Source organism: Sciurus vulgaris, assembly GCF_902686455.1.
Source record: "Sciurus vulgaris genome assembly, chromosome: 7".
Classification (NCBI taxonomy): Eukaryota; Metazoa; Chordata; class Mammalia; order Rodentia; family Sciuridae; genus Sciurus; species Sciurus vulgaris.
Window position 1 is genome coordinate 56,555,928 of NC_136467.1, and position 63,445 is coordinate 56,619,372.

Consider the following 63,445-nt stretch of genomic DNA (forward strand, 5'->3'; position numbering starts at 1 on the left):
CTCAACCTCCCCTTCAACGGCCTAATCTAAGGGGTGGATCTATGTGTTTTGTTGCTTGTCAGAAACAATCGCTGCGCGGCCCATTACATTTACAGCACGTCGCCCTTTAATTGGTGTAACACGCTGAGGCCTGAAAGGAGGAGAGGCCCACAAAGGCGCCGTGAATGAGCCTTGACTCACACAAAAACACTCTGCAGAAGTTCAGAGCTGGCCACTAACAAGGAGGTAGGGAGTTAGTTTGAAAAGGGGGTGAAGTTCAGAAATGTGTCACCTTGAGGAGCGTCCCATCAAAGCAATGGTCGCATTGACAAGCTGCAAAGAAAAAAAGTTAGACCTTCAGCACTATGGACCTGTCTGCTGGATTTATTCTTAAACTTGAGGGGGGGGGGGGCAAGGAGAAGGGAGTCTTTTTCTCTCCTCACCCGCCCTAGGTTCTCTGCTCCCCTTTATTTCAGAAAGCCTTAAAAAAAAAAAAAAAAAAAAAAAAAAGTCGAAATGAAAAAACATACCTTCCACTCCCCACCCCTGCTAAGACACACTGGTAAAAAAATAAATGTATCAAAAGTCAAACTGAATGAGGCTGTCTTAGGCTGTGAAGGCTGAGTTCGGCCTCGGTGCGAAGGGCGGTTTTTCAGTGCCCTCTTGGTCTCTCCTGCCCTCTTGGTCTCTCCCGCCCTCTGCATCTTTCAGCATGAGTGCTGAGGTCCTGGGCCGCTGGAGCTGAGGCCTAGGCCAGGGCGCAGTGCGTGCCTGGAGAACGCGCTGAGAAGGTGCACACCAGCGTTGAGGATGACGATAGCAGAGTGGACTGGCGCGGGTCACTGGGAAGCAATTGGGTAAGTTGAGTTCTGAATGCGGATGTCTTGTGTACTTGCCCAAGGAGGACCCAGTTTACCCTCCTTTCGCCTGTAATCCACACCAGCTAAGCGGGTTTCCAAACTTAGGTCCCGGGCAGAAAATTAAATATCCCTAAAAGAAGTGTGCAAGGCCAGGGGTGAAGAGCACCAGATGGCACCTTTAATTACCCCTCCCTCCACCAGGATGGGCTTAGCTCCTCCTGCGCATCTTCCTTGCTCCAGATGCCCAGAATTCAACCAGTGGTGGTGGCGCTGGACTCAGCCTCCCTTGGTACCCTCTGGTGCACCCTGCTCCTGGCCTTCCTGTCTTGGGGGGGGGGGGGCGTCACCGCACCACGCCTGCGCCAGAGTGGACACCTCTGTGTCCACTTCCCCTGCGCGCGCCGGAGCGCCCCAGTCACCCTCTCGGCTCGCCCCCTCCCGGCCTTTGTCTTGCGACTGGACCCCCGCCCCTCGCGCTGCTCCTGTGAACCGGCTGCCCCGTGCGAAGGCGGGGGCACTTTTCAATGCAGCGCCGCAGCTCCCTCCAGATTTGTAATCCGCCAAAAAGCCGCTGATTGCTGCAATCGTTACTTTTCATTAAAAAAACTTAGAAGCAATTTGGGAGAACCCTTCTCAATGAATACATTTACCCCCGAACGGTCTTTATTCTCCGCCTCCACTTGATGAGTTTCTCTGGCACGAATCCGTTCTTACAGGCACAGAATGGGCAATCCCTTGATCCCCGTCAATTGTCATCCCGAGTCGGGGCCACTTTGACCGCCAATAGTGGGGAAGTCAGAGCTAATCCTCAGAAGGAATCACGGGAAAAGAAAAGCAACAATAACCAAGTCAAGCGTAAAAAATGAAAGAGAAATCTCTATTATCACTCACTACATTTCCCAGCTATGTACTGAAAAAATCAGCTCGCTTGTCATTCGAGTCAGACACCCGCACAAGAATATGGGGTCGTGGTGGGTTGGTAGACTCACACGACGTAAGGAGCGATATTTGAGAGCGAAAGGCCTCTCTTCTGCCTCTGCCAAATCCCCCTCACATCCGCCATAACCATTAAATACAGACTGACTTTATTCTGTATGGGGAGGCCCAGGGGTGGGTGGTGAGGGAGACCCCAGCTGTGCAAGGATACAAAAAAAAAAAAAAAAAAAAAAAAAAAAATCCCTGGAGAGCGGGCTGGGGGCGGGGTATAGACGCTGAGGAAATGCGCCCCTCTCCCGGCACCTCCCATTCGGGGCCCGCAGGCGGCTCGGCCTGGCCTTTCGCTGTCCAACCACCGCGCAGGCATCCGCTAGGCGCTCTGCCCACGACCCCCGCACTCCGCGCGCGCGCGGCCTCGGCGGCTGTCTCCGCGCAGGCTCAGGTGCGCCGTGCACGAGGCGCGTGGTGGGCTCAGCCCCGGGTCTGACAGGGAACCGTGGCCCTGGCACTGTGGCTAGAGTGCGGACTGAGAAGTCCGCGGAGAGGCGGGAGCAGACACACAGTCTTGCAAGTGTGCAAACACTGCCACTTTCCACGCTGACACCTACAATTATCTGACACGGGCCTTGAGTCCTTTCTGTCGCAGCAGAGTAAGGGGCAAAGTTAGTTCTCAAGAGGCGGATGTCAAGCAGGCCGCCGCGTCTCCAGGAGGAGTCGCCCCAGGAGGAGTCGCCCCAGGAGGAGTCGCCCCAGCAGCGCGCTCCTTTTCCCTCTCTCTGAAGAATCTTCGAGGTCAGGGACGGCTCCAGTACCAGTAGACTAGGGGTCCACGGCCATAGTCTCACCTCCGCGGACTTGGGAGGGCCCCGGAGAATCCGAAGCCCAAAGTGCCTCAGGCGTAGAAAGCACCCGAGTCGCCTTGGGCTTCCTGCTCGTGCCGCGGCCTTTCCGCATTCACTTCTCTCGTTATGTTAAAAAACTGGTCGTCGGGCGCCCTTGTGGCTACTTTCATTTTCCCTGGGTGGGTAGCGGGAACTTCCCGCGACCGAAAGGTGAGGCTGCTTTTCCTGGTTGCTCACAGACGGTAGGAAAAGGCCGCGTGGTGCACCAAGGTGTTTCCTTTCTCCCCTTGCCCACCCCAGGGGTGCAGCTGCAGCCGGAGGCTCTGACTCCCGCTTCCCGCTGGGTCTCTTAAGGCGCCGCAGGGCGTCAGGAGGCAGTGCAGGGGTCCTGTCTTACTCCTGAGTGTCCACACCGGTGAAACTCGCTGTGCTTCTCTCCTTGAAGAATTCCTCCGGTTTGTCACCTCCTTCCTTCGCGCCACACTCACATCGCACATCACATACACGATATCACACACATATATATACGTATATATATATATATATACGTATATATATTACATACACTACGTTCCATTTACACACTTGTGTACACGCATGCAGAAAAACACGTTCACGCAATAACAAACTTACAGAACACATCACACTTTTAAAAGAGCTGAACTTACCCCTCAACATACCTGCACACACAAGCACGAACTGCACGTGCACACTCCCGCGCTCTAGTAGTGTACAAGCACGCCCCTTGGGCGCCCACGAACCGACTTTGTCCGGAATGGCAGGCCAGGCAGAGAAGACAGAAGGAGCCACCCAGGTGGGGAGATCATGGGCTTGGCCTTGGGCCTGGTTTGGGGATCCTCCTCGGGGACCAGGGCCTGGAGCGTCTTGTGGGGCCGGTGCTACTCACTGCCACTGGCGCTGCAGAGTTGGGCCTGTCCAGGGGCCTCACCGACTAGACTAGAGTCCTCAGCAAGGACCCGCTCATCGAGGGACCGGACACTCACCCATGTGCCTGCGAAGGAGTTGAGAAGGACTCCCTACCAGGGCTGCGAGTGTGGGTAGGATGGGCAGGGAAGGAGGAGATCCAGTGAACCCCATCCCTGCTCAGGTTGGGCAGCCTGGGCATGGGAGTAGAGGGCGGGGGTGATAATCACGATTTACAAAGCCATTGAGAGTTTTCAGTCCTGCCCCAGATTTACATAAACGGAATCTACGCCTGGTCCGCGGTCTGGAAAGGGTGCTTGCAGAGAGGGCGACACTCTGCAATCCTAATTAGTGATTTTTGTCCCCTTGTTACTGGGCTCAGCATCTCATGCAAATGAACTCTTCATTTCAGCCACATTACCCCAGCTCCAGAATTAACTGACTCTTATCTTTAATGATATGCTGCTGAAGTTCTCCGAGCCCGGCTAGCTTTTTATCTTGATTACTCTAATCAATAAGAAATGATAGAGTAGAATTATAAACTCTATTGGCTTTTAAATGTTGCCGACAAGCCCTCTAGATGCCATTCCTGTTCATTGTTATTTATTAAAATGATCCTCAGCCTAACAGCGGATGCAAATAGAGAGACGAACAAGAATTAGCCTTGGGACTCTTCCCAGTCAGTCCCTGACACCACCGCCCCCGCTCCACGCCCCGTCCCCGCGAAGATTCCTCGCAGTTTGGGCTTGAGAAGGTGAACCCCCCTTCCCACACACACATACATTTTAAAAGCTTTTGAAAGAAAATTGCTCTTTTGAAGTCATCAGAGAAAAAGAAAAACAAATGAAGACCCCCACCCCATCCAGATAGACTGCCTTAACGGTAGAAGATCTGAAAAAAAGACCCTTGGAGACATCAAGCCTCATGCTCTGGGAATAAAAATCTGTAGAACACAGGCGTGCGCACGCGCGCGGGAAAACACACGCACATACTCCCTCCATCTAATCGACTCCCCACCCCCGCATGGACTTTCTGCATAGCACTATTTCTAGACTTTTGGGTATGTGTAATTTCAGGGACACCTCGAGAATGCAATTTTCCTACTCACTTCTGCGAGAAAAATGGGGCTTGAGTTCCTTCACTTCTGCAGAGAGCACCTTCTACTGTAGTTGATCAGAGGGTGGTGGTCGGCCAAGGCGTCAAAACACTTCGAACGCGAAGTTTTTGGGATTCCTAGCTGTCCAGCACCAGATGCTCGGAGACCCGAGCCCATCCTTCCTGCCTCAGGCAGTTCATCACCCACACCCGCCTAAGATCCTGAACCCCATGACCCTCCCCGTCTTTTTAGTCTCACAGGCCAAAATTGAGCGGCACTGTTTCCCAAGAAGTCAAAAAATAAAGAGAGTGAGGAGTACTTTTTATTTCCTTTGGCTTACTGAGAGTGAAAAGCGTGTTGTGAAATAAGTCCCCAGAGGATAGGAAATAGTCCTCCCCATCCCTCCGCCAGCTGATTAACCTCTCCTCCCTCAGCTATGAGTTTGGTTTCAGGTAGGGTGGCAGCTTTCAGGACGTTCCATGAGATCCAGGGTCTGCGAAGAACACCCGGCCGTCAACACACATCAGAATCATGAACGAACCCGGCCGTCAACACACATCAGAATCATGAACGAATTGCACTGGTTTTCGTTAGAGCCCATAAACATCCATTAAGAGTCTACTGTGCACGAGGCACAGTGTCAGGAGCTCAGGCCAGGCTCGGGAACCACTTCCTTTGCTCCTTGACCTTCGGCCCCTTGGGCGCTTTGGGTGGGTTCTGGAGATCCCTGGCAAGTCCCGAAAGCACGCGAGCGGGAGGCGCGCACGCACCACTACACCCGCGCCCCAACTCGGCCTGCCCTTGGGCTGCAACCCAGCAGGGCGCACCATGACTGTCTAGACGCGTTTATGCCCAGCCCTACTAGCCCGCCGCTTGGTTCCCCAGCGCCAAGCAGCGCTCCAGCCTCTTAGCCATGAATTCCCTTATCTTTCCTGCTCACCTCCACCTCCTCCCCCGCCCCCGGCACAGCCCAGAGAGCGCGTTGGCTCTCTGGCCTCGCCCGGCGGAGAAGCTGCGCGCTGGGTTTCCCAAAGGCCGGCGGTCGCTGAGCCCGGACTCAGCAACCAGCAATCTGCCGAGGCACCAGCTAGGGGCTGAGAACTGGGAGCGGAAGGGACCGAAACCCAAACTCAAGTCCTCGCCAAGGCCGCGGTTGAACCGCGGAAGGAAGAGTTGGAAATCGCCGGCAAGCTAAGCCTTTTTTTTTTTTTTTTTTTTTTAATGACACATGGGGGAAGGGCTGAATGTATGAAAATCATGTAAAATTTCTGTTCTTAGCAACATCCTTGTTATTAGGAATGATGACTAAACCGCCAGGATTATTCTGGACTGTAAGTTATCAAGAGCCCACTAATTTCACATTAAAGCCCATTGACTGCAACGGCGTGATTGAAGGGTTTTTAACAATTAACATAATCAGAAAATGAGCTGAGATAATTTTTATTCAACTCATTACTTTTTAATCATGTATTTCTTTTAATTAATATCTTCTCCGTGAACATAACACAAAGCGGAGCCCCAGTGCTGGCCCAAGCCAGCCTGCGGGACTGAATTTGACACAGCCAAACATTTCACCAGCCGCATTCATTGCATCTCTATTGTGGTGTGGGTGAAATAGAAAAATCTTGTCCAGAAGTCACCATGTTGTTTTGAAACACAATTAAAAAAAAGGGTGGTGGGGGGGCGGGAGACGTTGGGAGCTCACAAGCCATACGCTTTTAATTCGACTTGACTTTTATATTTGGGCGCCTCTCTTGATTTACAGCCAGAGGGATACAATTGGGAAGAAACAAACAGGAAGAACAACAAGAAGAAAAGGCTTTTGGCGATGAATGCCTGGTCCTGGGTTCTCTGGGAAGTAGACTGGTTTCTTGCACCCAGGAGGCCGGCTGGTGGGACAGCTGGAGGCACAGACCTTGGCTTCCAAATCAGCCCCAACGGACAGATCTGGTCTAGATTGCCAGGGCTTAGGTGTCCAGGCCCTTCCACCACCACCATCCACTTCCTAGCCTGCGACCTTCCCCAGGCCAAGTCTCTCTGTTCTCCCCAGTCTCAGAAGAGGATGCTACCGGCCCCTTTCTTCAGGGCAGTATCCTGAACCACTGCCCAGGTGTTTTCATTAAGGTCTGGTGGAACCATGACCTCATCTGTCCCACAAGCTTTCCTAGTATCCCCCCAACCCAGAGACTTGATTCAATGCAAATCTCACATGGGGGTGGTGGAGAAGGGGCACTTTTGGTAGCACCAAAAGTTTCATCCTCTTTCTTGTTGACCACCCTCTCTCAGACCCTAGGGCCCATCTGTCTTGTGGCCTGACCACCACGTCTTTGGTACCTGCTAAAAGGTCTGTTTGTGGACTAAGATTTCTTGCAGTATAGGAGCAGCATCAGCTTCGGAAAAAAGAAACAAAGCCGACCCCTGGTGGAAGAACATGAAAGTTTTAAGAATTTAAGGTTTGGGGAACTTCATGCCAAGTGGTGATTGGAGAGAAGAATAGAGTAGAGGGAGGAAAAAAATAAATAGAAGGAAAACTGGAGGAGGCTACACAGCTGGTGAATTCAAGTGGTGAGAGGTGGGAAAAGTGAGACTTCCAGGAACAGCTTTTAGGCCCTTGGGTCAAGCATGCTTCCTCATTCATTGTGGTCTGGCCTGTCTGGTTTAAGCAAGGATATCTGATTTCCCTTCTCAACGTTAGGGGTCTGGAAGCTCTGAGGTTGCAGGCTGACACTTGCACCTGCTGTCTGCCTGCCCCAGGGAGCATCCATGTTCCAGAATCATCCTTCTCTTTCATCTAAACAAACCTCTGCCTCCACCATTTTGACCTGTCTTCAGTAGCTGATATTGCCTTAGGTAAAAATCTAACCTTCCAAGGGGAAAGTGGCTAAGAATACAAGTGGTATTTATTTGTTATTCATTTTTAATAGGGACCCTCTGGAGCACAGGTGTGAGCCCAAATGATGGAGGTATTTCAGACACTAGATCAAAACAGTGAAAGGAGACCCACTGTGAGCTTCTGCTGATGCCCAAGACCAAATAGTTAAAAAAAAAAAAAAAAAGAAGAAAAGGTGACATCAAAAATAAGGTCTCACTGATTAGCATGTCACTGTTTACCTGGAGTGAGCACTTCAAGTTAATCAAGGACGGGCAAAGGGTGGCATTTGTGTCCTTGAGCTTTTTAAAGCCTCTCTTGAATCCACTATCAAGATGTACCTCAGTGTTTCTCCCTCCTCATCTTCCTGCCTTATCTCCCATTCAATGTACTGATTTTGGGGGATTTTTTTTCACACATATCCTATCTTTTCTGCCAACATTTTCTCTTTTTTTATATTAAACTTTTTTATATTTTAATTTTTTATTTGTTCTTTTTAGATATATAGGAAGCATTTTCTTTTCTTGGAGACCCGCCCCCCCCCCATCTATCTGTTTATCAGAAGCTTACCCGTCCTTTAAGGTAAAGGTCTAGTGCCACTGTCCCTTAAAGACAGCCTTGTTATTTACCTACCTTTCAACTCTTCTCATCTAATAACTTTTCCTTCATTTTCCTCTTCTGTCATAGCTACCTCAACAAGATAGTTCATAGTATACACCTTTAAATTTTTTCTACTAGTTTATAAGTCCCTGCAGCCGATATGGCCCACAGAACTGAGTCCAGGACTTGGATCCATTCACAGGAAATGGTTCTTGAATTGTTGGCTGTTCGTCGAGATTCAGGGTTTGGTATTTTAAGCCAGGCCTAGGAGCACGGTGATTTGGGGCTGATATTTCTGGGGTCTGGTGTGAACTACAGCACTCCTTGTCAACCGAGAACAACCCTTGCTGAGGGATGTGATGAGGATGCAGCTGGAGGTTGTGTTTGAGTGTATCATGGGCAGGAAAACCCTCATGCTGTGCTTGTGACTTTCTGGTGTCAGTGCACACATGAAGGCCCAATGGGGCAAGGTATGTGAAGAGTTCATGACTCAGGCTTGAGGTGAGGGTTGCCAACGCAACAGAGGGAACCTGGCAAATCAGTCATGACTTCTGTGACCCCTGCTCAGGGCTAGAGATAGAGCTCTGGCCACCCCACTTTGGCGCAGGCTCTCTCCCCAGCCCACACTGTCTCAAATGTCAGGCTGTCATGGATCCTTATCAGCTGGCCTTCCTTTCGGTTGTCAGAGCATCATGACACACTCAGCTCAGCTTAGTATTTTAACCACTGTCCTGGATAAATGTCCCATTGCTCTAGCTACTTTCAAAGGTGATTTCTTTTTTCTAGTTTGGACTGAATTTAGATAGTACAAAGCAAAGAGAAGAAAGTACAATTATCAAAACACATTTTGAGACCACCAATTGCACAAGTCAGGTCAGAATGTACACCTAATAGATGAAATTACATGAGTTGTAAAACGCCTGCCTTCACCACCGGTTGATTAATTTTTCTTTGCTTTCTGCTCTGTAGACACAAGCTTCATTTATTTATTTATTTATTTATTTATACATACACACTGGGGATCGAACCCAGGGGTGCTGTACCACTGAGCTATATCACCATTCCCTTTTTTTTTTTTTTTTTTTTTTTTAATTCTGAGACAGGCTATTTCTAAGTTGCTTAGGGTCTCATTAAGTTGCAGAGGCTAACCTCTAACTTGGGATTCTCCTGCCGCAGCCTCCTGAGTTTCTGGGGTTATACCTAAAATTATATTTTCTTATAATTATAATGGCAATATCACACCTAACCAAAAAAAAAAAAAAAAATTAGGCTTGAGTATACCTGTGTACTGCTCTAATCCCAGCCACCTGAGAGGCTGAAGCAGGATTGTCAAGTTTGAAGCCAGCCTGGGCATCTTAGTGAGGCTGTGTCTCAAAATACAATAAAAAGGATTCGGGATGTAGCTCAGTGGTCGAGTGCTTGCCTAGTTTGTGCAAGGCTGTGGGTTCAATCCCAATTGCTGAAAAACAATTAGTATCATGTAATATTCAGTTCATGTTAAAATTTCCCTGAATGTCTAAAAAAAAGGTATTTTAAAAAAACTAGTTAGTTTGAAACAGGATCCAAATAAGGTACACTTGTACTTGGTTGTATGACCCTTAAATCTTTTTTTTTTTTAATTGTACAGGGGATTTAACCCAGGGGTGCTTTACTACATCTCCACCCCTTTTAATTTTGAGACAGGGTCCTGCTAAGTTGCTTAGAGCCTTGCCTAAGTTCACTTGCACGTCACTGCAATTAAATCTTAAATCTTTTTTTTTTTAGCCATGGATGGACACAATATCTTTATTTTATTTATTTTTTAATGTAGTGCTGAGAATTGAACCCAGTGCCTCCCACATGCTAGGTGAGTGCTCTACCACTGAGCCCCAACCCCAGCCCATGTTAAATCTTTTAAAAATACTTTGCTATTGTTGCTGTGGTTATGGCCTATAAGTCTTTAAGCACCTACTGTAGTCTCTTCTTTCTTCCACCCTACCCTTTCTTTTCACGACATTGGCTGTTTTTCAGAAACCAGGCTAGTTGTCCTGAGAAATGTTTCCCATTCTGGATTTGGCTACGTGTCTCCTCATGTTGTCATTTGGTAGAGATTCCATGGGTCAAGTAAGCTCCTTTTTTGTTTGTGTTTCCTTGAGAATAGAAAGGAAATCCAAAGACTTGAATAACTTCAGTCTGTCCCACCCCTGCCCACCTTTTTGGACAAGAGTGCATCAGAAATGGATTTCCTCAGCACTGAATCAGAAGCCACAATGTCTTGTTTTGAGTGCAGCTCACCCTCACCTTGATCAGTGGGCTTAGGTGATTTACCCCATCCCTCACTGGGGAGTCCCATCACCCCTGACCATTGATAACATTGAATTGGGTATTTCATTAGGCATTAGCATGGCATCTGTTTTAAAGTGTATTTCCATGTAAGTGATTTCTTTTTTACCTGCCTGAGGTAAGCAGGCTATACATTATTTCACTCATTATACAGAGGAATGACAGAGAAGTCATTGGGGGCTACATAGTGATTTGAGGGCCTACACAAAATAAGAATTCAATCTGCTGATTCCTGATCCCAAACTCTTCTGTGGCAGAAAACATGGCAGGTGATAAGGCTTCCTGGTGCACTGCTGTTTGAAATCCAACAGAGTATTTTTAAATTGAGCTCAGGTAATAGATCTTAACTGGGAATTTAGCACAGAATCACAACCAGTTTGGGTCACTTTGGTTTGGATTGCCAGACACAAGAAATTTGATTTGCTTGATTATGAACATCTGAAACCATCTCCATTGTGTGAATCAACTTTGCATGATTTTGGCCAGATAAACCAAAGACAATACTCTTCTCACTCAGGAGTACTCTGGTTCCCACTACTGAGTCGTTTATAGTAGGGTTGTGTTCAGCTAAAAATACAAAAATGTCAATTCCAGAGGCTTAAACAAATAGGATTTAATTTTTCTCACCCAACAAGAAGACCAGAGGTGAGTAGTTCTTGGCTTTGTTTGCTTTAGAAGCTTCATGATGATGGGGTAGCCTTTCCCTAATGCTCTCAAGATGGCTACTATATCTCTAATCATCATCCCTGCATTCAAGGCAGGAAGAAGGGTGCTCAGGAAAGGGCTGTAGGGATCACACCTGTCCTATTTAATAAGAAAAATATGTTGTATCAGAAGTGTCTCACTAACAGAAAAGGAAATGAACAGACACTTCACAGAAGATTGGTCAACAAATACATGAAAAAATGTTCAACATCGCTAGCAATTAGAGAAATGCAAATTAAAACTACACTGAGATTCCATCTCGCTCCAGTCAGAATGGCAATCAAGAATACAAGCATCAATAAATGCTGTTGAGGATGTGGGGGAAAAGGCACACTCATACATTGCTGGTGGAACTGCAAATTGGTGCAGCCACTATGGAAAGCAGTATGGAGATTCCTCAGAAAACTTGGAATGGAACTACCATTTGACCCAGTTGTCCCACTCCTCAGCACATACCCAAAGGACTTAAAATCAGCATATAGTGGCATGGTCACATCAATGTTTATAGCAGCTCAATTCACAATAGTTAAAGTATGGAACCAACCTAGGTGCCCTTCAAAAGATGAATGGATAAAGAAAATGTGTTACATACATAATGGAATATTACTCAGCCAAAATGAAGAATGAAATTATGGTATTTGCTGATAAATGGATGGAACTGGAAGTTATCAAGCTAAGTGAAATAAGCCAATCCCCAAAAAAACCAAAGGCTGAATGTTCTCTCTGATATGTAGATGCTGACTCACAGTAGGCAGGGTGTCTGTGTGTGTGTGTGTATGAGTGTGTGTGTAGGGAAAAGGGGAGGTTCACTGGATTGGACAGGGCAGAGTGGGGGGAAGGGAGGCAGGATGGGAATGAAAAAGATAATAGAATGAATTGGACAAAACTTGTCTGTGTTCATATATGAATACATGACCAGTGTAACTCCACAATATGTATAATCACAAAAATGAAAAGTTATACTCCATATATGTATGATATTTCAGAATATATTCTGTCATGTGCAGAAAAAATTCTTCCTAACAGAATTCTCTTGGGTCAGAACAGAGTCATATTGAGTTCTTGAGCTGCTAGAGGCTGGGAAAGCAGTACTTAGCTTTCAAACCTCCACAGCTGAGGTAGCAAGGGTGATGGGGATTGGGAATGAATGAAATGTGTAGCTACCCCAATCCTATCCTTGTCTCTCTGACAATCACCATCTCCTACATTTTCCTAAGAACAATTTCCTTAACTGTTCGTTCTGTAAGACTAATGGAAAAGAAAAGGGGTGCCCATAAACCCCTTTGAATGACCAGAAAGAATAATTATCAGACAAGTATTGGTTCCAACCTCCAGAAAAGAATGAATACTTTGGATGCTAAGAGCTATGTATCTATATGTGTCTCCCCAAATTTACATATTAACATTTAATTACCAATGTCATGATGGTAGTGAGAGGGACCCTAGGAGGTGACTAAGTTGTGAGGATGAAGCCTTCACTGGAGGAATTAAAGGAGGTCTTTTTAAAGGGTTTGAAGTGGGTTTGTTTTCTTCCACTCTTCAACCTTGTGAGGACACACATTTTCCCCTTTTGCCTTCTGTTCCTTTGGCCCTGTGGGGATACTTAGATAGTGCCATCTGTAAGGAATGGTCCTTCACTAGACAGGAAATTCTATTAAATCTCTGTGATTTATAAATTACTCAGTCTTGCTGGGTGTCATGGTGCAGGCCAGCTACTGGGGAGGTTGAGGCAGGAGGATCACAAATTTGAGAATAGGCTGGGCCAATTAGTGACAGCTTGTCTCAAAATAAAATAAATTAAAATGAATAAATAAAAAAATAAATGGGGGGTTCAATCCTCAGTACAACAACAACAACAACAACAAAAAATTAGTCTTAGGTGTTTTGTTATACTAACAAATGGACAACTAAAACACTTAGATAACATTGCATTTTGACTCATCTATTGATTTCATGTTGGTTTAAGAATATTAGAGGACATCAGAACAAGTTTGCAGTAAGAGTGAGTTGTAGGGCAGATTTGCAGAATACAAAATAGAAGCCAGGGTGCTGAGTCAGAAAGCAGCCCTGACATCAGAAGATTTTCCCTGTAGTTACCTCTGACCCCAAATGCCCCCCATGTATGATTTTTTTATTTTTATTTTTTAATTTATTAAAATAGTTTTTGTAGTTGTAGGTGAACAGAATGCCTTTGTCTTTTTTTTTTTTTTTTTTAATGTGGTGCTAAGGATTGAACCTAGTGCCTCGCACATGCTTGGCAAGTGCTCTTCCATTGAGCTATAGCCCCAGCCCATGTATGATTTTTTTAAAGGCATGAAACCTCCTCTTACAGTGGACAAAAATCTTTATTGCAGCTAGCACTAATGTCAAAATTAAAATTGTCTGAAAAGGTAAACATAACTTAAATTTTTTCAAAATGTAAAAGGCCAAAAGGAAAAATAATGTCATAATTTAAATAATGTTGAGATTCTTCACCTCCAGGGGCCCAAGAGTAGGAAATGAATTTCTTTCTTTTTCCTGTTGCACATCTGAGATTGGCTTAGAACATTAAACAAAGATATTGCTCAAGGCTAAACAGCAAAAAGCATGATGAGAGAAATAAACAGATAGTGGATAGTACAGTGTCTAAGATATGGTTTGTGCCCCATGATTAAAGACCTATAGCATTATCCAGGGAGACCAGGAGAAGAAATCTTTTGAAGGTTGTCCACCCTCCATGTCTGGGTGCCACTATGACCTCCATTACTGGAGTAGTCTATTAGTGCTAGTGCCATTTAAAACCCTTGGCACCTCAGGAGATGGGAGGGGCGGGGGGGGGGACAAGAGAGGCCAAACCTCTTCTTACCTCCTTAGAGCCTTAGTGAAAGCACCCAGAAAACCACTCCAGATGTGGGAACTCACACAAGAGATTTTAATAAGCAGACGAACAAAGTGTCTGCCCTTAAGGATGAAAGAGAGAGAAAGAGAACAAATGGCAGAGGAACTACCCTTTTTTTAAAAAAAAAATTTCAATAACTTTATTTTGAAGACATTTGAATTAAGATATATCTATACCTTACTTTGGTCACACAAACCAATACAGATAAGTATCTAGACATTAACAACTCACACAGGTGCACACTGCAGAAGAAAATACACATAACTGCAAAATGAACAAATATAAAAAACATTAACATCTTAGAACACAGTATTTGCTTTGTGTCTTGGAATAAGACAAAATTTATCAATTTGGCTATATAAAAACATGAAACCTTTATAAGAAAAGGAAATCCTAAGTAAGGTCAAAGACAATCAGTCAGCTGGGAAAAACCACTGGCAACAGATATAGATCAATATGTACATTTTATAAAAACTTAACCAAATCCATGAGATAAAAAGACAGATCATTCAATTAAAAAAAATGAGCAGAAAAGATAACACAAAAATATGGTCTAAAATATGAAAAGAAAGATGCTCATCCTTACCCGTGAGAAATTTCTGAATTAAAAGTTTTTGCATTCATTAGGTTAATAAAATTATAAGGATTTAAGTGTTCCATGACAAGAGGAAATAGCTGCTCATTCTTAGCTGAGGGGAACTGTAAACATGATAGTCATTTTGGAAACCAACTGGATGGAAGTATCTCTTTAAATTAAAAATGCTTATCCTTTGGCCCAGCAATTCAAATTCTAAGCAATTATTACTACAGAGAAATTCTTATATTCACATAAAGACTCATAAAATGAAGAACTACCCTTAAGTAGTGGAAGCCCGCAGGCTAATCAGACCAATGACTGATGAGGAAGTTAACAATATAGATTGTAAAATGGTGTGTGTGGGTCAGGGGTGGGAGGGTGGGAGGGCACAGAATCAGGGAAGAAATGACTGCAGCCTTGTTCCCTTCATTCCCCCGTTTTTGTTTTTATAAGAAGATATGGGTGAAGGTCCATCTTCAATGACTGCTTCCTGCTGGATATGGGTGTAGAACTGATTCAGAGGAGGGAGATATCATTGCAGTAGGCAGGGATTGGGAACTGGAAAGTTCCCCTGGGGAGTGCACTTGTAACCAGGCTCCGATTCATTCTTTATGAGGTCCTGATAGTCTCGTAATACAAGCTGATTAATAGTGAGAAGGAAATAGAGGTGGTCAGGATGACCTGTCCAAGAAGGGAAATGGGACACACAGAAATTATTAAAAAGGAATGAATGAAGCAGATTTGTCTGATATGGCAATTTTTTGGAGGTGTTTGCAGGGGGTGATATGGTTTCCCTCTACCTCCCTGACAATAGAGGATTTGGCAGGGGAAGTGGATCCTCAAAACTCCCACAGCACTGAAAAGGTGGCTCCAGTATCTATAAGGAAAGGGATCTGCCTGCCTGCCACATAAGGGTGACCCAGGGATCCTGAATGATGTTGGTCGTGGGGGTATAGAAGTCCTAAGCCCCTTCAGTCATCCATTGCCAATCCCAGTAAGTCACTGAGGGAAGGGGGTGAGGGTGATCTGGCACTTCTCTGAGCACCAGGGCAATCCACTGCCCAGTGTCCCAGTTGGTGGCATTTTGGACAAGGACCTGGGGGCTGCCAGGGGTTGGGGCAGGCTCATGTCTAGTGGCCCTCTTTTCCGCACTTGGAGCATGGGTCTGGAGGTCTTCTGGAAGCTAGGGTGCCCCTAGTCATGGCGGGCTGGGCAGGTCTAGCTGGCTGAAAGGCTTTGGCTAGCATTAGGTATATTTGAGTTTTTGGTTTTTTTTCTTCCCTTCTGTTATACACCCTGAATGCCACTGCTAAAACCTCTGGCTGTGGGGTAAGGGGCACCCTGTCCAACTGCCTCAATTTAGCCTTTATGTCCGGGTCGCCTTGGGAAAAATAAGTCATGAGTAGCTGTTGTCCCTCTAGAGTTTCAGTGTCCTGGTTAGTATATTTGAGCATGGGTTTAACTGTGTCTTTTCAGAGACCTGCAAGGACTCAGGTTTGGAACTCATCCTGCCACAGATGTCCAGTCCCCACGTTATAGTCACATTGGGGTTTCCTATCTCGTACTGCTTCAGCCCCAGTGGGATGGGTCAGGGTCAATTGGTGAAACTCATCTGCAAAATTACACGCCTGTTCCCAGATCCTCCTGTGCTCCTCAGGGGTCAAGGTGTTGGTCATGATCATATAAATGTCATGCCAGGTAAGGTCATAAGACTGAGTAAGATACTGAAATTAATGAAGTTTGTGGAATTGGAGGTGAAGGAGTCTAGCTGCTTCTCTATCAGGAAAATCGGAGTGCGAGAAAGGAACATGGACTCTGAACTCCCTCTACACATGCCACCTCCCATAGTGGGGCTGGAACATGTGCACAGGACGACATGATGGGAGGACTGGGAAGGCTGGGCAGGGGAGCAGAAGCAGAAACAGCAGGGCAAAAGAGATGGAGGAGCAGGGGCCGGAGGGGCCTCTGCTGCAGAAGACTGGTATGGGGGTGGTTTGTTAGCTAGGTTGAAGTCAGAGAAGGAGGGATTAGGAGGGGAAGAAGAAGCCAGAGGAGGTATTTGGGCTTGCAGGAGAGCAAAAATCAGGTTTAGTGTGCAGGAAAGAGAAAACTTGAATGTAGAGAAATCTCCTTCCACTTGCCCGCTCGCTCACAGAAGTTGTGTAAGTCTCATAAGACATTGGGATCCAAGGTGCCATTAATTGGTCATTTTGATTGATTATCTAAAGGATATTGTGGCCAAATATCAGTACACAAGCAAATAAGTTTTGGTGACTTTAGGCCAGGGGTCAGGTGAAGGAGTTTAAGATTGTCCAGTAGATACCCTCAAGGAATGGAATCTGCCGGAATGGAGGACCCAGATCCCATGGTGGAGATTGATACAGCCAAGTCAGTGTCCAAGGCGTCCTGAGGTCACAGACTAGTTGGCTGGAGACGAGGAGGCAGTACAATGATGGGAGTTGTTACCCTGTCAGTGTGTGCTTGGACAAGATCCAAGGGGGTTGAGGACCTGGCACCAGGAATTTCAAGAGGAAAAGTGAAGAGGGGCCTCAACCCAGAGAGAGAATCTCCACCATAAAGATGGGGGACCCACCCATCAGATAAGGCCAACTAAGGGGGCCAGCTGTAACTGTAAAAGTCGTGCCTGGGGGACGTGCCCCATTCCTCAACTGCCTCGAGGGCACTGGACTATCTCAGGTCCTGTCTCAGGTCAGCAGAGGAGTGTTTAAGTCGACCTAGGGGAAAACTCACCAATCTGAAGCCAGTGGTGTATGTGGAACCAAGTGTTCAGGCAAATGGAAGGTGAGACCAGTGTCTGAGGGTCTGGGGCATCAGCTGGGATTCCACTTGCCTAAGTGGTGGTAGAAGAGCCCATCCAAGTCACAGCACCAATGAAAGCACCCAGAAAACCACTCCAGACGTAGGAACTCACACAAGAGATTTTAATAAGCAGATGAACAGAGTATTTGTCCTTAAGGGTGAAAGGGAGCAAACGGCAGGGGAACTGCCCTTTTTTTTTTTTTTTTTTTTTTAATATTCATTTTTATTACTATAGATATTTCAACAGATGCAAGATACATTTGTTGCTTGTTTTCTATGTATAATTAATTGCTAAAGTCTTCGGCAAATAGAACCATTTAAATATGCTTTCATACTATTTGTGTAAAACTTGTTACAGAGAAAGAACTTAATATGTTTTACTTCTATAGCTCGATCATCATATTCTTTTGAGTGTATTCACAGAAAATCACTGTTTGATGTACTCTCTTCCTTTTCTGTCCAAATGTCTACAATATTCCTCTTAAAAGTAAAAGTGAAAGGTCTACTTCTCTTAGTACTCCTATAATTGGAACTAGGAACTTACGACCTAATTTCATCCATCAAGTATTTGGCCAAGTAAACAAACATTGTTTATGATTTTTAAAAATTCATATTATGAAGTCTTTAACAGGATGATAAAAGTATCTTCAACATGTTGAACCAACAGTAAGGCTCTTACTTACAAGTTACATTTGGATCACCATTTCTTGAAAGTAGCAGCTCTACACACTTCAAGATCTGTTCTTCAGAGCCACAAGCAGAACATGCAGTCATCAAAACAGTCTGCTTAGCTACAATAACCAAGCAAGAAAAAGTCCTCCTACTTTAGAAAGTATATCTAATTGACTTATTTACCTTTAAAATATTCTATATATTTTTTGCACTCTCCAATTCTACAAAATCTCCTGAAATCTCACTCATAAGATTAATTCACCAAAACATGAGATCAGGGATGGATCCCTTTCCTCCTCTTATTTTATGTACAATGCACTTCTTAACTTACTTCCCCTATTCCCTTTCCTCAAGAGAATGAAGTGGTGAAGCATATGACTCTGCTTCACTGCCTGAATACAAACAGTTTTTGGTAGATTAAAATTTCCCGTGGGGGTTTTTAAGATGGCAGACTAGAGGGTGGCTGCTTTTCATGTTGCTGCAGGACTCAGGATTCAAAAAAGGAGATAATGAGAGACTTGGGACCAACTCAAAGCAGCCTGGTGAGTCTCTCCCATTGGGGAGGCGTCCTGGATGGGGCGGTAGTCCCAAAATGCATGGAACTTTGTGAAGTAGAGCTGCCTGGCGAGACACCCCTCCGCCTGCTAGAGCAGTGAACTCGGAGGAGGCTGCTCAGTACAGTGATTGGACTCAGAGCAACCACTGGGGCTCCCGGCGGCTACCTAGAGGAGGAGATGCTAGGAGAGCTGTTTGGACTCAGAGCGACCACTCCTGAACACTGGGACCTGCCCGGAGGAGAAGGAGGAGGAGGAGCATGGCCGCTTAGACTTGGAGTGACTGCACCAGAGTTACAGGTGGTTGCCAGAGGAGGAGCTGCAGGCCGAGCTGTTTGGACTCAGAGAGACCGCTTCTGAACACCGGGGGTCTGTCCGGAGGAGGAGGAGGAGCGCTGAGGGTTGCTTGGACTCCCAGGGACTGCATCAGAGCTCCAGGCGGCCTTATGAAAGCTTGCATTAGCACCTCTGTCCAAAAGGAGCCGAACCATCTCTACATTGGCAACGCTAGCAGCATACATCAAAGGGGTCCATCCATATCGAAAGCTGGAATGCACACTAATGCCAGAATCTAGGAGCTCCTCCACTAAGGAAGTATCTCCAGTGGTCAATGCCTTCTTAAACGTTTCATTCTTTTCTTCTGTAGGCAATGGCCTTTTTAATTTCTAGGAGGCCGGGTGGAGGTACCCGATCTGCCAGCCTTCATTCTGCTATCTCTACTCTCCTCTCCGTCAGCCACCGCCACTCCCCGGAGCGGGCCCACTACAGTGTCCGCCGCCATGCCCGAGCAGCGGCTCTCCCCGAGCAGCCGCTCTCCCCGAGCCTACTCAGCGTGAGTTCGCGGTGTGTCGGAACTGCCCTTAAGTAGTGGAAGCCCACGGTTTAATCAGACCAATGACTGACAAGGAAGCAAACAATCTAAATTGTAAAATGGCGTGTGTGTTGGGGATGCAGAATCAGGAGAAATGGCTGCAGCTTGTTCCCTTCACTTAGAGCTCTGGTTTCCCATCTGAACTCTCACAAATCATCCGAATGACTGACCCTCCCAAATGACCTCCCTCTTCAGGGTGAGAGGTGAATTCACAAGATTGGGGCTTGACCCTGACGTTTGCAGGATATTTATATTAAAGTAAAGGACACTGACTTCCACACACAACTGGGTAATAGAGAATCATGACTGGAGGACATATTTGGGAACTAATTTCCCTACAGCTTCTCTGAGTGGGAATGGCTTATCTTGAGAAGTGGGGTGGAACTACAGATGTGGTAATGAACCAAAGGATAAGTCTAGAGTCAGAAAAGCATAGCTGTCCAAATGGTAGTGAGAAGCACATCACAACAGCCGCAGTTGCATTTCTTTGTGGGGACTGAGGTTGCTTGTGTCCTTAGAACTAATTGTGTGGCCAACCTGGGGCATTCTCCCTTTTCCTCTGATGCACTCTGGTGATATACAGCATGGTTGTCCCCGAAGTCCCCATGCTGGGCACTAGTGGCCTCTGCATCAGTCTGGCTGAAATCTCCTGAAGCTACCATTAGGGCACATTCCTGGCCCTTCTCCCTACCTGGGGACTCATGTTCTTAACCTCTCACAAACAATATAATTTAAAAAATGAAACATCTTTTAGTTCTTTTTTTTTTTTTTTAAGATAGAAAGATTTTCTTTATTAATGTCCCCAACCGTATTTCTTTAGATACAGGAGTTTTGAACTCAAATACTTAGGAGAAAACAAGTTAAGATTGCATTATCCTGCAACTCATTACCAGTAACATATTGCAAAGCGAAACAGCTGGGGAAAGAGGGTGAGAGGGAAAGGGAGTGAGGGAGGGAAGATAAAAGAAAAGGAATTAAGTTGATCAAGTGGAATTCTTTTTTTTTTCTTTTTTTTTTATAATTCTTGGGAACTATGAAGTCCTTGCAAGAACAGCTCGTTTCTGCAGATTATTTTCCAAACGCGTACAAAATGGAACCCAAAGGAGGGTCCCTGAAGAACCTGGAGAGATGCAACACCATGGGCTACGATTATCCAGCAGCAAGAGGTCCAGCCTTTGGTCACAGCGCTTCCTCCTCTGTCCCCAAGAGTTAGCGGGATGAAAACGTCTTCCCCGTGATTGTTTTCATTTCTTTTTTCTCGGCATCTGGGCGTGCACGGTTCAGCACCTTGAGGAAGTTGGATGTTTTCGCCCGCATACGAGTGTGAATATGGGCCTTAGAGCACTTGATGTGATAGTGCAGGTAGTCCTGGAACGTGTGGATCTGGTTGATGGTGTTGTCTCGAGCGCTAGCGTTGGTGTAGCGAGGGAACAGCACAAAGGTAATGTAGCCAATGTTGTCGCCCACAGCAGCATCTGTATCTTCCAGCTCCAGAGGAGGTTCCCTGTGGCTAAAGAGGACCTGGGGGGCTGTGTGGCTGGCTCGGCGTCCTTCTTTGAACCATCTTTTAGTTCTTGCTGGTTTAACCACAACTCTTTTTCTCAGAAGAGGAAAAAGTTAAAAAGACTGGCCTTGAGAAGTGAGTCCACGCAGAACTTCTTGAAATGCTCAAAATCTCTCTATCCTCTACCTAGTCCTTTGTCTTGAAATCATATGTCTAGACCCTGTCCCTGGGAATCCATATTTCCCAGCAAGACCTGGGTTTCTCAAGCTCCAAGTCTGTACTAGTCTGTCTCACTTCCCCGACTCCAAGATGTTCAGAGCCCAGAGCCCACGTCTGCCAGACGTACTCAGGAACCATTGCTATGTACACTTTGTCTGCCCCACTGTTTTGCTAGTATTTTTTCCTGCTACTATGTAGGTACTCAGAAAAAGCCAACGCTAAGCCTGAAAAATATAGTACCACACATATAAAAAAAGGAAAAAAGAATAAGTGAAATAGTATTGAAAACATTTATTAAAACTGTGCGTAAGCAACAACATTCATTTAAATGTTTTAAAAAATCACTGAATTTTAAAAATTATGGAGTGAATAGAGCATTGTATTTTGAAATTGACTTAAATCACATGATCCTTATTTGGATAAATAAACTAAGGCTCAGAGATTAAATGACTAGCCTAGAGTCACACAGTTGATAAGTAAAAGGGCTAAATTAACTGGAATATGTAGATAGGAATTGCATGAACTATATTTACAACATTATCATATTCTATTTTGAAGAGGTAAAGAAAGCTTTCTTTTAGTCATCTTGAGGTTTTGCTGTTAATAATGAGAAAAAAACTGAATTTGAGTTTGAACATTTCCCTCCCACCCTTAACAAATTGGAACAATGTTCTCAGCTGGGCTAAGAAAAACCGAAAAACCAAAAAACCAAACCAAATTTAAAAGTCACAAAAAAATAGAGTACTTCCAATTTTACCGTAGCAGACAGTGCAATCTCTTTTCACTACCTTGGGCAATTCGTCAAGTTGTTACAGTTCACTGTAGCTTTTCAGGTGTCCTTGGAATAGGAGTACTGGATGTGTGATTCTGGAACAACTAAATAACAATCAGTGAAGCAGAGATCTGCAATTACTTGATTCATTTGAACCCTTGGGTAGCTTATCTGGGTAACTCAGAATCCAAGGCCTGGATTTCCCCCAGTAAATCACTCTGGTTCTTAGCATAGGTACACAACAGATGCTTAATTAATACTTAATGATGAGGGTGATGACTATGCATGCTATGTAAGTAGTATCAATAGCATAGTCTACTCCATCACATCTTTTCACACACCTATCACTTCCCACCGCCCGCGGAGGAAATGATAACACGTATGCCTTTTTTTGGTGCAGTGAAGCTTTTTCTCTTTAATGTGGACAAAAGGCTTCCCAATGCGGAACTACTCCAGGTTATAAGGAATACAGGGACCAATCAGAAAGTTGTCCCTGCAGCGAATGCATGGACATATCAAGTAAACGCCTAAAACATGTACTGTACACAAGCCAAGCACAAGATACATCAGCCAATCAGGAGTACTTCCTGAAACTTGTTAACAGCTTCAAGCTTTTTCTGGCACCGCACCAGGCGCCATCTTGACGATCAGGCCAGGGCATGCCCGCCTCTGCGGGCCCTCAGAGGCGAGCGACCCTGACACACACCAAATGTTTGTATATAAAAGTTTCACTGTATGTTGTGTTCCCAATATGAATGTAAATGCTGGAAGACCACTGAAAGCATTTATGTCTCTATCTCAATTCTCAATTTATTTTTAGTGTCTTATTTGGTGATCTATGAAGGGAAGGATAGGAGGATGCCTTTCTAAGGGATGACTTTTCTTCTTGAAAATACTGGAACAAATATCAAGAATAAATAGAAATATTCACGTGGGGTCAATTTGAGATCCCTTGGTGTGGGATTCCATTTCCAGTCTAGGGTAGAGCATGAGCCCATGCCTGTTTTGACTTAGTGACATGATAGCATCTTCTTTTTTTTTTTTCCAAGTATTTTTGAAGAAAATACATGAAGCATGCATCCCTGAAAAGCAATTCATCTACATAACACTGATGACTTTATCACACTTGATAAAATTAGCAAATATTCCCCATTATGATCTAATATTTACTTTATAAAACTAACATTATAATTTCAGGGGTGAATGAAATTATGAAGATCAAGTGGAAATTCATTACTTAGTTACTGATAATCATCTTTATTGTTTACAAAGTTGGTACGAATAGGTAGTACCTAGGGCTGTGACACCTGGGTTCTGTTTTGGTAAGACCACGGACAAGTTGCTTCATTTCTGCTTGTCTCAAGTTCCTTGTTTGTAAACGAAGAGGATGGAGCAGTGCATTTTCACTGGGGTCTATTGGGAGAACTAATAATCTGTAGGACTAAAGATTTGGCCTAAAGATTATTTTGCTCTATTTTCAGATAGTGATGGGATGATGCAGGAAGAAATTGTCCCAACATAGTCACAGACATTATTTCTACTTAAGCAAGCATTCTTTCCCTGAAAATGTATTCTTGTTTCACTAAACCTCCACGTGATGCTACCTACGTGAGTTAAAATGATGGTGTCATTAGGGCAAAACTCCTTCAAAGAAAGTAAACCAGAGGGTTTTCTAACTTTCCCATGGCAGCACAGGAAAGGTAAATGCACGTCCCTAGTTTTTCAATTCTTGATCTGCGTGGTGATTAGTTTTATGTATCAACGTAGGTAGGCTATAGTACCCCATTGTCAGTAATCCAGTTGCCATGAAAGTATTTTGTGGATGTGGTTAACATCTACAATCAATTGACTTGAAGTAAAGGGGATTACTTTCAACAGTGCAAGTGGGCCTCACCTAATCAGTGAAGGCTTAAAGAGAAAATTCTGAGGTTTCCTGAGAAGAAATTCTGTATCAAGATTGCATCATCTCCTGCTAAGGAAAAGCAGATAAACATTTCTAAAAGATAAAAAAAAAAAAAAAAAAAAAGGATTGCATCATCAGCTGGGTGTGGTGGCACATGTCTGTAACCCCAGCACCTTGGGAGGCTGAAGCAGGAAGATTGCAAGTTCAAAGTCAGCCTTAACAATTTAGTGAGGCTCTGAGCAACTTAGCAAGAACCTGTTTCAAAACTAAAAATAAAATAAAATAAAATAAAATGGGGCTGGGGATGTGGCTCAGTTATTAAGTGCCCTGGGTTCCATCCCTGGTACAAAAAAAAAAAAAAAAAAAGATTGCATCATCAACTCCTGTCCTACAAATTTCAGACTCTCTTTCTCTCTCTTTTTTTTTTTTTTTTTTTTGTGGTGCTGAGGATTGAACCCAGGGCCTTGTGCTTGCGAGGCAAGCACTCTACCAACTGAGCTATATCCCCAGTCCTAAATTTCAGACTGTCCGACTGAGATAGTATAAGTCAGTATCTTTCTTTATTCCATAAATAAATCCCTTAATATATATGGCATAATATACCCCATTCTGTTTCTCCAGTGACCACTGACTGATGCAACCTGCTTACTATACTTAATTTATTTTTTTATTTTTTGGTGCTCGGTATTGAGCCCAGGACTTCAGGCATACTAAGTATGTGCTCTACCATTGACCTACTACACCCCCCAGGCCCTAGACTGCTATATTTTGAGCATGATGTATGTTTCTCTTTCCATATTAATTTGACTTCCTCAGATTTGGAATTTTATTAGTGTGGAATTTTAGTTATTTAGACATGTTACTGTGAAGTCTAACTTTTTAATATCTGTAAACAAAAGCATTAAGAAAAAACCATAGATCATAAATGGCGGTGGTCTATTTAAAAGGAAAATACTGCATAGCATTGAAGAAGCATCTAATATATCCCAAAATCACGTGTGTGTGTTTGTGTGTGTGTGTGTGTGTGTGTGTGTGTGTGTGTGTGTGTGTGATTCTGGTGATCAAACCCAGGGCCTTGCATGTGCTAGGCAAGCATTTTTGCCACTAAGCTACATCTCCAGTCCCTGAAATCATCTCCTAAATAAACTACCAGAGTACAAGTCTTTAGCTTAGGCTTCACTTTTGGAGGCATATGGGCATAGGACAGAAATTTACCATCAAGGATGGCCTCAATGAGCAACTCAACCTGGGATCAGAAGGAAGAATTCTAACTCCATTATATCAGAATCTTTCTTTGGACATTTTCAAGCATTAGCTTATAACTCTTTATTCAAAGAAAGTGTACTCAGAAATCCAATATAAAAACACACAAATATGTTTTGACCAAGTCTGTAGAGCCTTACACGATCATGCAAGTCCTCCTGTACCTGGTTGTTAAAATAGCCCAGCTTTCTAGGAACCAGTAATATAGACCACCTTTCCCTACAGTCACTGCAGAGGTTTGTTATATGCCCAAATAAATCACACCTTCATCAAGTTTGGAATTTGATAAGTAAAATTTTATGAGGAAGAAAAGCCCAATGTAAATATTAATAAATGAGTAAAAGAGGAAACTAGCTTGAGTAATAATTTTTTAAAATAATACGCCTTTTTTCCTTCCCTCTCTCTCTCCCTCCCTCTCTTCCTTCTTTCCTCCTTTCTTTTTTTTTAGGGTGGTACTAGGGATTGAATCAGAATCTTTCTTTGGACATTTTCAAGCATTAGCTTATAACTCTTTATTCAAAGAAAGTGTACTCAGAAATCCAATATAATGAGGACATATAATGGGGGATAGGAGGGGTTAGCGTTAGGGTTAGGGTTATGTTTAGGGTTAGGGATAAGGAGGGTTGTAAGAATGGAGGAAGGAAAGACTGTATAGAGAGAAAAGAGGGGTGGGAGAGGTGGGGGGGAAAGGGAAAAAAACCCAGAATGAATCAAACAACATTGCCCTATGTAAATTTATGATTTTTAATAAAAAAAAAGAAATCCAATATAAAAACACACAAATATGTTTAACCCACTCTACCACCCAGCTACATTCCCCAGCCCTCTTTTTAAAAAATTTTAAATTTTGAGACAGGATCTCCCTAAATAGCTGAGGGTGGCCTTGAATTTACCCTCCTCTTCTCTCAGCCTCCAGATAGTTGGGATTATAGGTGTGTGCCACCATGCTTACTTAAAATTAATTAAAAAAAAACCCAGTAGATTTATATCTATATATAAAACCTAAGAGTACAGTACAGAGAGCTTCCATATACCCCACCCCTGTTTCTACTGTTACTAACATCTTATTATTAATATGGTAACTTTGTTCCAATTACTGACCAGCTTTACTAACTAAAGTCCATAGTTGACTCAGATTTTCTTAGTTCTAATACCTTTTTTTCTCTTCTGGGTTCCCATCCAGGAAACAACATCACATTTAGTTGTCATGTCTCCTTAGGTTTCTCTTAGCTGTGATAGTTTATCAGATTTTCCTTTTTTTTTTTTTTTAACTGAGAATTGAACCTAGAGGTGCTTTCACTGAGTATACCCCCCAAACCCTTTCTATTTTTATTTTGAGACAGGGTCTTGCTAAGTTACTGAGGCTGGCCTCAAACTTGTGATCCTCCTGCCTCAGCCTCCTGAGTTGCTGGGATTAAAGTCATATGCCACTGTACTCAGCTAAATATTTGTTGTTTTTGATGATTTTAGCAGAGTTTTTTAAAATTACTTAGTATCACTTTAATAATGGAAAGAACTTTAGAGTCGTGTAATTGTTTAATGAAGATTCAAAAGGAGAATAACTTGTATATGAATAACACCACCTTTGACAAAATTCTTTCATGTATGTGATCTTATTTCTCTTCATTATAGACTAAAGAAGGGAAGCTGCTTAAGTTAATTAAAGTCATGCCTGGCTGGACATAATGACACACATCTGTAATCCCAGTGACTCAGGAGGTCGAGGCAGAAGGATTTCGAATTCAAAGCCAGCCTCAGCAACTTAGTGAGGCCTTCAGCAACTTAGTGAGACCCAGTCTTAAAACAAAACATAAAAAAGACAGGTGAAGAGGTTCAGTGGTTTAAGTGCCCCTGGGTTCAATCCCTGATACAAAAAAAAAAAAAAAAAAAAAAAAAAAAGTCATGCCTCTACAATAAGATTGCAATTCAACTGGGTATAGAAATGGGATTAATTAAAACCAATACCAACAGTGAATGAATAAGGGAAAATATCCATTAGTACATGCAAATTTAATCTGTTAACTTTAGAGATTAGGGAGGGGGTAAAAGAGTTTGTAATAGGTACTATTCCCAATTACAGAAGTATGAATTATTTGAGTTTATGATATTATATTTCCTATTCCTTCCACAGGACAGGGATGTGGGGAGGGAGAGCAGGGAGGCCCCTAGCACCTGCCTGGTGGGATGTGTCCATATTCCTAAGAGTAAGCCTGATATGCTGAAGAGTGGCTGGCACTTTTTTACAAGCTGTCTTCCTCAGCCTGCAGGTTCAAGTGCTTGGTTGAACAAATGTCCCACAGTTAAAAGCAGATGCTAAGCCAATAAGGGACCACAGCCATAAATGTGAGTTTCTGTCTACCCACATGCAACACCACCAAATAAACAATCAGGTTGGCGAGAGGCCTACTGGGTTACCCTGTGTAACAAACACTCCAAGCCAACCCCAAATCCTGGAGACAGTTTGGTGAACAGCAGCAGCTTATGGTATAGATTGAAGACATTTCTCCACCTGCAGACACTGCAATATACCCATTCTGAAATTCCTCATTTTGGGGAAAGAGCAGGGGGTAAAAAGGTGGGCCCTCCCACACCTAGTGACAAGAAATAGACACTCTTTCCTGGTGCTCCAACTGAGGTCCCTGGGTTCCTTGAAGCTCTGATATGAAAATATTTTTGTTAAGGTTAACCTTAACTAGAAGCTGAGAGATCTGGGGAGATGTAAATAAATGGTAGCAAATAAGGGGATAGAAGTTTACGGAGATGGTAGTTTAAGGACAGGATAGTAAAATGAAGCTGTGGTAGTCTAAAGCGTGTTTAAAGTGTTCCTGTATAACAGGCACTGCTGAGTTGTGTCTCCAAAGTCCACCTTGGCCATACCAAAGAAGGATGAGATGAATAGACCAAAAGCTCAAGCAAAGAACAGCTTTTTCTGGGATTGAGGCAAAAGGGTTTCCTCCCAGGGATCCTTGCAAGGGGTTCAGTGGGACCTGCAGCTGACAGTATTTGCAGAGTTTGAAGGCACGTGCCCACTTTGCACTGTCTCCGAATCTGACTGATGCCATCTAAACCTTCCCCACATAAAACTTCTTTTTAATTGACAGGTATAACCATATATATTTATTATGCACAACATAATGTCTTGAAATATATGTACATTGGATAAATCAAGCCAATCAACATGTTTATTTCCTTGCAAATTTTTTTTTGTGTGTGGTGAGAACACCTAAAACGTGTTTTCTTTGCATTTTTCAAGAATATGATAGGTCATGATGGGAGTCACCATGCTGTACGACAGACCTCTGGAACCTCTTTCTCCTGTGAAACTGAAACTTTGCACCCTTTGACTGACTTCTCCCCAGTCCTCAGCCCTGGCCTCAGTAGCCACCATTCTACTGTATAGGCTCAACAACTTTGAATTCCACCTATAAATGAGATCATGCAGCATTTGTGTTTCTGGGTCTGGTTTATTGCAGTTAACGCACTGTCCTTCAGGTTCATCCATGTAACAAATGACGGTATTCCCTTCTTTGCTACGGCTGCAGAGCATGCAGTTGTGGATGAGTACCACATCATCTTCATCCATTCATCTCCTTATGCACACTTAGGTTGGTCCATATCTTGGCCACTGTGAACAAAGCTGTGATCAGCGCAGAAGTGCGGAAGTTCTGATTCTGCTTCCTTTGGATAGACACATAGTAGTGGGACTGCTAGATCATATGGTAGTTCTATTTTTAATTTTTTAGAGAATCTCCATACTGTTTTCCATAATGACTGTACTAATTTATATTCCCACTCCAAATAAGATTCTTGATGGAAGAATATAAAATAAGAACCACATATTTTCTTTATATTTCTAAGGAGTCAAAGAACCAGAGATGCTAAAACAAAACAAAACAAAACAAACTGTATTGTGTTTTCAAGTTAAAACGAGCAACAGTTCCTTCAGGTGATGCTTCAAGTTCACATTGCATAGCTAGGGAGGACAGTGCCAGGGAGACTGGGGCGAAGGAAGGGGGAGACAGGAAGGCTGGGGCGTGCCCCAGTGACACATAGCTGGTTTTGGTGAACACTTGCTCATGTCTGTGCTCGCTCCCAGGAGCCACCTGCACCCCTATCACATCCTCAGGGGTGAAAACGGTGAGGGGCAGATCTGATTGCTTTTCCCAAACAAGGACTCTGGGGAACTTTTTCCTTATGTGAAACACCCCAGTACCATACTGGAAGGAGGAAAAGATCACCTTCATTAGAATAACAAAGGCAAGATCATCTCCACTTATTTGTACCAGTATGATTTCAGCAAAAAGATTGCAATACAATAGTGTTCAGCTTTGTTTAAATGAGATGATGTACCCAAGGCACCTTTAAATATTGAGTGCTGAAAATCATAAGGAAGAATTCATGGGATACATGGTTTTATGGTAAAACACCAAGATGACATTGAGGGTGACTGCTTTCATGGTCTGGTAATACTGATGCTCTGACAAAGGATGACATTTTTTCCCCTCAAAACAACACCTATATTAGATCCTAACTTCCCTGAGCTCAAAGGACTGTTCATGTTTGGTTCTCTGCTAATTCCTCAAGGCTTATGACCAGCCCACAGCACACATGCAGCAAATGTTCTTTTTTTTAATTTTATTTATTTTTTTGGTGGTGCTGGGGATTGAACCCAGAGCTTTGTGCTTGCAAGGCAAGCACTCTACCAACTGAGCTATATCCCCAGCTCAGCAAATACTTATTAAATAAACTAATTCAGCTTTAAACATAAGATAATTCAAAATGATGGTGTACAATGGCAACTAGACAAGGATTCAACTGTTCTTACTTTTAGACAGGTTTTTTCCTACTAGTTTCTGAAATTCTGGGAAATGAAACACCATCCATCACAGAGTTAGTATGTACTCTTGAAGAGAAGTAAAATACATATTTCTAAAAACACTTGTTTACAGTCTGTCTAGGGATATTTATTTACTAAAATTTCTTTTGTGATGATTTAAATTCATTTCTTATTTTTTTAACCATATTTATTTTCTATTGGTATTTCATCATCTCTTTCTGGCAATATCCTTATTAAAAAGATAGAGTCCATGAAAAAAAAAAAAAAAGAGGTGGACCCTGGCCAGGTGTTCCAGGCTGTTGACACACAGGTAACTTGAGGAGGGTACCTCTGGAAGATATTAACAAGGAAGAACTCAAATGGGTGTTGCACACTGTTTAAGGGTCATAATCTGTAAATGTCTACAAAAACATGATACATGTGACTCTTTTAATTAACATCATCATAAATTTCTCATTCTAGGAATAAAACCCAGGAAATCCATTCTGAAACATTCTTTGTAAGATAGTCTATATGGTTCAATGTTCAAGGAGGCCTCCCACATCATGAAGAATTGATGCTCCAATGAGAAGCAGGTCTGGCCTCATTTTTGTACACTGGACTTTAAATTATTTGGAGTCCTTTAAAGGACAGTAAGGACAGTAGGAAAATGAGTATTATAGTAGAGCTTAACACTTCATTTTTTTTTTCTTTTTGGTGGTGTTGGGGACTGAACCCAGGGACACTCTACTGTTGAGCCACATCCCTATTCCTTTTATTTTTTGTTTTGAATCTGAGTCTTACTAAGTTGCCAAGGCTGTTCTTGAACTTGGGATCCTCCTGCCTCAGCCTCCCAAGTTGTGGGGATTATAGGCATGCATTACCATGCCCAGCCTTATCATTTGTTTTTCATTTTGGAAATCTGAGTAGGCCTTTTGTAATGCTAGAGATTTTGAAACATTTTCTGTGCTGTTTGAGGAAACATATTTTGTGGTAGCAGATCGTAATCATGAGAAGTGGAACGGGCCATTGCAGTGGGAGGTCCTAATCTGGGCAGTCACACTTGGGCTGCTGGGGGCAGAACACAGAAAATGTCTCAAGTATAAAATCCCTAAATTTAACTCACCTTCTTCCTGTTTTTTTACAGCAGACACTGCAATCTCAAAGGACAATCCACCCACAGCATGGTCTTTATGAAGAAGGTCTTTATGTCACAGATCAGAGAGATCAAATGGTGAATTTACTCAAATTCTCTTAATCCACTTTGTCTCATAGTCTCAGAGGTGGAACCCCTATAAAAACTTAAATTGGCCTGTAATCCCAGTGACTCTGGAGGCTAAGGCAGGAGGACTGGAAGTTTGAGACCAGCTTGGGCAATTTAGTCAGAACCTGTCTTAAAAAAAGTCCATAAATAAAAAGGGCGGGGGTGTAACTCAGTGGTGGAGTGGTAGAGTTCCATCCCCAGTACCCCCTGACCCCAACAACAACAAAAAAAACTTAAACTGAACAACAAATATACCACTATGGTAACTATGCACTGTGTCAATTTTTGTTGACATATTTGCAAAACTGAAAACTTGGGACTTAATATGTTAATTTGAGTTTAATGCTCAAATTATTTGACCAATCTCTGAAAGAGATATGCTTCTATCATATTTCATACCAACAAATACCCTCTGTCTCCCTGGCCATGTCTTTGTTTAGATAACCAGTTTCATAAAGTAGGTAAATTACATTTTAAACCTGCAGGTGCAGTGAACTATCTTCCCCTGCTGTGTCATTTCCTCAAACTGCTGCAAATATCCCAGGGTGGATGCCCTCAGAGCTGCCGTGTTTCCATTAATCCCATTATCACCACTTTTTTTTTTTTTTTTTTTTTTTTTCAGTACTGGGGATTGAACTGAGCTACATCTCCAGTCCCCACTTTTTTTTTTTTTTTTGGTACTAGGAATTGAACTCAGGGGTTCAGCGTTTAACCACTGAGCCATATCCCCAGCCCATTTTTAAATTTTATTTAGAGACGACAGGGTCTCACTGAGTTGCTTAGGGCCTTACCAATTTACTGAGTCTGGCTTTGAACTTGTGATCCTCCTGCCTCAGCCTCCTGAGGCGCTGGAATTATTCAGTCCTTTTTTATTTTTTATTTTGAGACAGGGTTTTGCTAAGTTACTGAGGCTGGCCTTCTACCTCAGCTTCCCTGAGTAGCTGAGATTATAAGCAGGCACCACTGTGTCTGGCCAGTAAAGGCTCATTTATTGTGCAGACTACAAATCCATTGTGGCTTTCTTTTCTAACGTTGCTAGCTGCCAGGGCCAATAGAAAGAAGGCTTGAAAGGTCTTGTATTGGCAATCAGACGCTCCATGCAGAATGTCTGCTCGAAACTTATTGGGTCAAAACTAGTCACATGGCTCTATCCAACCTACTTCCCCAGCTTTGCGGAGAAAGGAAAGGAACTCCATTTGGGCTAGATGGTAGTTTTTAGGAAGATGGTGCCAGGAAAGCTCCCTTTCTCTAAAGGACAATCATGTTTTTCCTTTTATGATATGAGAGTTTTGCAATTACCAATAATAAAACTACTTAGGGTGCCAGGAGTTTTATATATATATATTATTATTATTTTGGTACCAGGGGCACTTAATCACTGGGCCATATCACCAACCCATTTTATTTTGTTTTATTTTGAGACAGTTTTCCACTAAGTTGCTGTGCATGGTTTTGAACTTTTGATCTTCCTGCTTTGGTTTCCTGAGCTCCTGGGATTACAGGTATGTACCACCATGATCAGCCGTATATATTATTTTAACTCCTTATAAAAATTATAAAGTTCATAACAACTGAGAAAACTGTAACTTCATGAGGTTAAATAGGTAAATTAGAAGTAAATAGCAAGTGGTAGAATCATAGGTTGACAGACCACATGTTTAGAGCCAAATTTTATATTAGGTCATGCCAGTCATATGCTATGATTGACATACTTTTCTCTATTTATTTCATCCAGTTTTATTTCTTTAAAAATTATTATATTAATCTTTTTAATTTAAAATTTTAATTGACATGATAATTGTACCTATTTATGGGGTATAATGTGATACTTTAATACAAGTATACAATACATAGTGATCAAATCAAGATAATTAGCATTTCCAGCTCCTTAAACATTTATCATTTCTTTGTGTTGGAAGCCTACAAATTCCTCTCTCCGAGTTCTCTAGAAAATGTATAACATGTTATTGTAAACTGTAGTCAGTTTATTGTGCTGTAGAACACAAGAACTACTCTTATTTGATCTAATTGCATTTTGTACACGTTAAGTGACCCCCTTCCTAGCTTCTAGTGAAAACTATTTTATTCTCTAATACTATGAATTCAACTTTTGAAGTTCCCACATTTGAATAACATGGTATTGTCTTTTTTTTTTTTTTTTTTTTTTTTTTTTTTTTTTTTTTTTGCCAATTAAAAAGAATTTAATTTTAGAATAATTAATGACTTTATGAACTGATAGTGAACAAAGTTATATTAACTACCAAAGAGTAACACCAACCTTAACTATTGATTAAAAAATAAACTAAAAACCCCCGGGCCATTGAGTAGCAGTGTGTGATGTTTTCTTTTTTTTTTTTTTAATCTCATGGATTTTATTTTTATTTTATTTTATTTTATTTTTTTTTTTTATTGTAAACAAATGGGATACATGTTGTTTCTCTGTTTGTACATGGCGTAAAGGCATACCATTTGTGTAATCATAAATTTACATAGAGCAATGTTGTTTGATTCATTCTGTTATTTTTTTCCCTTCCCCCCACCCCTCCCACCCCTCTTTACCCTCTATACAGTAGTTCCTTCCTCTATACTTGCCCCCCTCCCTAACCCTAACTCTAACCCTTCCCTCCCCCCCATTATGTGTCAACCTCCACTTATTAGCGATATCATTCGTCCTTTGGCTTTTTGAGATTGGCTTATCTCACTTAGCATGATATTCTCCAATTTCATCCATTTGCCTGCAAATGTCATAATTTTATCATTCTTTATGGCTGAGTAATATTCCATAGTATATATATACCACAGTTTCTTTATCCACTCATCAATTGAAGGGCATCTAGGTTGGTTCCACAGTCTGGCTATTGTGAATTGAGCAGCTATGAACATTGATGTGGCTGTATTTCTGTAGTATGCAGATTTTAAGTCCTTTGGGTATAGGCCAAGGAGTGGGATAGCTGGGTCAAATGGTGGTTCCATTCCAAGTTTTCTAAGGAATCTCCACACTGCTTTCCATAGCGGCTGCACTAATTTGCAGCCCCACCAGCAGTGTATGAGTGTACCTTTCTCCCACATCCTCGCCAACACCTGTTGTTGCTCGTATTCTTGATAATCGCCATTCTAATTGGGGTGAGATGGAACCTTAGGGTGGTTTTGATTTGCATTTCTCTTATTACTAGAGATGTTGAACATTTTTCCATATGTTTGTTGATTGCTTGTAGATCTTCTTCTGTGAAGTGTCTATTCATTTCCTTAGCCCATTTGTTGACTGGACTGTTTGAATTCTTGGAGTAGAGTTTTTTGAGTTCTTTATAGATTCTGGAGATTAGTGCTCTATCTGAAGTATGATTGGCAAAGATATTCTCCCACTCTGTAGGCTCTTTCTTCGCATTGCTGATAGTTTCCTTTGCTGAGAGAAAGCTTTTTAGTTTGAATCTATCCCAGTGGTTGATTCTAGCTTTTATTTCTTGTGCTATGGGAGTCCTGTTAAGGAAGTCTGGTCCTAGACCAACAAGATGAAGATTTGGACCTACTTTTTCTTCTATAATCTGCAGGGTCTCTGGTCTGATTCCGAGGTCCTTAATCCATTTTGAGTTTAGTTTCGTGCATGGTGAGAGATATGGGTTTAGTTTCATTCTGTTGCATATGGATTTCCAATTCTCCCAGCACCATTTGTTGAAGAGGCTATCTTTTCTCCATTGCATATTTTTGGCCCCTTTGTCTAGTATGAGAAAATTGTATTTATTTGGGTTTGTGTCCGTGTCCTCTATTCTGTACCATTGATCTACCTTTCTATTTTGGTACCAATACCATGCCGTTTTTGTTACTATTGCTTTGTAGTAGAGTTGAAGATCTGGTATTGCAATACCCCCTGTTTCACTCTTCCTGCTAAGGATTGCTTTAGCTATTCTGGGTTTCTTATTCTTCCAGATGAATTTCATAATTGCCTGCTCTATTTCTGTAAGGTACGTCATTGGGATTTTAATTGGAATTGCATTGAATTTGTATAGCACTTTAGGTAGTATGGCCATTTTGACAATATTAATTCTTCCTATCCAAGAACATGGAAGATCTTTCCATCTTCTAAGGTGTTCTTTAATTTCTTTCTTTAGTGTTGTATAGTTCTCATTGTAGAGGTCTTTCACCTCTTTTGTGAGATTGATTCCCAAGTATTTTATTTTTTTCGAGGCTATTGTGAATGGGGTAGTTTTCCTAATTTCTCTTTCTGAAGATTCATCACTTATGTATAAAAATGCGTTGGATTTATGGGCATTGATCTTGTAACCTGCTACTTTACTGAAATCACTTATGAGTTCTAAGAGTTTTCTGGTGGAATTTCCAGGTTCCTCTAAATATATAATCATGTCATCAGCGAACAGGGATAGTTTGAGTTCTTCTTTTCCAATTCGTATCCCTTTAATTTCTTTGGTTTGTCTAATTGCTCTGGCCAGAGTCTCAAGAACGATGTTGAATAGAAGTGGTGAAAGAGGGGCATCCCTGCCTTGTTCCAGTTTTTAGGGGGAATGCTTTCAGCTTTTCACCATTTAGAATGATATTAGCCATGGGCTTAGCATAAATGGCCTTTACAATATTAAGGAATGTTCCCACTATCCCTATTTGTTCTAGTGTTTTGAGCATGAAGGGGTGCTGTATTTTATCAAATGCTTTTTCTGCGTCTATTGAAATAATCATGTGATTCTTGACTTTAAGTCTATTAATATGGTGAATTACGTTTATTGATTTCCTGATGTTGAACCAACCTTGCATCCCTGGGATGAAACCCACTTGATCATGGTGCACTATCTTTTTAATATGTTTTTGTATGCGATTTGCTAAAATTTTGTTGAGAATTTTTGCGTCGATGTTCATTAAGGATATTGGTCTGAAATTTTCTTTCCTTGATGAGTCTCTGTCTGGTTTAGGTATCAGTGTGATATTGGCTTCATAGAATGAGTTTGGGAGGGTTCCCTCCTCTTCTATTTTATGGAATACTTTGAGAAGTATTGGAATGAGCTCTTCCTTAAAGGTTTTGTAGAACTCGGCTGAGAACCCATCTGGTCCCGGACTTTTCTTTGTTGGTAGGCTTTTGATGACTTCTTCTATTTCAGTACTTGAAATTGGTCTATTTAAATTGTTTATGTCCTCCTCATTCAGTTTAGGCAATTCATATGTCTCTAGAAACCTGTTGATGTCTTCGAAATTTTCTATTTTGTTGGAGTATAGATTTTCAAAATAGCTTCTAATTATGTTTTGTATTTCCATCCTGTCTGTTGTGATATTTCCTTGTTCATTCCGAATTTTAGTGATTTGGGTTTTCTCTCGTCTTCTCTTTGTTAGTGTGGCTAAAGGTTTATCAATTTTGTTTATTTTTTCGAAGAACCAACTATTTATTTTGTCAATTTTTTGTATTGTTTCTTTTGTTTCAATTTCATTGATTTCAGCTCTGAGTTTAACTATTTCCTGTCTTCTACTACTTTTGGTGCTGTTCTGTTCTTCTTTTTCTAAGGCTTTGAGCTGTAGTGTTAGGTTGTTTATTTGTTGAGTTTTACTTCTTTTATTAAATGCGCTCCATGAAATAAATTTCCCTCTAAGTACTGCTTTCATAGTGTCCCAGAGGTTTTGATATGATGTTTCTTTGTTCTCATTTACCTCTAAGAATTTTTTAATTTCCTTCTTAATATCTTCTGTTATCCATTCATCATATAATAGCATATTGTTTAACCTCCAGATGTTGGAATAGTTTCTGTGTTTTACTCTTTCATTTATTTCTAACTTCAATCCATTATGATCTGATAGAATACATGCTAGTGTCTCTATCTTCTTGTATTTGCTAACATTAGCTTTGTGGCATAATATATGGTCTATTTTAGAGAAGGATCCATGTGCTGCTGAGAAGAAAGTGTATTCACTCTTGGTTGGATGGAATATTCTATAAATGTCCGTTAAGTCTAAATTATTGATTGTGTTGTTGAGATCTATGGTTTCTTTGCTCAATTTTTGTCTGGAAGATCTGTCCAGTGGTGAGAGCGGCGTGTTAAAATCTCCTAGTATTATTGTGTTGTGGTCTATTTGGTTTCTGAAATTGAGAAGGATTTGTTTGACATACATAGATGAGCCACTGTTTGGGGCATAGATGTTTATGATTGTTATATCTTGCTGATTTATGCTTCCCTTAAGCAGTATGAAATAACCTTCTTTATCCCTTCTGACTAACTTTGGCTTGAAGTCCACATTATCGGAAATGAGGATGGATACTCCAGCTTTTTTGCTGAGTCCATGTGCATGGTATGTTTTTCCCCATCCTTTCACCTTTAATCTATGGGTATCTTTTTCTATGAGGTGAGTCTCTTGCAGGCAACATATTGTTGGATCTTTCTTTTTAATCCAGTCTGCCAGTCTATGTCTTTTGATTGATGAATTCAGGCCATTAACGTTCAGGGTTATTATAGAGAAATGATTTGGTTTCCCGGTCATTTGGTTCATTTTTAAAATTTTGTTTATTTATTTGTTTGACACAACTTGTTTCCTCCTTTATTTGACAATTCCTTTAGGATAATTCCTCCCTTTGCTGATTTGCTTCTTTGTTTTTCATCTCTTCCTCATGGAATATTTTGTTGAGAATGTTCTGTAATGCTGGCTTTCTTTTTGTAAATTCTTTTAGCTTTTGTTTATCATGGAAGGATTTTATTTCATCGTCAAATTTGAAGGTAAGTTTTGCTGGGTATAAGATTCTTGGTTGGCATCCATTTTCTTTCAGGGCTTGAAAAATGTTGTTCCAGGACCTTCTAGCTTTAGGGTCTGGATTGAAAAATCTGCTGATATGCGTATTGGTTTCCCCCTGAATGTAATTTGGTTCTTTTCTCTCACAGCCTTTAAAATTCTGTCTTTATTTTGTATGTTAGGTATTTTCATTATAATGTGCCTTGGTGTGGGTCTGTTGTAATTTTGTGTATTTGGAGTCCTGTAAGCCTCTTGAACTTGATTTTCCATTTCATTCTTCAGATTTGGGAAATTTTCTGATATTATTTCATTGAATAGATTGTTCATTCCTTTGGCTTGTTTCTCTAGGCCTTCCTCAATCCCAATAATTCTTAAATTTGGCCTTTTCATGATATCCCATAGTTCTTGTAGATTCTGTTCATGATTCTTACCATCTTCTCTGTTTGTTCAGCTTTGTTTTCAAGGTTAAATATTTTGTCTTCAATGTCTGAGGTTCTGTCTTCCAGGTGTTCTATCCTATTGGATATGCTTTCTATGGAGTTCTTAATTTGGTTTATTGTTTCCTTCATGTCAAGGATTTCTGTTTGGTTTTTTTTCAATATCTCTAACTCTTTATTGAAATGATCTTTTGCTTCCTGTATTTGCTCTTTTAACTGTCGATTGGTGCGATCAATCAATGCTTGCATTTGCTCTTTCATCTCATCATTCAATGCTTGCATTTGCTCTTTCATCTCCTCGTTTGCTTCTCTGATCATTTTAATTATGTACATTCTGAACTCCTTTTCTGTCATTTCTTCTGCCATGCTGTCATTGGGTTTTATTGATGTAACATCTAGATTTGTTTGCAGCATTTTCTTTCCTTGTTTTCTCATGTTGTTCAGATATCAGTGGACCGCTGAGATATTGCAGATTTCCTCTGTTGATTTACAATGACCCTGAAGATTTCTATATATATCCCCTCTTAGCCTTCAGTAGGCTGAAGTTTTGGAGGAGGTTGATAATGCGGTGCTCCACAAGGAAGCTGCCTCTCTAGGAGTGGTGGCCTTCAGGTGGGGTATATTCCCTGCTAGTGGGCAGAGGTGCCTCCACTTGTTGACCAATGGTCATCCAAAGGGGACCTAGGCTGTGGGCTGAGGCTAGGCCTGTTTGGGCCTGAGCCTCTGGTTTTACCGTCCTTGTGGGAAACCTCACCCAGCAGGGAAGACTCACCCGGTGGGGAGGTCTCGCTGGTCAGTTTCCTCCTAGAGGTTCCCCTCAATTTACATCTACTGCCTGGGCTGGGCTGCCTTCCTCTGCAAAGTTTCCAGGGGCCCGGCCCTACCTCCTGGGCCTGGGAGCCTCACCCTTCGCAGATGAATCTCCTTAGGCTGCCCCTCCTCAGAGAATTTGCCCATAGGCCTGGAACCTTCGCTCCGCCCTAAGCCTGTCTCTGTGCGGCTCTTCCACCCAGAAGCCTCCTAGATCCTGGGACCCTGTTCTGCACCTAATCGCCTGGCTGCATGGCCCCTCCTCTGAGCAGCCACCTGTGGCCCCGAACAATCGCTCTGAGTCCCAGAGACCCGCCACAGGCCTCTTCCTCCAGACAGCTGCCCAGTATGCCGGTGCGGTCACTAGGAGTCCAAGAAACTCACTTCGTGCCTCCTCCTCCCACCAACCACCCGTAGCTCGGGGCAATCAATCACTCCGAGTCGAAGTGACCCTGCCCGTTCCTCCTCCTTCTCCAGATAACCCCCCGGGTGTTCAGGAGCAGTCCCTCTGAGTGGCTCTGAATCCACGTGACCCGCTGCACGGGTCCTCTGGGCCACCGCCCGGAGCTCTGGTGTGGTCCCTCAAGACCAAGCGTCCCACCACGCTTCTCCTCCAGGCAGCCCCCCTGTGTTCAGGAGCTGTCACTTTAAGACCAAATAACTCACCACTCGCCTTCTCCTCTGAGCAGCCGCCTGGAGCGCTAATGCAGTCACTGCGAGTCCAAAGGACCCGCCGCGCTCCTTCTCCTCCTTCTCCTACTCCTCCGGGCAGGCCCCGGGGTTCAGAAGTGGTCAGGGTCCAAACAGCTCGCCACGCTGCCCCTTCTCTGGCAACCGCCTGTAGTTCCCGTATAGTCGCCCGAATCCAAGCGGCCGCTCCTCTTCCTCCTCGTCCTCAGGGCAGGCCCCGGGGTTCAGAAGCGTCGTTCTGATTCCAAACAGCTCGCCGCGCGGCTTCTCCTCTGGCAACCGCCTGCAGCTCTGGCGCAGTCTCTCCGAATCCAAGTGGCCACGCTCCTCTCCTCCTCCTCAGGGCAGGCCCTGGTGTCCTGAGTCCACACAGTTCTCCCCGCCTCTCCTCCCCCGGGCAGCCGCCGGAGCCCCAGTGGCTGCTCCAAGTCCCAGCGCTGTGCCGACCGGCCTCCTCTATGGCGCTCCAGCGGGGGGAGGGGCGTCTCGCCGGCAGTTCTACTTCACAAAGTTTCCTGCGTTCCGGGACCCCCGTCCCATCCGGGATGCCCCCCCAGGGGGTGAGAGTCACCCGGCTACTTTGAGTTGGTCCCAAGCGTCTCAATATCTCCTCTCTTGAATCCTGAGTTCTGGAGCAACACGTAATGCAGCCACCCTCTAGGCCGCCATCTTGAAAACCGGTATTGTCTTTTTGTGCCTTATTTCACTTAACATAATGCCCTCTGTGTTAATATTTTTATTGTGTATTTTTAGTGATACCTTGAATATTCCTTTTTTTTTTTTTTTTTTTTTTTTTTTTTTTTTTTTTGGAGGTGCTGGGGATTGAACCCAGGGCTCTGCACATGCTAGGCAAGCACTCTACCAACTGAGCTATATCCCCAGCCTGATATCTTGAATATTCTTAACAAGGAAAATCATTTATAGTAAGTATAACAAAAGTATTCATATCTTTTGAAAATAACTCAAGCTTACCAAGAAAGAAAACATTAAATTGTTGACAAATGGAGGGGGAAAAAAAGAGAGGAAATCTGTATTTTTCTTTTTTTTCATGGAGATTGTACCCAAGGGCACTTTACCACTGACCCACATCCCCAGCACTTTTTTATTTTTAATTTTTAATAGTTCATTCCTTTTTATTGGTAGGTAGTAATCCACAATATAACTGTGTCTCAATGTGTCCATATATTGGCAAAAATTTTAATGTAATTTCTAGTTATTGACTTTTAAATATAAAGCTGCTATGGAGAGTGGTGGTGCAGCTGTTTCCTTTGACTATACATCAAATTTTAAGAAGAAAGAACATCAGGAGCTAAGGATTCTGTTTAAACCTGTAGTTGCTGCTCAGGAAATAAGGATGCAGTCTCCAAATTGGTGGTTTACATATCTTCACACAAGAGCTGTGTACTAGAGGAGAGAAGTCGTGTAGATCAGAGACTGGTGAAAACTGAGATAGTTGAAATAAATTTGCAGATGATACATGACTTCTCAGGTGAAAAGCCTTAAGGGAGGACACATTCTGTGGTACAAGCTACAGATTATTGGGCAAGGGAATGATAGCAAGGCTGTGCAGTTTTAGATGGACAGAAATGTTGAAATATGAGCTGCAAGATGATGGCCAAAACAAAGGAGGGGCTGGAGGTGACGTGGCACAATGTCACTAGGCCAAGACTGCATACATTGAAGACATGGGAGGAAGAGAGTGAATAGCTAGTTGGACAGAAAAATGATCTTTCAGGCCAAATTCATGCATGGTAAGTATACTAAGAATTACCATAAATGTGCACAAAGACTTATTTAGGGGATGTGTGTGACATTATTTATGATATATGAAACCAGTTTTATGAAATTATGTGCATTTCTCTAATGAAATCTTATGCATAGGGACTTAATATTAAAAGATTGAAGAGAGTAATGGAAGAGAGATGCTTTATTAGGGTTTTTTTCTAGGTAGTAGAATTGTGTCTTGCAGCATTGAGAATTAAGAACTTAGTTGAAAGCACTTAGCATGATACCTGACACATAGAAATCACTTGGGGAATGTTAGTTACTTTTGAATGTAGGGTAATAACTCAAGAGCTAGATTTTTCCGCCCCCCCCCCCAGGATATTTAAAGGGACATGCAGAAGAATTGAAGAATGGTGGAAGTCCAGATGACCCCAGTCCTGGGCTAAAATAGAAGAAACAAGTAGCCTTGTCTACTCCAGATAATGGAAGCCCTTTGTATTTTAGGAAGTTGGAGAGGAAAAAGGGGTGGAGGAGGGAGTAGGATAAAGGAAATAGAAGGGAAGAAGAGAAAGGACTGGCTAGGCACTGTGGTGCACGCCTGTAATCCCAATCACTTGGGAGGCTGAGGCAAGTGGATCGCAAGTTCAAGGCCAGCCTCAGCAATTTAGCGAGGCCCTAAGCAACTTAGTGAGATGCTGTCTCAAAATTAAATGTAAAAAGAACAGAACTTAACCCAAAATGAATGATACACCTAAACGTACAAAGTGCTGGCAAGCATGTGAATCAACTGGACAGTTCTTACCCCACTGTGGGGAACATAAACTATTACAATCACTTTGGAAAACAGTTTGGCTGTGTTAAGCATACATATATCATTTAAAGAAACATTTTGCTTCTAAAAATTTACACAAGAGAAATCATTCCACATAAATACTTGTTCATTAATTTCCATAGCTGCTTTTTAAAAAAAACACTTTAGTAATTTATTGTTATTCATGTTATGAAATGCATTACAAGTGTCATGAATATATTCAGTTTATACAATCAGGAGATTTTGTATATTTTTTCCTCAAATGAGAAGTGCATAGACTATGTTAATATTTGGATGTACTAACAACTTTACAGGATTAAATGTGTATGAATTAATGTTCAGTCCTTTTTCTTCTTTCTTTCTTTTCTTTTCTTTTTCTTTTTTTTTTTTTTTTAGTACCAGGGATTGAGCTCAGGGGCACTAGACCACTGAGCCACATTCCCAGCCCTATTTTGTATTTTATTTAGAGACAGGGTATGCACCACCATGCTTGGAAGAAATTTGGTTTTTAAAAAGCAAAATACATTAAAATGTGCAAGTTTATAACAAAAACATTTATATTAAGAAATTTGAAAATTACCCAATTTTGGCAAGATTTTGGTGGAGTAATATAAACTCACATTGTCATTTGGGACATCTATTAAGATTCACAAAGATTGACATCTTCTGAGCCAGCAATTCCATCTATCAATATTAGCCCCAAGCAAAAAACTTTAAGAAGAGAAAAATGTTAAACATATGAAAATGTTTATTATAGTATTAATTTTACAAATAACAAATGGAAAATAATATTGTATGGTTGAAATGAAATGTGTAATTAATAAAATGTGCTCTTATTGCAAATTGTAAGGACATCTGGAAGTGTTAAGTAAAAAAGATCTGCTAGATGTGACTACATGAACAAAAATATATGTATTCCATGACAAAGAAATATATAAATGGTGATAATGGCTGCTCTGTGATGTGGAATTACTACTGGGTGCTTTCATCCCAATTTTCATTATTCATGTAATGCCATTATATAAACTTTACAGTAGTTATAACCTGAAAAAAATACTAAATACATGGCTTCTACAATTGACAAACCCTAAGAAATATTCTCTCCTTCAGTAAATATATATGTGAATGTAAGAAAGACGGTAATCTCAAGGGCACAGGCAGGCCTCTTAGAGATAGGAGCATGGGTTCAGGACTGAAGGTTGATGTACTGGGACACTAGACACAGCAGGTGTCCCCACATGGAGTCCTGCCTGGGTGAGACTTATGCTAAGGAATCATAGAGAAAACTCAAGCTCTTTGTTGGTTATTCATTCTCAAGAGAAAAGAAGAGTTTGGCCAAATGTTCCTAGTCCTTAGGAGAATTTAAAAATTCTTTTAAAACTTACCCATCAAAAATTCTCCCCACCTCTCATATGGTAGTATAAGTAAAAGAGTGGAGAGAGACCAGGAGTATTATATTGAGTTCTTCCTACATTGGAAGTTTTGGGAGTAGAGAACATTAGAAAATAAGAAATTCTGAAAATAACAGCCAAGCATTCCTATCCAGAAACTATAAAAAATCTGCAGAAAGTGGAATAAAAGAAAAAAGTCAGGATAAAATCAGAAATTAAAAGGAAAACAAATATAAGAAATGATAAATATAACCAAATGAAATTTCTTTGAGAAGACCAATAAGACATACAAATCATCAAAAAGGTAAGAGCATTAAGTGAACCAGATTAGAAAATTTAAAAGAAGCCATAACTCCAAAAATAGTGAATATTTTAAAACCGGAACATTTTATTAATTTTTGCCAATGCATTTGAAAATAAAAAGATTTTCAATTTTCTAGGAGAAAACATCATCAAGACTTGTTCATAAAGAAACAAACTGAATAGAACAGTAACAATTAAGAAAATTTTATTAGCCTAAAAATCTCATTCTAGAACAAGGTATCATGCTGTTATAAAATATACCTGGAGTTTATTTTAATTGTGTATGGTAAGACACACAGACATGAAATTGAGTGTCACTGGTTGTAGTGGCACATGCTTGTAATCCCAGAAGCTCAGGAGGCTGAGGTAGGAGGATGGCAAGTTCAAAGCCAGACTCAGCAATTTAGCAAGGCCCTAAGTGTCTTAGTGAGGCCCTGTCTCTAAATAAAATATAAAAAGGGCTGGAGATGTGGTTCAGTGGTTAAGTGCCCCTGGGTTCTAATCCCTGGTACCAAAATAAATGAATAAATAATAGAAATTGAGTTTCATGACAAAGGGTTTTTGTTTGCTTTTTTGTTTTTTGGGGTACTAGGATTGAGTACCCAGGAATACTCTACCAAGAGCTACATTCCAGCCCTTCTTATTTCTTACCTCACAACTTGTGATTTTTCCCTATCTTCCTGCCCCCACCCCCTGTAGTTGGGGTTACAGGGATGTGCTGCTGAAAATTTTAATGCTCCCAGATTCCTAGAACAGGGTGACTCATGGGGAAGCACCAGGGACAATTAGGAGGCAGAAGGAGCAAGGGGAAAGCGTGATCCACAACTGTCACTGTGGTTTTTGAAGGAAGGAATGGAGGAACTATGGTCAGCAAACTGTGCAAGTTCAGGGTTAGACAGCTGGAACAATTTTGGTAGGCTCTGGGTTATAGGGGTTGCCCTTACATATATGGTACTGGCACAGGGTGAGTTAGGGCAGGGATAATGCCCCAGACCTCAGGAGCCTGGTAAAAGGAAGTGTGAATTTGAGATGGGTTGTTTTTCATATCAGATGTATGCTCAAGGGAAATTTTTATCTCTAGGAATTAAAGAGTCCCTCCCTAGATCCACAGGCCCCATGATGTCATAGCATCATAAAATATGGAAAAAACCCATGATTAATATGTCTGCTCAGTGAGTTTTATCAATGCTTCAAGAAAGAGAAAAAAATCTAATTTTACAAACTCTTCTAGAGAATAGGAAAAAGGGAAAGTTACCAAACTCATTTTATGAGGCTAGAAGAATATCGATTTGGGTAAATTAGAGCAGAACATAGTATTTTAGGTAATTTCATTTATTAACATGAATGTAAAGTATTAAATAAAACATGAGAAAATTGAATCTAACACTGTATAAAAAGATCAAATGGGATTTAAAGGAACACAGAACAATAACTTTAGAAAACTATTAATTTAACTCACCACATTAACATATTAAAGAAAAAAAATCAGGTGATTTTCTCAAAAGACATTTAAAAGCATTTGATAAAATTCAATACCCATTCATGATTAAAAACAAACTTATTAGCAAATTTTAATAGAAGAGAATTTCCTTAATCTGGTTTTTGTTTATCTACTGAAAACATATGTAAACAGTATGTTGAATGGTCAAATTTCAGAGGCATTTCTTTTAATATTAGGAATGAGACAATACTAAATACAATCACTCAAATTATTTAACATTGTACCAAAGGTCCTTCACAATCCAATGGAATTGAAAAAAAGAAAAAGGTTTTAAGAGTCAAAATATGTATCTTAGAGGGCTTACTTATGGCTGAGTGATCCTGACTCTGGATGATTATGTGGAAAAAAATTATATTATGGGAACGTTTGGCAGTTCACAGAATCAGTGGGAGAGCTGCAAGACCAGGTTGAGTCTCCAGAGGTGCCCAGAGCAGGCTATCAAGATGGTCTTGACAAGGACGGCTTTGCTGCCACACTGAGCCCTAGAGATGCTTTTAGATCATCATTTCTGCTCCTGCAACTTATCGGAAATGAAAACTCCATTGACTCTGATGCCAGCTTTGCTTCATCATGGCATCATTTTCACCACAGTCACCAATACAGTCTCAGTAACATGCCCATTCCTCAGTTGCAAGGAAGGCTGTGAAAGAAAATTTGGAATATTTTAAGCATTTATAGTGGAGCAGTCTTTGTCCTGCAACCAGATTCTTTTTTTTGGGGGGTGGGGGTGGGCGCGGGTACCGGAGATTGAACTCAGGGGCACTTGACCACTGAGCCACATCCCCAGTTCTATTTTGTATTTTATTTACAGACAGGGTCTCACTGAGTTGCTTAGCACCTCACTTTTGCTGAGGCTGGCTTTGAACTGGAGATCCTCCTGCCTCAACCTCCCGAGCCACTGGAATTATAGGTGTGCACCACTGAGCCTGGCTGCAACCAGATTCTTGAAGTGGAAAATTCCTTAAACATGGAAAGGAGTTCAATGCTGGGTGACCAAAGCAAATGACAAATATTAGTAAAAAAAAACAATTGTTGTCATTTTCAGATGGTACAACAATCTACACAGAAAATCTAAGTTAATATATAGGTAAAAGTTGTACAATTAATGAAGAATAATTTCCTTGACATAATACAAATATAAAAACCAATGGCATTTCTATAAATTAGCAATAAATAAAGACCTAATAGAAAAAAAGAATCCCATTCACTAAGCAAACAACTATAAGGTATCTGGGAATAAATCTAACAAAAGATGCATACATTTTTAAAAAAGCCTTAAGGATTTAAAGAAGACTTTAAAAATGGATATTTATACAAATGAAAGTAAAAGTATATGTATCTATATATCTATGTATGTGCATATATGTGTGTGTGTGTATGGCCTTATTTGGGAATACTCAATTTCACAACAATGTCAATTTCCTCAAATTTGATGTATAAATTTAGTGTAATTTTAATTTTTAAAAAATCCACCTGGAGTTCTTTATACAACTTGAGAAACTGATTAAAATGCAAATGACAAAGTAAATACCTAAAAATATCCCCAAGAATTCTGAAAAAAATGAACTAAGGAATAAGGAGGTGGGGCTTGCTCTTTCAAATAACAAAAAGCCTAGAAATAGATGCATGCATCTAAAGGGTCTTCATCCACGAACGGAAGTGGTATTATAAATTATAAAGTGAAAGGATGGACAAGCTGAGATGTAATGTGAACTATTCACTTTCCATGTAGAAATTAAAATTAAAATTCCTACTTCGGACAAAATACAGAGGCAAATTTCAGATAGAGTAAAGCTCTAGGTAGAAAAGAATAAAACTTTAAAAATCAAGAAAATGTAGGGAATATCTTTAGGATTTGGGACAAAGTTTTCTTAAATTAGACACAAAAAGTACAAATGATAAAGGTAAAGACTACATTATTGGACCACACTAAAATTTTCTATATGACCAAAGACATACAAAGTGTAATAAAAAGCATGAGCAACCTGATCGAAAGATGGCCACAGTTTATGAAGAGACTCAAGGGACTAGGAAACCCAAATGATTGCTTAACATATGAAAAGATGCTCTACCTTAAATATAATTAGGAGGGGAAAAAAACGTAGTAAAAAACAATGAGAGCATGTGCCACCAATTAAGTGTTGGCATGGAAGTTAGGCAAAGGTAAATCTCTTTAACTGCTGGCTTGGGGTATAAACAGGTGTGATCACTTAAGAGAACAATTTGGAAGCATGTTATAAAATTTTAACAAATTCTAGGTTTTATAGAAACTCTTCACATGTATTCAAAGGGACATGTGCAAAGATGCTTATTGTTACATCATTCACAACCCTCTCCTGAAAAAGAGACCGATGTTCACTAAGAGGTATTAGTAGAATTTTAAACAAAATGTGACAGTCCATAGATTGAATATTGAATAGTGCCTAAAAGGAACTAGATCTAAATGGATCAATATAAATAGATGTCAAAAATCTAATATTAACAGAAAAAAATAGGATGGATTTATTTCTGTAAACAGAAAAGTATATGAAGCATATTGTACATTTTAATATTTTATGTCACATAAAACATTCATTTATATTTATACATAAGTATAAAGTAATTAGCTGCAATAATACACACTTTGGTAGCCAGCCTCTGAGATGGTCTGCAGTGATGATCCCTTTCTCCTAGTCTTTGTGCCCTTTTATAATCTCCTCTCCTCTAGTTGCCTTTTTTTTCGCAGTTGGTTGTGGAGTATCAAATCTAGATGACTTACTTTTGGGGTTTGTTTTTGGTATGGGAGATTGAACCCAGGGTGCTTAACCACTAAGCCACATCCCCAGTCATTTTATTTAGAAACAGGGTCTCACTAAGTTGCTTAGTGCCTTACTAAATTGCTGAGACTGGTTTTGAACTCAAAATCCTCCTGCCTCAGCCTCCCAAGCCACTGGGATTACAGATATGTGCCAGCCACCACACCCAGCTAGATGACTTGCTTTTAATGAATAGAATTGATGTGATGTCACTGTAAGGCCCCCCAAAAGGAAACCCCAACTCTGTCCCATGGATCCACGGCAACCCCAATCAACCGCAGGAGGTGTCACTTGATGCAAACCACAAGAGGTGTTTATTCCAGCGCGCTGGGACCCGACTCGTGACTCACGCAGGAGTCGAGGAGTCGAGTCTCGAGCAAAAGATCTTGTAGGTTTATAAAGGCAGAGGCCACACATCGGGAGGGGTCCCACATGAAAGGGAGAAGGGGAACAAAGCTGCCGGGAAATTTCAAAGCGGGTCTGGGTTTGCTGTTAACATACAACATGTTTCACAATGTTTTACAACAGGGCGTAGATTCTGGTGTCTTAACTGCCTGAATACTATCTTGCTCCAATTACTCTTTTACTCTCTGTTTGGGGCTGTTTTCTGGAACAACTTTAAGGGCTTTGTTCCCATCACTGGGAGGGAGACCTTAGGGAGTTGAGATAAAACAGACAGCTTAAAAAAATGTCCATTCTTTCATTTTCCCATTTTCTTTTTTGGTAAGTTCTAATCATGGAACTTCTGTCTCTATATACTTTTCTCCAAAGCTATTTCCTTGGCGGAGGGACTGGTATTGTTGCCTGAGCATTAGTACCTGTACAGCACTTACTCTCTCCCTGATGAAGGTGACTCCGTGAAGGAGATTGCCAGTAGTCTCATACCCCCATGTGGAGCAATAATAATGGTCTATACCTCCGCATGTCCTTGCCATATTCTGTGACCTCCCATCCCGGGGCAGACATAGAAAGGGGTCTGTTTTAGATTGTCACGGGAGCGTGGGTACCTCCTGGGTTGTACCCTTCAACTAGGCAGTATTCTGTTCCCCCGAAAGGCCTGGGTGATGTTGGCCAATGTCTATGGGCCTCCTCAGAAGTCAGGGTAGGGATATCCCAATTATCTAACCCAGCTACTAAGGCGCAGATGTCTGGGGTTAGGGACAGCCACCAAGCCCAGAGGGGTTTCTCCCTGGTGGTGCTCCATATTATATCTCCAGTCTGGGAGAGGCCCTGCCATGTTAGTTGTAGGGGGGCATGAGGGTTGGGACTACTTATCGGCGGGAGGTGCGTCAACAGGAGCAGGAACACGGTGGATGTGGAGTTTGAGGGGGTTGTCCAATTTTTCCACTTTCCATGTTGGGTCTGGTGGTGGTGCAGGCTTGACATGCAAAGCGTGAATCCAGGTGGCGATGCCATTGACTTTTCAGGCAGGCAAGGGCCCAGGGGGCACCAGTTAGCAGCCCCTTGTTTGCAGTCCTTGATAAACAGTCCTTGATAAAGGCAAGTAAATTTGGTAATCAATGGCCTCCGGAGATCCTTGACATTCCATTCTTCCAGGGGCAGTCTCCAACTTGCAGAGGCAGATGACTTTATGGCCTCTACTTCCTCGACTTGACCTGATTCCCTATTTCTACACTAACTACCTGTTCCTAATTCTGGCTTCATTTCCCCCTTTAGCTTTAGGAACCCCTAACTGCTTGTTAAGGAAATGAAAAGGGGCATCGGTCGTTCTGGCTGCTTCGAAGCTGAATGGGGGCAGTGAGGGGCAAGCAGTTTGGAGTTCCTTTTTTTAAAAAAATCGGGTCAATTGAGGGGTCCCAGGAAGAAGTCTGGTTGGGGAAGAGCAGGTTATAAAGTCATCTGGGGGTGGGTGCTTCTATGATAGAAGAACAAAAAGACATGAGTACTGAAATGAGATTAGTACAAAGTAAATGTTGCAGCATCTGAAACATGCCACTGAGTATCATGAAAATGACAGAAGTTAATCTCTCACCAGGAGGTGGAAGAACTGAGAAATTGTTTCCATAACTAGGCCTAGCAAAGGCTGGAGAGGACAAGGCCTTTATTTGGGGACTTTAACATTGTCCAGGCTATCAGGAATGTAAACACAACATTTAACTTTTAATGTCATAGATGTCCCCAGAAAATATAGTTAAGCTACTTAATGTCATCTGATTTTGTAAAATATCCCTTTATTGGTATAACCTGTGTTTAGTAGAGATCTCTATACTTCTGTTACTTAGGAATAGATAATCATACTAGCAAACATAGATTAAGTCTACCTGTGTAGCTTAGGAAGGTCTGCAGGCCTTAAACTGACTAAAAACTTCTGACTCTGGCAGTTTCTCTTGATAGTTATCAGGCACATTTGCTGAAGAATCTTTCTTTCATTTGTAGCTTCTAGTCTTTATTCTAGTGGGCTAATACAAGTGTACATCTTAAGTTACATTTAACTATTATTTCCTTTAAATGCCCAAGAATGGCTATATTTTGGTTTTAACTGTTTTGCTGGGTATCTAAGATCAAGCTGGTCAACCTGGTTCCTGTCTTGTTAAAGAGTCAGCTGAGTTCCCACAGGGTCACTCATAGAGAACTTAAGAGTGGCTTCCTAGTTCCACCAGTGACTTTGGTTAGGCAGGGTCTCTTGATGAGGTGACTTCCTTTGGAAGCATCAAGGGATGTTTCCCTTTTTCCATGACCCTTTTTCCATGATGCACTGAGTGATTTTTCATCCTCTAGTCTCAACAATCTCCTTGATCAGGAGGTTGTGTGACCCAGAGTTGCAACACTCCTTAGAGAAGTCCTCTTATTCCCTGGGTTCAGGCTGACTTTGAGGGCAAGACCCAAATATGGACTTTTCTTGACCTCTGTATTTAACTCCAATCTCTAAGTTTGATCTTAATCATCCAGCAAGCCAGTCTCACCAGTCATAAAGTAAGAGTACTGGGCTTTAACTTCAATGTCTATAACTTTACAGTTATTTACCCTTTTATCTAACTGGAGTCTATATTAGTACTGGAAGTTACCACTATCTGTTCCATAGGTGATGGCTTATTATCACAAGTTACCTAGGTTGTGTGTTCTTGAAGCAGCTACTTCTGCAAAACATTAACAGGTAACAGTTTTACAAAATGAAATTAGCAAGAGTAAAAATATATTCAGCTTGTATAATAGCTATCTTGAATTTTGATTGAGAACCACATTCTATCCCCTATTTGAGATCACAGTACTTTTATAACAAGAACCAATTTTTTGACTATAACTTTAAATAAGCTGAAGTCTGACTTATTTTGGAGTCACTCTAACATGCAGTAAGGTGGGAGGCAAAGCCTTATCTCAGGTAAGGCGTGGCTCTTTACAGATGTTAAGTGTTCTAATTCTGATGCTGATCTTTGCTTCTTCCTTAAATACCATTAAGTAGTTTACATATACTGTTTCCTGAGTCTATATAAACTTTATATTAACACAATTTAACATAGTATCTAAAACATGAATCAAAGAAAGGCTGAGAGAGCTTTTAACTTTCCTTTTGTGTGATAAAGTGGCAAAATGTTTTCATGTTTCTTTCATGTTTCACAACATTAACCTTTAAACAAATCAGACTCTAATGTTTAGAAATACATTTACATTTGAAATTCTTTATCTCAGTGTAAAAGGTGACAAATGTTACACATACCCTATTGATAGCAGGTCCTATAATAGAACATTAAATGATAGAAATAAATCCCCAATTAAAATTTACTCTTTATAAGTTTAAGATTACCATTACAGACAAGTTTAATCTGGAGAATAGCAAAGCTTAATAAATTCCTTGCTTTAAAAACTTGTGTACCTGAAAAATATGAACACATTTAATATAGTGTTAAATATAGTGACTAGTGACCTAGTGACCATTTCACAATTACCTTGACACTTTTATCTTACCAAATTTAGTTTTTAAAGAAAAATGTAGACTCTGTAACATAGTACAAGATTCTATAACAGTTGTTTAACCATAATTGTATACACCCCAATTTTTAAGACTAATTGTTCTAAAGAATAAAACTTAATAGACACAAAGTTAAGAGTAAATTAGTGTTTCAAATCCTTGTCATTTTACCATGTCATTCTACCATATATTTAAACTTTGCTTTATATCAGAACATTAGTATTTCACCTTAGGAAAAACCTTAAATAGTTTTAGCTGTCTCACATACATATAACCAACTTAGCTACACACAAACTTGTTGAAACTGGTCCTTTACTTACACAGACTTTCTTAGCACTTACTTAGACCCTCATGTATTTCATCACACAAGCACTTTCTTACCCAGAAACATTTCCTTTTCCCTTTTTCTAAATATATTTTCATACCCAGAACCTTTTATTTTCTCTTTCCTATTTGTTGACCCCTTTTTGTTCACATTCTGAAACAACTCTTATGAAATTTCTGAATTTAGATAAATTACTCTATTTTAATAAGATTAAATATTCTGTTGTTTATAGTACTCTAATTGAAACACAGTTGAAACTTTTGGGACCCTTTGTACATAGAATTGCACTTGTTAGGACATAACTCTTAGTAACCTTGTTTTTAGTTTAGTGATGACACAAAGCAAGTTTAAACCCTTTTATTTACCAACCTATGAAAACACCAATAATGTTTAAGTATGATACCCCATGGAATTTAAGGAGTTAAAAGTACTTGATGTTACTTAACAATTAGCTTTTTAACTTTGTAAATTAATCAGATGTCTCTACAAACACATTTGAGTAATCCCATACATGTTAACTCTAATTCACTTATTCTGTAAAAACCAAGATATCAGACAAGTGTCCTGAACAGTATTTGCTGTCTCTTTCCTGTTGAAGAAACGTCCTAGAAACAATTGATATTAGACACTTTATTAACATCAATATTTTATTAGCTTGACCACCTAGAGACTTGTGAGTTATTTTCAAAGACATTTTACTTTTATTAGTTTACCCAATTTGAACCTTTTTAAATCACGTGAATTAAAAGTATCTGGATCCATTTTTAAATCTTAATTTTAGGAGCGCTCAGTTTTGATACAGACAAAACATGACATCAGACAGAACAACATACAAATAACACAAAATCAAAGGCCTTGTAACTTTATAGGTGAATCTCCATTGCAATGTAACAGATGTTCAAAAACTAGTTGAATAAAAAATAGAACTGATCAAAAAATCATGAGCTCAAAAAAACATATAATTAAAAAAAAACAAGAGTCCTGGAAAAATGATACGGCCGTTAATTACTTTAGTAAAGTACCATAAAATTTACTTTGCTGGAGTTTTAAAGACTCTTTTTACCTTTTCTTTCCCTGGGTTTGAGACCGGTCTCCTACTGAGCCTTTAGGCTTCTTTTATTTATATTTCAATGTAAGCCTTGACTGAGATCTGGAAGGATCTAACAGGTTTTAACAGAAACTTTGTGTCTAAGGCATTTTAGCCATCTCATCAGGACAGGTTGGATGTTAAAGAAAATTATGAGACCTTATTTTTCATTACTTTTGAGACTGAAGCTACTTTGCTAAGTTACCCTTCAGGGCTGTCTGGAGGGGGAGTCCAGAGAAGGAACCTTTGGGGTCCACCCGAGAGTAGCCCAGGCCAAGAACCCCCCAGTTGTTCCAACCCTTCTTCCACCTCCGCCACAAACACACAACAGAACCAGATACAGATGGGCGCCAATCTCTGATCCACCAATTGAACCCCATCAGCGCCCTTACCGACGGAGACTACCAGGCGTCCCTGGCTCCCCTCCACCCTTAGGGCGTCCCCCAGGGCTGCAACCTGTGGCCCCCCAGGCACGTCTACCGGCCACTGTCCGGCCACTCTCACGAGTCACCAAACGGTTGCCACTGAAACCGAAAGCGCGCTCACAGAACCAGACCAACTAACAAAACACAAGACAAAGACAGACAACTTCGGGGTACCCCTTCTTACCTCCAAGGTCGACTCCGCGGATGAGGGGGGCCGTCTTATCCCGGATGAGCCCCCAAATGTAAGGCCCCCCAAAAGGAAACCCCAACTCTGTCCCATGGATCCACGGCAACCCCAATCAACCGCAGGAGGCATCACTTGATGCAAACCGCAAGAGGTGTTTATTCCAGCGCGCTGGGACCCGACTCATGACTTACACGCAGGAGTCGAGGAGTCGAGTCCCGAGCAAAAAATCTTGTAGATTTGGGGATTGTGAGCGCACCTTGGTGGTGGTGGGGGACTGCCCGCGAAGGTGTCATGGCTGCTGCTACGGAGCTTAGTCATCCGAGCAGCAGTGACAGCAGTCTGGAGGGAAGCTGCAGCCCCAATCTTTCCCGAGAGGTGCTCTGCGAAATCCTTCGTTCCCTGCACACCCTGGCTGGACAGATATACAGCTTAATCGTGTAATTTTTGTGATGTTGCTGGTTTGCTCCTTTGAAGCTTAACCTCAAAGATGATGTGGTGAAAATTACAATCGATTGGAACAAGCTCCAGAGCCTCTCAGCATTCCAGCCTGCATTGCTCTTTAATGCACTTGAGCAACACATTTTATATTTACAGCCTTTTTTAGCAAAACTTCAGCCTCTCATTAAAGAGAATTCAACTGCTATTGAAGAGATAGGAAAAACAGAAATGGGGAACAAGAATGAACTAAATGTCAAATTTCCCACTGGTGACCTACAAGAGGAAGAAAAGCACAAAGATTACGATTTAGGAGATATGAAAAAGACACAAATCCATTTTGATCCAGAAGTAGTTCAAATAAAGGCTGGAAAAGCAGAAATTGACAGACGAATATCTGCATTTATTGAAAGAAAACAAGCTGAAATCAATGAAAACAACGTCAGGGAATTTTGCAATGTTATTGATTGTAATCAAGAAAATAGTTGTGCAAGAACTGATGCCATTTTTACCCCTTATCCTGGATTTAAAAGTCATGTAAAGGTTTCTAGAGTTGTGAATACGTATGGACCACAGACTAGACCTGAAGGAATTCAAGGGTCAGGTCATAAACCCAATAACATGCTCCGAGAATGTGGGAATCAGGCTGTAGAAGAACGACCTCAAAATATTGAGGCTCACTTGCGATTGCAGACAGGTGGTCCAGTGCCAAGAGACATTTATCAGAGAATTAAAAAGCTTGAAGATAAAAATCCTTGAATTGGAAGGCATCTCTCCTGAATATTTTCAATCTGTAAATCTTTCTGGAAAAAGAAGAAAAGTTCAACCACCTCAACAGAACTATTCACTGGCTGAACTTGATGAGAAAATTAGTGCCCTCAAACAAGCACTGCTCAGAAAATCAAGAGAAGCAGAATCCATGGCAACTAACCACCTTCCATGACAAATTCCTCTCATCCCTGTCATTTTACTTTTTTTATATATGTGTGTAACTTACACTTTAATTAATTAATGAATATGTATTTATCAATGTAAACTTTTCTGTGAAGTTGAGGTGTATTTTTACATGATTCTATCTTGCAACAAGTAATCTTCATCTATTCCAGTGAGTTTTGAGATAATGAATGTACTAAATAAATCATTGTTGGAATTTATTCCCTTCTGTTTTAAAGGAGGTATTTTGGAAGTTGAGAAACTTAATTTGGAAGTACGTTGGGGTGGTTTCTTTGTTGTTTTTTGGGTTTTTGGTTTTGTTTTTTTTTGTTTTTATTTTTGTTTTTGTTTTGGTGGACTATAGGAAGATTATTTTGATAGTGAGATTTAAAAGGAACTTTATATTTGTAACATTGGTTAACTAGTTTACTAGTTTAAATTAGTACTTTGTACATACTGGGCATTTAACAAATTTCTTGTCTTAAATGAATATTAAATCCATGTATAAACTTATATTTTTATCTTTTAGATGTCAGTTAATGTAAATAAACAATAGATCCAAATTAAAAAAAAAAAAATCTTGTAGGTTTATAAAGGCAGAGACCACACATCGGGAGGGAAAAGGGGGACAAAGCTGCCGGGAAATTTCAAAGGGGGTCTGGGTTTGCTGATAATATAAAACATGTTTCACAATGCTTTACAACAGGGTGTAGATTCTGGTGTCTTAACTGCCTGAATACTATCTTGCTCCAATTACTCTTTTACTCTCTGTTTGGGGCTGTTTCCTGGAACAACTTTAAGGGCTTTGTTCCCATCACTGGGAGGGAGACCTTAGGGAGTTGAGATAAAACAGACAGCTTAAAAAAATGTCCATTCTTTCATCACTTCGGAGATTAGGTATGACAAACTTGACTTTTCTCATTGACTCTGACTTTCCTGTGATGAAATTAGATGCATCTTGCAATCTGCCCTTTGGAAAGACCCATTGGGATTGATGATTCTATAGACAGGAGGAATTAAAATGAAAGAGAAATTGATTTATTTTTGAAAATCATTATACTAAGTATGAAATAGAAATTATCCAAGCACTTGCTAGGAGGTGTAATAAGACCAGTGTAACAATTATCCTCTAATTCAGACAAAGTCCCTTTTCCCCAAGAAAGAAGCTTTGGGGCTAGTTAAATTTGGGGACTTTTCTTCCTCCCCACATCTCCTCCTCCTCCTTCTCTCCCTCACCCCCTTTCCTTCTCCTTTTCTTTTTAAAAGGTAAACTAACTTAAAATATGTTTGCTTCAAAAGGATATATTTTAAAGTTGGCATATGATAAGTAGCAACTGAAATTATTGAATATATCATTTTTATTACCCATTGTCCCCTACTCAGTGTTTTTATGCATTTGGGCGATTTACTATAACTAATTACACATATTTAAATCATTTAGGCCTATCAAGAAAGATATTCCTTGTGATAATTTTATAATTATGCAAATTCAAATGTTAGGCTTTAATTTTAAGACTCGTTTCCACATAGTTTTATTTTTATTTTCTGTGCATTAGCTATTTTATGAAGGCCATTTTGATTTCATCTAAGGGAAATCCAGTTTAACGGTGTTTCTTTCATTTCATAATGAATGGTACAATTAAGATTTAATTAGAAGCACACTAGTGAGGGAATTGAAAGCTACTCTGAACCTGAAAATGAAATGTTACACTTTTAAATTGCTTACATGTTGCAACCCACCCTCCTTAGAAAGTTACCATATGTAAACTTAATTTGAGATGGAGCTTTTTAAAATAGCATGATTGCTTGTTACATTGAACCTCTTCCCTGTCATGTGCCCACCAAAAAAAGCCCATTTTATCTAAAGAAGAAAGACTCACAGATGCTTCAAGGAAGAAAAGGGAAAGCTTCAGTACATTTGCTTTACAAAGAACATGCTCTATAGGCATTTAAGGGTGAGGAGAAGAACTTTCTTTTGTTAATGCATGTCTACCTTTGTCTCCTCCCTTTTCAGCCTCACAAAGAACATTTGGGAAGTGATTTGTTTATCAAGTATCACCTAATTTTTAATAAATATGTAGCTTTATATTTAAACAATGCTTTAAAAAACTAATACTTATTTAAAATTTCGGTCTTCATTGTTGCTTCAAACCCCTTTAACTTTTTTCAAATTTAGGTATATCCTTTCCAAGACTGAAGTAGAAGGTATATTTAAAGGTAATTTATGGTTATGATTCTTCTCATTTAAATTGTGATTAATTACTTTCTGAAAGGTAGATTGGAAGAGCAATTTCGTGTAGACCTATGAGCCTGGTGAGGTAAGAGAGGAGTTCAAGGCTGCTGAAAATGACCTACTGACATCACTTGGCTATAGAAAGAGGTGTGGCTTTGCTCCTAGGTGAATTTCAGGCAATTATAGGTAAGACTGCCTAGGACTTGAAAGGTTTCAGTCAACCTGGACTAGAAGTAGAGAATTAGTATCTTAGAAACCTTTTCTATCCTTCTTGTTATTTACATCTGTGTCCAGAAGGCCCAATCATGGGACAAAGTAGAGAAATAACGAAGTGCATACAAACACTTGATGTTCATAGGATGATACAGATTCATGCTTTAAAGGCTGAGCATTTCTGGTAATATCTTACTATCTTCAGGTCTCTGCCACTAAGGCCATATGATATCCTAGTTAGTAGGAATTCTAATAATTGGGTGAATGCTATTGCGTATCTTCAGAGGAGAGTAGAAGAGTCATCCAGAGGTCATTACTTTAGAGAGATGACTAATGTTTAAAGATCTCTGGGAAAGATGACTTTAGTAATATTAGTCTTTCAATTTCTTTTTCTATAGTCTTTAGAATATAACCTGAAGAAAGGTGGCCACATAATAGTTTTGCTAAAATCTAATTTGTCCCAGGATGGTGCTATGATTTGTCCTCACCAAAATGCATATAGAGGCTTAATTTCCCAAGATAATGGTGTTGAGGGGGTGGTAGTACCTTTAAGATGTAATTAGGTGGCCCACACTTGTAATCCCAGATACTCAGGAGGCTGAGACAGGAGAATTGCATGTTTGAGGCTAGCCTTGGCAAATTAGCAAGGCCCCGCCATTACAAGACCCTGTCTCAAAATAAAATAAAAAGGGGTGAAGGTGTAGTTCAGTGGTAGAGCAAATGATGAGCATGCATGAGGCCCTGAGTTCAATCTCCAGTACTACAAAAAACAAAACATAACAAAACAAAAACCCATATTAAGTCATGGGGCTCCACCCTCATGAAAAGGATTAATGTAGTTCTCTCAAGGTGGATTATTTATCATCAGAGCAGATTGTTATAAAGCAAACCTGACATCTCCTCTCACTCTCTGGCACATATGCTTCTTTTCAGCATGTGCCTACTTGCTCTTCCACTTTCTTCCATGAGCTGAAACAGCACAAAGACCACAGCAGAAGCTGGAAATGTGCCCCATGTTCTTAGATGTCCAGAACCATGAGTCAAGATAAACCTCTTTTTCTTGTAAGCTACCTTGTATCAGGTATTCTGTGATAGCAATAGAAAATGGACTAAGAATAGATGGCATTCAATTACCCAGAATTTATTTAACCAAGGATGTATGGGTGTATTAAACCAGAGCTTAAGATCAGCATGTAATAAAGGCTTGCTGCTATGAGTTGATACAATTCCATTCTAAAGTAGATAAGTTTGATGTTTTAGACAGCCTATCAAAATTTTGTGCTAAAAAATTTATTATTTCATTTGAACCTTCTGAAACATTGGAAATAGCTTATGGGTCTTCACTTCTTCCCCTGTGGATCCCTACATGTCTAGGAAGCTTGGTTTGTATCCACTGGTTACAGGATGTAAACAAATGAGATACCTCTTGTACATTATGGTCATTTCAGGCATTATGGTAACTGAGTTACCATAGTAATATTTAGATCTCTGCCAGGTTGATCTAGATGATCAGCATACATTAGCATTTGAAGATGGATCAAAATCCAGGAATATGTTTGCCACAATCCATTAAATCTCTTTGCATATGAATAGCCCAAATAATAAAATATATATTTTTAAAAACATACCTTTGGCTTGAGTTGAGAGGGCCCACAAATTGCCTCAAAATTCCTCCTTTTACCAAATCTACCTTAATAACATCCACCACTTTTTTCTCAGTGTGGTGTCCAGAAAGATACTATTTAAGATCAATTTTCCATTAGGACAGAAAAGAAGGCCTTGGAGTGAACACTTATTGGGTCTACCAGTGCCCCTTCTCTGCCCGCTTCTCCCTCTCTCCCTCATCCACATGGTCACAGGCTGGCACCTGGGCCACTATGGTTGGTTATACCTTATGACCCCCAAACTACACCCTGGCTACAATGTGGATTGGACAATACAGAACTGAAAATAAGAGATCCTGTCTTTGTCTGGGTTGAAACTTTTTAATACAGGACACACAAAACTGGGGAGAAAAAAATCACATAGAGCAGCACAAAGCAGAGCCTGGTATATAGTTCCACTCCCATCCTGAGATGTGAATTTGGTTTCGCCTTTGTATTTTTACTTAAATTAACTTGAACTATCTTCTCTGCTCCCCTCTCCTACCCCCTCTCTCTTTCTACCTTTGGGTACTGGGGATTGAATCCAGGGTCTTGTACATGCTAGGCAAACACTGAGCTACACCCCAGTCCCTCTCCACCCTTTTATTGGAGACTGGGTCTCACCAAGTTGCCCAGGTTGGTCTTGAACTTGTGATCCTCCTGCCTCAGCCTCCCCAGTAGCTGATATTACAGGCATGCACTACCACACCTAGCTGGTTTTTGTTTTTTTCAAACCAAAAAAAGATCCAACAGAGAGACTCTCTTGATGGAAGTCCCATTGTCAGTCCCAGAATCACATTATTGCTTCTGTCAGATTAGTCAGTAATTTTCCTCAAAAGTACAGAGAATCGGGTTTCCAAAGATTGAGGAAGACAAACAAGGTACCCCAGGAGAGTCAAAATGCAATCCTGGTTTATATCTAACTGGTCTGGGGAGTGGGTAGGTGGGTATATATTTTGGGGATTGGATAGGTGGGTAGGTCATTTCTTTGTACATTTTTCTGAAAAAAAAAAATGATCCTATCAACAGATTTATCATTCAAATACAGAAAGCATAGTTCTTCATTCTTTGTAAAAAACTGCGGTGGACGCAGCTGGAAAGAACTGGATAATTAAAATATCAATCAGAACAGAGGAGATTAAGTGACTTGAATAGAGTATGGGGCAGAATTAGAATTGGAAGGGAAATAAAAGAGCTTATAAAAGAAGCAAATATTTTAACATTGGCCCTGTCTTCAAGTAGGCATAGAGGAAGGATAAGAATAAGTGGCAATTGTTCCAAATGTTGCCATAGGTAAACCTAGGAGCATCCACTTCTCTGAGACATGGACAGTCATACACTCTATTTTGTCTGTAATATTTGCTTCCTAATGCTTCTGTTGTTAAATACACAGCAAATATATTGTAAATATATTTTGTAAATATTTTATATTTTTAAATATATTTAAATATATTTTGTAAATATTTTATATATTTAAAATTTGACTATTTACAAAAAGCATACTATATAGGAATGGCCCCTTATTGCTTTCTTTAGCAATCTACTTATCTCAGGAAATTATAATTAATAATAAAACATACTTTGACTCTGTCAAGAGATACATAAAATTCGTGTGGTTATTAATATATAATTAACTGTATTATAATATGATTAAAAATTTTTTTTAGTTGTTGATGGACCTTTATTTATTTATTTATATGTGGTGCTGAGACTCAAACCCAGTGCCTCACACATGCTAGGCAAGTGCCCTACCACTGAGCTACAACCCCAGCCCTGTAATATGATTTTTAACAGTGAAGTTGCTTTACTTTCATTTATTTATTTATTTTACAATATTTTTTTTCAGTTACAGATGGATACAATACTCTTACTTTATTTATTTATTTTTATGTGGTGCTGAGGATGGAACCCAGTGCCTCACAGGTGCTAGGTAAGCGCTCTTCTACTGAGCCACAACCCAGCCCAATTTTACTATTTATGATTACAGTATCTTTATGATACTTTGTGTTCCAGAGAAACGCAACCAATGGGACATACATAGATAGATTGATGAGATTTATTATAAGGAATTGGCTCATATGATGATGGACACTGTGAGAAGTCTTAAGATCTGCGATCAGCAAGCTGAAGACCCAGGACAGCCGATGTGTACCTCCACCTTGAGGACAAAAGTCTGAGAACCATGTGAGCCAATGCTGTAAGTTCCCCTTTAAAGAAAAGCAGGCTTGAGATTCCAAAAGAATTGGTATTTTAGAGTCCTGAGACTGGAAAAAAAAAAAACAATCAGGCAGATCTTCAACTGATTAGTCACCAGAAATAGTTTGAGGAGTTCTTGGAGAAGGGAACCTTAACTCAGGAGGAGTAGAATTCTTGATAAGTGACTGAAAAGAATTTCAGCATGCATCAGTCGGAGACACAGATTTATTTAGGAAAGCAGAGACACATTCAAGGGAGAAGTGGTCCTCTTGAGAGTGAGAGATGCTTTGGGGTTCTTAGACTGTTCTTTTAAAGGAAAGGGTGGGCATGGAAAGGTATGCAGGAATGATATCAGTCTGGAGATCACAGAACAATTTATAGTGTTCTGATCATACTCAGGATCCTTAGGCTGATGTGGTCTTCATTATTTGATTAGTAGGTGACATTGGAAACTTCTCTAAATTACAGTTTTCTTAAACTGTCATATCTTTCTTTAATTAATCTCTTTACTGCATGGGCTAATTAATAGTACACACGGTAATTTTTCATAAGAGGGTGAATTTATGATAATTCTAAGATTACAGATTTCCCAGAAAATTTAGAGGTAACAGACCTGGGAGAAGAGCTAACTTGGACAGTGATGGGCCTATAAAGGTATTCAGAACTTAAGATTAAATTTATAACTCCTCATCTTTCCTTTATCTTTTCTACCTTTTTATTTCTTCTATCCAACCTCAATTTGGTGAGGTCTACCCATTATAGGAAGAGCAATCTGCTTTACTTTAGTCTATCAATTCAAATGTGAATCTTATCCAGAAACACTCTCACAGACACATCAGAGAAATATTTGACAAAACAATTAACCATCACAAGTCCAGTCCTTAACATGGTGTCCATACATACCAACAAATAATGACAATAGCAAGGTAAAAATAATTCCACCCCATATGATACAACAATTTTCATACAACAGAAAATGCACTATCTCCTATCCCAGAAGAGGAGGTAAAGTCTTTGATGTTGACTCTTTTCTTTGATATCCCATAACTTAAATACAGTGATGTAAAGTTAATAATACTTGAATATTAAATACAACATAAAGTCAACATATATAAGAGAATAAAAGAGAAAAGAAGATATTTTAAATGCTCACATTTGTAACAAAATAAAGAGGAAGTTTCATAATAATTGCAGTTCTCTTTGTAATTGATCACATGGTTATAGCTGGCATTTATTACCACCTTCTTTATTACACGTTCTGTATTCCCTTAGCTTTCAGCAAGCACTTCAGCTGGTTGTAGTTCATTACCTGGTGGGGTGACCCAAATCTTCATTTCTGAAGGGTTTGGGCCATTCACAGTCCTGGCAGGGTTGCCCATTTTAGTTTTCCATTGACCTAATCATAGGGGATGGTAAT

The 63,445-nt window shown here is 40.8% G+C and overlaps 1 protein-coding gene across 1 annotated transcript; it reads left to right on the top strand.

Annotated features, from left to right (window-relative positions):
* Positions 1–54,621: 54,621 nt before the first annotated feature.
* Positions 54,622–56,308, top strand: LOC306665653 (MAP3K12-binding inhibitory protein 1-like). Its single transcript, XM_079147336.1, is given in 3 exon segments — positions 54,622–54,795; positions 54,850–55,557; positions 55,559–56,308. Coding segments are annotated over 3 exon segments (1,032 nt in total). The 5' UTR covers positions 54,622–54,666; the 3' UTR covers positions 55,754–56,308.
* Positions 56,309–63,445: the final 7,137 nt, after the last annotated feature.